We start from the raw sequence: 72,089 nt of genomic DNA, 5'->3' as shown, positions 1-72,089 counted from the left end.
ACCACCTGAGCTTATGAGTTTCAGCACAGCCTGTTGCCACTTGGCGGAGGCAGTACTGCAGTGCTTCCAGCTTGTAACTGATGTGGTGATATCTGAGATGGAGATGGAGGCTGAACAGGAGGAGGAGATGGAGATGGAGATGGAGGCTGAACAGAAGGAGGAGATGGAGATGGAGATGGAGGCTGAACAGGAGGAGGAGATGGAGATGGAGGCTGAATAGGAGGAGGAGATGGAGATGGAGGCTGAACAGGAGGAGGAGACTGAACAGGAGGAGGAGATGGAGGAGGAGATGGAGGAGGAGGCTGAACAGGAGGAGGAGATGGAGATGGAGGAGGAGGAGATGGAGGAGGAGGCTGAACAGGAGGAGGAGATGGAGATGGAGGAGGAGGCGATGGAGGCTGAACAGGAGGAGGAGATGGAGATGGAGGAGGAGGCTGAACAGGAGGAGATGGAGGAGGAGGCTGAACAGGAGGAGGAGATGGAGATGGAGGAGGAGGAGATGGAGGAGGAGGCTGAACAGGAGGAGGAGATGGAGGCTGAACAGGAGGAGGAGATGGAGGCGGAGTTGGAGGAGGAGATGGAGGCGGAGATGGAGGCGATGGAGGAGGAGGAGGAGCTATAAACTATGGGGGCAACTATGACTGACATAGGGCCCGCAATCCTCGGTGTGGGGAGGATGTGTTCCGTCCCAAGGTCCGACTGGGTCCCGGCTTCCACTATGTTTACCCAGTGTGCCGTCAGAGAGATGTACTGTCCCTGGCCACAAGCACTTGTTCATGTGTCTGTTGTCAGGTGGACTCTCCCAGTAACTGCGTTGTTGAGGGCACGGCAGATGCTTTGGGGCACGTGCTTGTGTAGTGCGGGGATGGCACACCGGGCAAAATAGTGTCGGCTGGGGACCGAGTACCGAGGGACGGCCACCGCCATAAGATTGCGGAAGGATTCCATCTCCACCAGCCTAAAAGGCAGCATTTCCAATGCAAGCAGTCGTGAAATGTGCGAATTTAGGACTGTGGCCTGTGGGGCGTTAGCTGCGAATTTCCGCTTTCGTTCAAAGGTCTGGGATATGGACAACTGAACGCTGCGGTGGGACGTGGACGTGGATGCTGTTTCTTGAGAAACTGCCATAACAAGTGAAGACTGAGAGGAGGGGGAATCTTTACATGCAGTATGGACAAGGGATTGCCTTGCACACACAACAGGGGGTTCTATTGCACGCACAACAGTAGAAGAAGCAGTGGTGACACCCGCTGACACTGGTCGTGGACCCTGGGTTTCGCCCCACAAAGTCGGGTGCTTTGCTGCCATGTGCCTGATCATGCTGGTGGTGGTCAGGCTGGTAGTTTTGTCACGCCTGCTGATGCTGGCATGGCAGGTGGAACATATGACCTTTTTGGGGCTATCAGCAGAGTCTTTAAAAAAATTCCAGACTCTGGAAGACCTACCGCTTGTACTGGCAACGTCCCTCGTGTTGGTGTTACGGGGAACGGTTGCCCGCCTTCTGTCTGCGGCCACCACACTGCTTCTTCCTGCCTGTTGAGGTACTCTGCCTCCCTCCCCCTGTGTGCTGCTGGCCTCACTCTGCATGTCCTCCTGCCACGTTGGGTCAGTTACTAGATCATCCACCACCTCCTCCTCTTCCACTTGCGCACCACGATGCTCCTCCTCACTTCCTGGCAATTGTGTCTCGCCATCGTCCACCTCTTGTGACAAATTGGCAGCGTCGACTTCCTCTGGCCGTGGCTGTTCAAATATTTGGGCATCGCTACATGGGATCTCCTCTTCCACCACAAGCGTATCAGGCGAGGGGCACAAATATGGAAATGGACCAGTGAACAGCTCTTCAGAGTGTCCAAGTGTGGGATCAATTGCTGTCTGACGACACTCAGCATGGTGGGAGGAAGGAGCATCAGGGTGAGGAGGAGTATGTGGTCGAGACTCACGGCTACTAAGAGCTGACTGTGTGGAAGACAGAGCGGAGGTGGTGGTGCCCATGTAACTGGAAGTATTATCTGCTATCCAATTAATAACCTGTGCACACTGATCAGTTCTCAATACTGGTGTTGTTCTGTGCTTCCCTAATAATTCGGTCAAGAAGTGGGAGCGAGAAGATGTGGCGTTGGTTGTGGCACGTTTTCACCTTGGCCACGGCCCCGTCCTCTGCACAAACCATCACCAGAACGTCCAGTTCCACGTCCCTTGCCACGCGCCTTGCCCATTGTAAAGGAAGTAAAATAGCTTACACTCACACTATCAATGGAAAAAGGGTAATAAAAAGTAGATTAGATCCGTGGAAGAGGAAAACCACAGTTCTATTTCTCTGGCCTACACCCGACTCTTTTAAACAATCTGAACAATCAGGGAGAAACTATTACTGTTTTTCTTTACGTAAAAACTACTAAAACCTGAATAATAGAGATTTTTTACCGTGGGATGGCAAAACCACAGTTATTGTTTACTGGGGTATACCAGACTTTTTTAAATAGATATAATTGCGGCTGAACAGTGAGCGACACACTCAAACCATGTTTTTTTTTTAGATACAAATGGGCCAAAGTGGATAATACAGAGGTTTGAACCGTGGAAGTGCAAAACAACACTTCTGTTTCTCTAGCCTACACCTGACTATTTTCAACAGATATATTTGTGTCTGAAAAATCAGACACGCTTTTTTTTTTTTGGGGGGGGGGGGGGAACAAAAGGTTAATAAGATGGGTATTTGTACAGTGTGAAGGAGGAAAAAAAAAAAAAAAAGGATTTTTCCTGTCCCCTGAGACCTGGAGCTAAGTCCAGCAATTTCAGCAACAGGAGCACACAGGACTGTAATGCAGCGTTTGCTGGTATAACCACTGTGTCTCCTATACAGCCTGCCTGCCTGGTATCTGGGATGGATATTAGTCCTGAGAAGGACTGTTTGTTTGATCTGGCAGCCTTTACAGACCCTACACTAACTATTTCGCAGTTTATATCTCTCCCTAAATCAGCAGCGCTGTCTCTACACTGTCTGATCCGGAGCGACTGTTTCCAAGATGGCGGCGCCCGGTTTTAAATACTCGAGGTGACGCTATGCGGCCAACCAATCACTGTAATGCCCACAAACAACATGGCTGCGGCATTACAGTGACTGGCTGGCAATCCCTGCATGTTCATTGGCTTTGTAAAGAGCGCCAAACATACAGGGCGGAGACCCGAGCTCCCGCCCGAGTAACCCGGAAATGCTCGGTGCTCGCCGAACATCCCGAGTAGTGAGATGCTCGGGCGAGTACTGAGCAGTGTCGAGCATGCTCGCTCAACACTAAAAATGACCTCTTGAACAAATTGAACTTTGATAACAATTGGACAAATTTCATCAGAATTTCTTCCTTTGTTTTTATATTATAAAATACTCATCTGAAGACTTAATAATACAGATACATCGATACAATCAGAATAAAAGTCATCCCAATGTCTATTATTATGGACATATTGATACGATCAAATGAAATGAACTTTGAGGAAATAGACGTCCGCAAGCGTTTGCTGGTGCGGAAGCAGTGACATAGCCAGATGGCATTTGTCACGATGAAAGGAAGTTCTGCATCGATCTAAGTGTAGGTGGGACGAGGTAGCACATTAAACAGGCAGATCTGTCTGTAAACCAAACAAATGACAAACTGCGAACAAACACTATTAACAACTCATATCGCAACAAACTCGTAGAGACTACATTATAAGATGCAATGCAATATACCAGTCTCCTTCCCTAGATATAAAAGACATATTAATACTGTGAGATCGCAGTGCAGCCAAGACATCTCTGAGAAAAAGATCCTACTGGAAGAATGAGACGAGTCCCTGCATGATTATATGATCGCAACATAATACGCCTGCAACGCACCCTAGTCACTCGATTGGATGACAGAAGGGGGGGCGCACAAGAGGGGGCACCAACTTTCCTATAAAGTCACGCTGGTTTAGCCGCCAGACGCTGCCGGCAACCCTGCCGATAAGTTTATTACAAAACTATCGTACTATCAAACCAAAAAAGATCATAGACTGTGAGCCCCTGATGACCATGAGAGTCTCATATAAGAATGATGAAACGCGTAGGGCTGAGCATTTCTATAGAAAGTACTACAAGAGATGATTAGCCAGGCTACCTCAATATAAAGCTCCTAGATCAGGAGAAACAAGCACCGCACCTGGATATGACGGCAGCACTATAAAGCCGTTCTGAAGAGAATAGCACAGGACATGGTAAAATGAATATTATTAATGCCATTATCAGACTGCAGACTCACAATGAGGAGAAATGAGTTGGCATGATTTCTAATAGCCAGAGGCCAAATTGAAAAGGGAGTTATACATATAAATAAAGAGATACCCCTAGGAATTGTGACTAATCCCTGGCCTCCCAACAAGACAATATATATAAATGGTTAGCCGGTGAGATAAATTAAAACCATTCACAATAGTCCTATGTTTAGGATAATTTTAGGAAATTTGTGACGGATTTTGGACACTTAAAATCTTTTTAAAATATTGAATAAAGGTTATTTTTTATATTTTACTCCCATTGGATTTGACTGTGAAATACTGCAGAATTATCTTGGAGCATATTTATACTACACTGCTCAAAAAAATAAAGGAGACACTCAAATAACACCTCCTAGATCTGAATGAATGAAATATTCTCATTGAATACTTAGTTCTGTACAAAGTTGAATGTGCTGACAACAAAATCACACAAAAATCATCAATGGAAATCAAATTTATTAACCAATAGAGGCCTGGATATGGAGTCACCCCCAAAATTAAAGTGGAAAAACACACTACAGGCTGATCCAACTTTGTAATGTCCTTAAAACAAGTCAAAATGAGGCTCAGTATTGTGTGTGGCCTCCACGTGCCTGTATGACCTCCCTACAACGCCTGGGCATGCTACTGATGAGGTTGCGGATGGTCTCCTGTGGGATCTCCTCCCAGACCTGGACTAAAGCATCCTCCAACTCCTGGACAGTCTGTGGTGCAACGTGACGTTGGTGGATGGAGCCAGACATGATGTCCCAGATGTGCTCAATCTGATTCCGGTCTGGGGAATGAGCGGGCCAGTCCATAGCTTCAATGCCTTCATCTTGCAGGAACTGCTGACACTCCAGCCACATGAGGTCTGGCATTGTCCTGCATTAGGTTTCACCCAGGGCACCAGCATAAGGTCTCACAAGGGGTCTGAGGATCTCATCTCGGTACCTAATGGTGGTCAGGCTACCTCTGGCGAGCACATGGAGGGCTGGTAGGTCCTTTCACAAGCATTTTGGTCGTACTATCACTTCTGGTCGGCCTGGGCTCGCGTCATTGTCGTGCACCAGCTGTGCCAAGGCCTGCATTTTGTCATGGAAGCGTAAGACATTCAATGACTGACACTCCAGGGGAGGCCAAGTCCCCTTCCCAGACCTCCTTCACCAGAGCCAGGCGCCCCGCGCACGCCAGTCGTACAGGAGCTCAAAAGGGAGAACCCCGTTGAGGCCCGTGGAACCTCCCGGTAGGCAAGGAGCAGGTGTGGAGGTACCGCGCCCAGTCGTGCCCCTAGGAGTCAACCAACATCTTAAGCATCTGCTTCAGAGTGCCAGTTCGCACAGGCCATTGGTCTGTGGGTGGTATGGGCTGGTCACCAGATTTTGCACCTGTATTTGCTTACAGAGGGTCTCCATCAGCTGCGACATGAACTGGGTTCCCCGGTCGGTGAGCATTTCCTGGGGAAAACACACTCGGGAGAACATCTTCAGTAAGGAGATAGCCACCTTGTCTGCCCGAATGGATGACAAGGCTACCGCTTCCGGGTACCGGGTGGCATAGTCTACTACCATCAGTATGAAGAGTTTCCTTGAGCTGCTGGGAGTGGCCATCGGGCCAGCCAAATCCACAGCCACCCTCCTGAAAGGCTCTTCGATAATGGGCAGAGTTACCAGTGGGGCTTTGGGCCACCGCCCCACCTTCCCCACCCTCTGACAGGTGTAACACGAACGGCAGTAGACAGTTACCTCAGCCCCCAACCTTGGCCATTAGAAATGCTGGGCTAGCCTGGCCTTGGTCTTATGGATCCCTAGATGTCCAGCCATCGGAATTTCGTGTGCCATCTGCAACAAACTCCACCCTGAACGGATAGGGTACCACTAACTGTCGATCCCTGGGCCACGCCTCCGGTGAGCCTCGCTGGACTGCTACCCGGTATAGCCATCCTTGGTCCCAGACCACCCACTGGAGGACCGAGTTCGAGGGAGGCTGTGCCGCCCGCTCCTCACGAGGCTTCAGGCTGTCAGTCTCTAACGCCACCTGAAACCCCTGACTGGACATGGCCAGAATAGACAAACCTGCCACGTCTCCTGGCCTCCGTCTGACCCGGCAGCCACTTGGTCGGAAAGGGAGAAGCCGTCGGACTCCCGAGGGGCCACTAGGGCCCGGGTGCCGCCACTGCAAGCAACAGTGGCTACGGCCGCTGAGACCACGGGTAGCGCCCGTTTCTCCTCTGCTTCTGACCAAGCATCTGGTCTAAAAGGACTACCCTGGCCCTCTAACATCCTGGTTGTGGAGGAACCCTACCATGCGGCCTTACCTGGGAGCCCTATCTCTCCTGGAACTGCCCCGCCCTCCATGGCATGCTCCCCCTCTGCAGCTGTTTGCCCCTTGTCTGCCCCCTCTGCAACAACCTCACAGGACAAATTTCTCCAGCCTGCCGTATGGCCACATTCTGAGGCCTCATCACAGCTGACTTGATTGATCTTGTCCCCCATGGGGAGAGAGGTGTTAGGGACTCAGGGTGGTAGTTGTGGTGAGGGGCTGCTGTGTTCCCACACTCTGGCTCCCTGATAAAGACACATGTCCCAATTCTCCTGTGCTCTGTATGTGGTGTGTAACACTCACGTTTTGGTCGCAGATCTCTGCTGTCTTCGGTTCTTCCACCTCAGGAACCACCGCACACACATTAGGGAACTTCCACTCCATTTTATAAAAAAGAACTTTACTTGAACGTTTGAATACAACTTCATACAGCATGCAGAATTGATCACATACACCTTGGCGATGGACAGCGCCAGCTTGATGCCTCCAATCCCGGAGCCGGCGAAAGTTTTATCAGGTATCAAATCCTAGGATGACACCAGTTCGGGCCGCACAAGGGTCATCTCAGCACCGGTGTCTCACAGTCCCATTGCTCTGGCGTGGCCTATGGTAACAGTCTGAAAGTTGTCAAGGGACCTCCCACCACCCCCACTCACACACAAAACAGTGGACAGATTCTGGGACGAGGATCAACTGCTCTCATTAGGGCCCACATGTGATCGACCCAGCAGTCTGCAGGACACCACTGCATACTCTGGAGCTTCTTCTGGTATGACTCAGGAGTCAAGTTGTACTGCCAGACCAGAGCCTGCTTGAAGTCCTCATAGCTCAGGGTGGTCTCACTGTGCAAGTACCCAAAGATTTCCAGGGCCTTACCCCTAAGCTGAGGGGTTAGGAACCGGACCCACTGTTCCTCAGGCAGATGGTACTGATGGCAGTTTTTTTCAAATGCCAGCAAGAAAGTGTCCAAGCCCCCTCCTTTGTGCAGAAGGGAGAAGTCATTCGTCCATAGCTTCGGGACTCGGATCTCAGGGGACTTGCGACTGGCTGGGGCCTGCAGTTGGAGCTGGAACACATCTTTCTGGTGCTCGTGCTCCCGCTGACGTTCTGCCATGAGGGTCTCATAGGTGGCCCTGTCTCCAACCTGGAGACTCGCTAGGGAAACTTGTATGAGGGGGTCAGGTGGTGGGTAGCCCACTGCGGGACCGACCACTGGTGAATCTCTCTCTGGGGGGCCTAAGTTGGACTCCCCTTCTCTTAGAGTAACGTGGTCTTCCACCTCCTCAACACCATATTTGTGCATTGGCCATCTCCTTGGTTTTGGCCCTGGTGCCACTGGCCATCCTCTATGGTCAGTGACACCGAACTGCCACCTGATGCACCCACACACACCTTACAGTATTTGCACTCGGACTGTCTAGTGCTGAGCTGATCTTAAGTGTCTGAGTATGCGTTACACACACACACACTATTATCTTGATCCCACCGCTTGCCACCAATGCAAAGAAAATGGCAGCAGGAGGGACCCCACAGAATCCTACCACTGTCGGAACTGATGAATCCACACCCCACCACCTGCCTGACGTCACAATTACGTGAGACGGAGCACGTGGTACGGATCTGTCATTTGCACCATCATGACATTCCGCACCCCCTCGAGGACGTGTAAGGTCAGATTGGTACAGTTCTACACAGACAATGGGACCTCTGCTTATAAAATATATAATTCCCGGCATGACTATATTCTCAACTACAGCTGGAACTTTTATGCTGAAAGGGGCCCTGCCCACACATTCCCCTGTCATGACTTCACTGTGGGCTTGGCACCACTTCATGGTTTTATTAAGATCTCTAACTTCCACAATAACTCCTCGCTGGTTGATCGCAGAAGTTTCCATGTAATATCACATTTCTTATTACAAATTTACCTTTCTTTAGAGACTAGACATGACATATCTTCGGTTGGTCATTCCTGCCTTCTTGCATCATAGCGCACCCGTACTGTTCTCAGATAAGGAAAAATATGTATATTGTTCCTTAGCTAACCCTGCCACTAAAAATATGTATCCTATCACAATCAGTGTTATAGAAACTCTGATATTCCATATTTCATTTCAGTGCCTACCAGACTGCAGCTTGAATACATGTGCAAATGGAGATGAGCTAAGCTTCAAAGGAATTCTAGGAGCTGTATCCTTTTCACCCAGGTGTCAATTCATCACTCCTGTCTCCATTTTATATGGTGATTAGCCTGAACACTTGGTGGATCCCGCTATTTGCATATGGGCAATTGGGAAGAGTGTAAGCTCTTGCTCCTTTGACAAATGGTAGATAGGGGAGGAGGGAATAGTGAGTGGGATTTCGGAGGGGGAGAAAGAGATTCTCAATATTTCTATGACCGTGACATTTCCCATTCTCTTGGGATCTCGAAAATCTAGATTATGAATAACTAGGACATGCTATAATTCAATACCGAGTTATGGGAATACTGTATCTGACACAAAGGGCATGCTGCATGGCTGGGGTCCAAAGGGGGTCTTGCTGTGGCAGCTTCTTGGCTGAGAGCTGCTGTGACACATTTGTCACTCGCTGTCTCTCTGCCCCCTCCCTTCTTAGCTGCAGAAGTGTCCAGTTACAACTGTATGCTGTAGACCTCTATAATCCCGCCAAACAGGGCACAATGATTGACATGGGGTTAAATTTTCAATATTCTTCTCAAGGCAAAGTCACATTAAAAAAAGATGGCATCACTTGCTAACTTCTGTGATCAACCAGTGAGAAGTTATTTCAGAAATTATAGATTTCATAAAACCATGATGGACAGAGATGAGCCCACGTGAGGTCATCACAGGGGAGTGTGTGGGCAGGGCCACCCCTTCAGCATAAAAGATCCAGCTGAATATGGGTCTATACTCATGCCGTGAGATACATATTTGTAAGCACAGGTCCTGCTCCATAACAGTCCATTGGAGCACCTCTCCTCCAGGTAAATTGAATAGTCTCTGATCTGTCTAGTAAGTTCTTCCATTAATACCTTTTATTTTGTGTAACTGTATATGTATTGTACTGTCCCTCTTTGTAAAATCCTTTGTATATTTTTTCATAAACCCTGCCTCCTTTTGGATTAAATATAAAATGTATTAGTCCTGTTTCTTCTGTTCTGTAATCGTTCCTCCCCCGAAGCCATACGCTACCAGAAAGCAGGAGTCCGATCAGGCCTGTATTTAGAACTGATCGGTGGTGGCAGTGAATACTATTAATTGGGTTATCGTGAAGCTGGCAATGATCGTTTGGGGGCATATACACATTCAATGCGTTGAAATTCGGAGGCGTGTACGCCATACGCTCACGGCTTGCTTGCCGGTAACTACATAGTGAGTAATCAGGATAGTCTGTGTGTGCAAATCCCTGACAAATTGGTGGCAGCGGTGGGATATTGTAAGATCTCGCCGATGCCTTCCCCCATAGTTCACTATCCAGCTACATCTAATTTTCCTACTTGTCAACTGGGCATTCTGCATATGGGCTGCTTAGATTGCCCTCTTTTGTCCTATTGCAAAAGAGGAGGTGAGAGGGGTGAAGGAATGCTCCTTTACTAGTGGCTTCAGAAATTGCAATATTTTCTATGACACGGTGCAATACCACATTATTATGCTATATAGTGAAAATACCAGTTTCCTTCAAAGCTCTGATTCAGATCAGTTCAAATATAGTCGAGACAGGGACCTTCAGCATGCCACCAGCTTTCATTTTAACTCATCGGCCTCATCCCAGAGCGCCAGTGGGAGCCAGCGGCATTTAAATGGTTAACAGCTGCGGCCGAAACGAAGCTCTGACTGCGACTGTTAGAGATAAAATGTCAGCTATATAGAAAGGGTTGTCCACTACTCAAACAGCTCTCAATCGCAATATTTCCTACATATAAAACAGCTATAATCACCTTTTGTGCTGTTGCTGTTCTACCCAAGTCTGCGCTTAGTCTCCCAGGACTCGAGTGACCTCATATCACGCAGTCAGTAGCCATTTCACTCTCACTTCCTTCAGACGAAAGGGACACCCTAAAGAAGTGTAATCTGCTGCTGCTCTCTGGCTGTCAGTTCTGTTCTAAGGATGAGAGAGTGATGCAGTTGTAGCGCCCAGAGGGTTCGGTCGCTACAGGGGTATTGCACCTTAACCAGAGGTGTGATATTCCACTCCCAGGTAAGGATGGAGTATGGACCAAGGCTCAGTTAGCTGCATACACACACTCATTTCCGGGGGACAGTTCGCAGATGCTCCCATTTATTGCAGGCACAACTGACCATGTCCCTGGCTGGAGTGGGGAGGGGGGAGAGAACCCGGTGATGCAGGAGCAGAAGGGGACAGTTTCTGGAGCATAGGAAGGAGCTCATTGGTTGCAGGTCACCTGAGCTCAGACACAGTGAAGCAGATAAAAGGTGGGGGCCATCTTAGGAGAGTGTTCAGTCGGTTAGTTCAGAGAGGGAAGAAGTTCAGCCAGAGAGGGCTGACAGGGAGCTGAGGCTCAGCTTGGGCTCAGCTCCACGAGGCAGGCCTAGAGAAGAGGCCGGGGCCAGGAAGGAGAAGAGGAGAAGGAGAAGGAAGGAAGAAAGGTGGAGAGAAAGAGGAGTAGAAAGGCTCCAGAAACAAGAAGGCAGAAGGGACCCTGAGAGAGAGAACTACATAACCGGACACTGGGATCCGAGGCTGTCAGGGTTGCAAGCCCGGCAGCAGATAACCTACCTGCGAGGGATTTTAGGTCCCTTGGCCTGAGAAGCCTGGAGGCTCCGCCACACAGAGGGACTGGTACAGCACAGAGAAGCAACAGGTACCTAAGGCCCGAGTCGCAAGCCATACAGGTGTAGTACACTGCCAGCTCAGGGACGTGGGCTATCACACCACTAAAGGGGGAGATAGTCAGCAAGGGCAGAGAGAACGGTAGGCCTACCCACTCACCCTGACCAGTGGGGCTCGCCTGAATGTTCTCAGACACCCAGGCCCATTCCTACCCTGTACTCCTGTTGGGTCATAAGTACCACCTACAATAAAGACCCTGGACTGTTTGAAGTAGACTCTGGACCTTTATTATTGCGGCCTGCACCATCACCCCCAGCATCCTATTACCTGCTCTGAGGCTACACTCTTCCCGTGGGGAGTTATCCTATCCCTGTGCTGCATATCTACATCAGCCTCAGCGGTCTGCCTTGCAGCGGCGGTCCTCCCTGACCGCAATCCACGGGTGGCGTAGTCTGACATTCAAAACCCTACAAATAGATTGTCACAACATTTGGTCTGACCACCCTGAGCCACGGGATCAGGTTGCCACTACTACCCCCATCATCACACTGAAGCCCGGTTCCAAGTGCCCCACGGCCCAGGGGGTGAGTCACAGTTACTGATTGGCTGCAGGGATCCTATGATTAGTCATGCATGTGACTCGCCCCCTGAGCCGTGGGGTACCCGGAACTAGGCCTTCTAGTGTACGGTGCTGATGGGGGTAGTAGTGGCAACCCGATCCCGTGGCTCAGGGTGGTCAGACCAAATGCTGTGGCAGTCTATTTATAGTTTTGTGAATGTCCGACTACGCCACCCGTGGATTGCGGTCAGAGATAACCGCCGCTGCGAGGCAGACCGCTGAGGCTGGTATTAGTGTGCAGCACAGGGATAGGATAACTCCCCATGGGAAAAGTGTAGCCTCAGGGCAGTGAAAGTGAATGCTGGGGGTGATGGTGCAGGCGCAGCATAAATCACACAGAGTCCAATGATGCAGTCCAGGGTGTTTTACTCACAGTTGATATCCAAGTCACTTCTGTCAGCAAGGACTGCCCGAGCCGTGCTGTGTCCACCAGGTGAGGAGCTCGGTCAACCCCCAGGCAATTCAGGAGTATGGCACAGGACCCCCTTCTGTCCTTTCTCTGGCCTCTCGTGCCCCACCAGTGTCCTGACTTCTGTCCGGCTACCGCGGACCGTGTCGGGTAAGCATTGGCCTTCACTTCCCGCTATCCTATATGGTGCCTCCCTAGCAGGTTTAGCGGGGGGTCGCACCAATAAATGGTCACAACCTCCGGTTCTTGGCTGAGGGTAGATTCGCCTCCACCAACTTAGGGATCCGGTACCTTTCCACGGCCTGACCCTTTCACCCGGTATAATGGGATTTGCAATGGTTGCTGGCCGTTCTGCACTCTTAGGATCCCTCCTGCCTTCTTGTTTCTGGAGCCCTTCCACTCCTCTGTCTCTTCTCCTTCCTTCCTTCTTCTCTTCTTCTCTCTGGCCCCGGCCTTCTCTCTAGGCCTGCCTCATGGAGCTGAGCTCAGGCTGAGCTGCTGCTCCCTGTCAGCTCTCTCTCTTACTACTCCTACTATTCTCCTAGACTTGAGATGGCTCCCACCTTATATCTGCTTCTCTGTGCTGAGCTCAGGTGACCTGCACCCAATGCGCTCCTTCCTATGCTCCAGAAACCGTCCCCTTCTGCTCCTACACCACTGGGTTCTCTACCCCCTCCCCACTCCAGCCAGGGACATGGTCAGTTGTGCCTGCAAAAATGGGAGCACCATCGAGCTTTCCCCCGGAAATGGGGAGTGTGTGCGTGTGCAGCTAACTGAGCCCTGGTCCACACTCCATCCTTACCTGGGAGTGGAATATCACACCTCTGGTTGAGGTGCAATACCCCTGTAGCAACCGAACCCTCGGGGTGCTACACATGCCCCAGGAGACCAGACACAGACATCACTGGAATGGCGTTGGCTGCAGGGTTCCCGTGATATGTCATGCATGCTCCAGGAGACCAGACACAGACATCACTGGAATGGCGTCGGCTGCAGGGTTCCCGTGATATGTCATGCATGCTCCAGGAGACCAGACATAGACATCACTGGAATGGCGTCGGCTGCATGGTTCCCGTGATATGTCATGCATGCTCCAGGAGACCAGACGCCGACATCACTGGAATGGCGTCGGCTGCAGGGTTCCCGTGATATGTCATGCATGCTCCAGGAGACCAGACGCCGACATCACTGGAATGGCGCCCGCACCAGAGGAGAGCATAGCTGCTATTTCACATGATTGAAACCGTAATTAAGAAGGGGTTGTCTGAGTAATGGACAACCCCTTTATTTCAGTCTGCATCAGACACGTGTGGAAGGAGTTCAGCTCCTGAGCCGCCTCCACATGCGTTCACCTCAGCGCGGACGTACAGTTACGCCCATATATGCAAAGGGGTCAAATTCATATAAAACATTAAATGTTATTCTGAATTTATCTGCCTTTCATTCATTTCTAACAGTAAATCCTCATAGTAGTTGGTGCTCAGTTTTTCAGATTCAGAGCTCCAAATTTTCATAAGCAAAATTAAAGGGGAGGCATCATAAAAAAAGTTTTCTTTAAATGCATTCAAAAAAGTTGGCAATATTTTCCCATATCAAAATTTATATTTAAAATTAGAAATCTTAGAATTTTTTACACTGACCCCTGAGGCTATTCTATGTTCATATGTCCTGTTCTTTCAGGAAATCTACATTAACAGCAATAAACTCACTTAGACACTATGGGCCTCATTCAAAGCCAGAATACTAGTGTAAAAAGCTTTGAAAAGTCACAAAGTTTTAGCGCAACTCGAAGCTGGGCTGAAATTGTGACTTTTTAGCATTCACACTCCATTTTCACCCAGCCCTGATAAAGTGGGCACCAGCAAAATTTTATAAGCTGTGGCATTCTCTGTGCGACATATCTTACTCCAGTCACTGACTGGAGTAAGATTATTGGCAAGGCACACATGGAGACACACAAGGCGCTCGCTAGTTCTCCGATAGTCCTGATTCATTGACCTCTGCATGACTCTAGCACACCGACCTCATCAAGATTAGCATGAACACCACTGGTCTGAAGTCAGGGCCTCTGTTTTGCATTGAAGCGTCCAATGAGCTTGTACAAAGATCATTGGGTGAAGGGGAGGGGAGTACGGTCAGGTGTGACATCAACTGTGATTGGTGGAACCTGCGTTATCAGCTGTATGTTACCGGTCATTGTAATCCGGCCTCTGATAAAAAGCTTTGCTGAAAATTCTTCCAGAAAGGACAGAAGTAAATGTCTAAAATAGCCCTGGTGGCCAGTGTGAGAACTGCAAGATTGTGAGAAGAAAGTATGAAAACATTAAAAAAACACACGGAAAACAAACTAATTTAAACATTTTCTGATGACTAGATCTGAGCGAATCGATTCAACGGGAATCAAGTTCATGTTAAATTTTTGTGCCTAAAATGAATGTCACCTTTTGAGACATTGCAGAAGATTGCATCAGTCAGAGAAGACGGGCTTTCCCAGAATGCCTTGCTGCCATCATATTAGGTCTCATCTGCAATGCACGCACGAGTTGTAGCAGTTTTAATGGATAGAACGTGTACTCAATGTATGGCGCTATTCACACGCCAGTGTTTTTACACACCCCTTGTATCCATACAGAACACACAGAGCCATGTCCATTTTTTTTCCGGCAGCACGGATGACACGGAGGTCCAATAGTGGTCTATGGGTCTGTCAGTGTGCCATCAGTGTCCTGTACAAGTTTAACATTGTATAGGAGAAGCTTTGTAATTTCTTTATCCATCGGTGAAAAACACTGATCGAAAACTGAGGACACCGGTACCATTTTTTCACGTACAGGTTTAAACCCTGCACATGTGAATGAGGCCTAACATAGTATAGCTCAGACAATTAAGAAGGACTATTATAGCAAGTATAAAAGCAGAAGCAGGAAAGGAAGCAGCCATTTTGTGGTGAACCTGGATAGAGAAAAGTACATCACAGCTCACAGCCTAGCCGTAGAAATAGGGAGGGAAAGCCATGAAACATGATAGAAAACAGACAGAGAGAGAGGGCGACATCAATGCAGTGAAGGGGATTAGTGTGTTAAGGAAAAAAGGGAATGGCGTCATACATGTTTTTCAGGGCAAGTAGAGGCTTTGGAAGACATTTGCAGAGAATGGAATTTCCTGGGAAAACTCTGCAAATGTAAGTTTCAAAAGTCTTGCTCATCTTTACTGATCGGTCATTATCCATTGGTGGCAGTTTTACCTATAGTACGTTCCCCTCCATACAGGGCAGTATCTCCCCTGTGGGCCTCATTGTTCCAGTTACCTTACACATCTTCCTTCCGTGTAGTGCACATTCCCATCATCTTCATGCTTTCCCATCCTGCACAGCCGGCTGCAGCGGAGGAGGATCAGGACAAATTCCTATCCTCCTCCTTGAGGGATAAGAGGGAATGTGGAGCCATCACCCTGCTCCATGCTGCTCTGCTCCTCCAAGCTAATTACTCTAAAGGCAAACCTGGGACTGAGCTTTATATTAACTCTTCTCCTCCCGCCTTCTGGATGCTACATAGCTAATCTGTTGGGTTAACCCTGTAGTGTGTAAAGTGCTGAATTATACAACAGTGATATGTCTTCTACTCACAAAAATGGTGTAAGTGTGATGAGTGTTTTTGATCAGTTTCATCACAGTTTGGTCAGGGTTCATTAGCTTTTCTCAGCTGAAAATAAAACTGATGAATGTTTCTCCCCCTTCTCATAACCAACAGTCCATTTCATGACTGGCACACAGATGACATCCAAATGCTGTCCACATTTTTTGCGGCCTAATAGACTTGCATTGGTGATACTGTATATAATTTTGTGTGGACCACTTAGGCCTCATTCAGACATCAGGTTTTTTCATGTACGAGAAAAATGGAGCGAGTTTAATCAGTGATTTTTACCTTAGGTTGGTCAGAATTACATCAGTACTTTTCCCATCGGTCAGTCAAAAACGGACAAACTTCATCCGAGTTCTGGCCCATCTTTTAACAGACCCGGACACTTTCATTGATGAATTTGATCTGACACTTGAATCAATATAAAACATATCTCAATGAAAAATCATGGACATGTGAGCATCCCCATAGACTGTCATAGGTACACATGCTACCTGTGAAAAAAATAAAAAATAGCATAGAAACTAACATGTGAATGAGCCCCAAGACTGTGAAAATACACTGGCATGTAAACAGGTCCATAGACATGGGTGTACATAGAAATCATGGGATCCCATAGCAGAAGTGCTAGTTGCCCCCCACCCAACAAAAAAAATAACATTCGACGGGGTCACAGAAGAGCATATCTCACAACTTTCCAGCCTTTAGAAAGTAATTTTCCTCCTACTGAAGCCCCAGATTCCCCTTTCATTGCATGTTTAAAGTATGATACCAACAAAAGTGCCCAACAAACACAGTATGTGAATTCTTTCACAGTACCCTCCACATGCACATAATGATGACCCTACTGTACTCGACTTCAACTCCCCCGGCAAAGTATGGTGACCGTGACACAGTGTGATCCCCCAGCTTTGGCCCCCACACAGCCCTCTATAAAGTATAATAGGTCATCATACAGTATAATGGCCCCACACCTCGCCATGCTGTATAATGGCCCCCACTAGCTCTCCAAACAGTACAACCAAACAGTGCAATGACCCCCACGGCCCTCCACATGGTATGATGGTCCCCACTCAAACCTTCACACTGTATAATTGCTTGCATACAGTATATTGGCCCTCACATAGCCCTCCACAAAGTATAAAGGCTCCCACATAGCCCTCGAAATATTATAATAGCCCCCACATAGCCCTCTATATACTATAATGGGCCCCATATTCCTCCATATTGTATAATGCAAAATCATAATCTTTTATATAGTGTGCTGAACCCTATAGTCCTCCATATAGTATCATGCACTCCCCATAGTCTTCCATATAGTATAATGCACTCCCCATAGTCCTGCATATAGTATAATGCAATCCACATAGTCCTCCATACAGTATAATGCACCCCATATTCCTCCATATACTATAATGCACTTCCCATAATCCTCCATATAGTATAATGCACTCCCCATTGTTCTCCATATAGCATAATGCACTCTCCATAGTCCTCCATATAGCATAATGCACTCCTCCATATAGTAAAATGCACTCCTCATAGTGCTCCATACAGTAAGATGCACTCCTCATAGTCCTCCATATAGTATAATACACTCCCCATAGTCCTCCATACAGTATATGGCACTGCCAATAGTCCTCCATGTAGTATAATGCACTCCCCATAATCCGCCATATAGTATAATGCACTCCCATAGTCCTCCATATAGTATAACACACTCCCCATAGTCCTCCATATAGTATAATGCACTCCCCATGGTCCTATATAGTCCATACAGTATAATGCACTCCTCATAGTCCTCTATACAGTACTATGACCACCACAATGTGTTCATTGATTTAAAAAAAAAATACTCACCTCTCCTCCATGTTCTCCGCTGCTCGGGTCTATGCAGCAAGCATTCTGAAGTGCCTGCACATCTCAGGGCAGTGGATGCCATGTAATGATGTCATAGGGCCCGCTGTACTGAGACGTCAGATGCTGAGGAAGAATGACGAAGTAGGAAGTCACAGGCCCCATAGTACTCGCGTGGCCTATGTTCCAACAATGAGCTTTTGGTTTGCTTTTGACACTAATTATTTTCTGTGGCAAAAACTGAGTGTTTTACAATTCAAGCAAAGTGGATGGGATTTATAGAAACCTCATGGCCACTGTGCTTTAATTTTATTCAGCGTAAACTGAGCTGCGGTATGTGTATCAAATCCACATCATGTCAATTTCTCTTGTGAGTATGCTGAGTTTTATGTGTGGATTTTCCCCATAGATTTTCATTAGATGCCGAAAATCTGCAGGTAAAAACGCACATACATAGTCCTGCATATAGTATAGTGCAATCCACAGAGTCCTCCATACTGTATAATGCACTCCACATAGACCTCTATATAGTATAATGCACCCCATATTCCGCCATATAGTATAATGCACTCCCCATAGTCCTCCACATAGTATAATGCACTCCCATAGTCCTCCACGTAGTGTAATGCACTCCCCATAGTCCTCAATGTAGTATAATGCACTTACATAGTCCTCCATATTGTATAATGCACTACCCATAGCCCTCCATACAGTATAATGCACTACCCATAGTCCTCCATATAGTATAATACACTCCCCATAGTCCTCCATATAGTATAATGCACCTCCATCGTCCTCCATACAGTATAATGAATTCCCCATGGTCCTCTATACATTACTATGACTACCAAAATGTGCTCATTGATTTAAAAAAAAAAAAATACTCACCTCTCCTCCTTGTTTCCCGCTGCTCCGGTCTATGCAGCAAGCATTCTGAAGCGCCTGCACATCTCAGGGCAGTGGGTGCCATGTAGTGATGTCATCAGGCCCGCTGTGCTGAGACGTCAGACGCTGAGGAAGAATGATAGAGGAGGAAGTCACAGGCCCCATAGTACTCTTGTGGGTTATGTTCCCACAATGAGCTTTCAGTTTGTTTTTGACAATATTTATTTGCTGTGGCAAAAACAGAGTGTTTTGCAGTTCAAGCAAAGTGGATGGGATTTTATAGAAACCTCATGGCCACTGTGCTTTAAAGGGGTTGTTCACTACTTTCACATTGATGCCATATCCATAGGATAGGGCATCAATTTATGTTTGCCCGGGGTCCCGCACACAGCACCCCCGCCATCAGCTGTTATCGGTGCCGGCGGTGGCCGCCGGCCGGAAGTGCTTACCTTCCGGTGACTGGTCGCCATGTTGTAGTGGTCGGCACTTGTTAGTGCACATCAAACTGCCATTCAATTGAATGGGAGGCGGATGTGCAGTACCCCGCGGCGGCCACTACAGATGGATGGCCAAACACCGCAGGCAAGTACTTCCGGCCGGTGGCCGCCGCCGCCAGCACCGATAACTTCTGATCGGCAGGGGTGCTGCGTGCAGGACCCCGGCCGATCATACATTGATGCCCTATCTTATGGATATGACTCGCCCCCTGGGCCGTGGGTTACCCGGAACCGGGCAATAGGGCAATAATGGGGGTAGTAGTGGCAACCCGGTCCATGGCTCAGGGTGGTAATACCAAATGTTGTGGCAGTCTATTTGTAGGGTTTTAAATGTCCGACTACGCCACCCGTGGATTGCGGTCAGGGTTAACCGCCGCTGCAGTGCAGACCGCTGGGGCAGATGTAGGTGTGCAGCACTAAGTAGTATAACTCCCCACGGGAGGAGTGTGGCCCCAGGGCAGTATATAGATGGATGATGGAGGGGATGATTCTGACCGCAATAGCCAGGAAACGGAGGCCTCTTAAACAGTTCAGGGTCTTTATTAGAACAGGTGAGACGACCCAAAAACAGTCCCGGCTAGGAGGGGGCCTGGATGTCTGAGAACAAGTGGGAAGCTGGCCCTGGTCAGGGTGAGGGTGAAGGCCTACCATGCTCTCTGCGCTCTTTCTGGCTATTTCCCTCCTTGTGGTGTAACAGCCCACGTTCCTGAGCTCACCGTGTCTTCTCGCCCGTATGGCTTGCAACTTGGGTCCCTTTCTACTCTTGGCCTGGTGCAGCTTTGCTGGACCCTTCTGCTGTGGCGGAACCTCCGGGCTTCTTAGGCCAAGGAACATACAGTCCCCTGCGGGCTGGTTATTTGCTGTAGGACTTGGATTCCTAACAGCCTCGGACACCAAGTCCGGTAGATCAGTTTCTCTCTCAGCCAGGACAGGCTCTCCTCGCCTTCCGTCCCTGGCTCGTGGCTCCTCTACTGCCACACGACCTCCTCAGCTTCAGCTGAACTGGCTCTCCCTTCTCTGGGACACCTCTCACTCCAGAGACAGGTCGTCCAGAACTCTCTAACCCTGCCCCCAGTTCCAGCTTTTATAGGGTCAGCCTGCTCCCCCTACTGACTTGGGACAGGAGGTGCTGCATGCTAATGGTCCCTGACCAGAGAACCTCCCCCTTGCTCTCAGACACAGCTTTATTATACATTTGTGGCATCCAGGCCAGGGTGACACATTCCCCCCTAGTAAAACTTAGTACTCCGGGACTAACAGGAAACACAAATATAGGTTATAAACAACAACATAACATATGTACAAGTGCATTTTGTCCTTAAGGAAACGGCGCTTCCGCGACCGGGTGTCCATTTCACCCAACAAGGCGAAGTCTTTGAGCGATGTGGGGACCTGTCCAAAGCAAACCCCAAACGTTGGGCGTGGCTGCAAGGCAAAACTACCTACTTTGGACCACACGGGGCCACGCCAGACAGGTTTTTCTTCCGTGGCCGTCTTCGCAAGAGGCACCAACTGCAAATATCTACATGATAGTTCCGGTTATTCATCGTCCATAACCTGTCAGTCCATGAGCTAGAAAAACTAGAAAAACATAACTAATAACCAGGGTACAACATAACACATTAAATACATACATTATCCACTTAGATCTTCCAGCGAGCTGGCATTTGCCCCTTAGTGCTTCGGGTTGACCTACATAACCCACTGTCTGGTGGTGGTCTAACCTGGTTTTTCTCACTAGCGCTCGGGGTGCAGTCACTGGCTAAACTTACAGGCAGGGCAGGCAGCTGTCTGCGGGTCCTCTGGCTTACCGCAGGCATGGCAGGCTCACTGTCAGCAGAGGGTTGACTCTCCTGGGCTGCTGGTACAGGCCCTTCTGCCTCTGGAACTGCTTGTTCTTCTCCACCTTCCTGCTCTGGTGTAGGTTGTTGCTGAGCCGGTTGCAGGAAATGCAGGACGGGTACCACTATGGCACCGTTTATTCGAGTCCAGGACTGAGGGAATTCTCCGAGAATGGTGCTGATCATTTCTTCCTTGTCCTCTGCGGGTTCAAGGTCACTTTGATCCTCTTCTGCACTACGGAGTTGCTCGGGGCACATTTTTAGGTGGTCTCTGGAGACGGTACTAGTGGTTTCTCCTCCATCCTTAGTGACCACGCACACCTTCGGGTTGTCGTGATCAGACTGCAGTACTGTGTAGGGTTCCCTTTCCCACTGGTCATCCAGCTTGTGTAGCCTTCTCTTTCGCTTCAGAACCTGCTCACCAGGTTCCAGGGGACAAGCAGGGACGTGTTGGTTGAAGAGCCTCTCTTGCTTTTGTCTCGCCTGGGCCAGGCTCTTCTCCACACTCTCCTGTACCTTCTTGTACTGCAGTCGCCTTTCCGTATCCCAGTCCGCATCTGGGGAGGTGTCCTTGGGTGTTAGGACTCCCATCTCCAGGTCTATGGGCAGCTTACCTGGTCTGGCTCTCATCAGGTAAGCCGGGGTGCAGTTTGTAGCATTCACCGGGATATGGTTGTATAAGTCTATCAGGTCCGGCAGTTTTTCTGGCCACAGGCTGCATTCCTCCAGGGGCAACGTCTTCATGAGATCAATGACTATATTGTTCATTTTCTCACACATCCCGTTGGTTTGTGGGTGGTAAGGCGTTGTCCGAATCTTCTTACAGCCATAGAGGTTGCAGAACTCTTGGAAGATTTTGGCCTCGAATGCAGGACCTTGGTCTGTCAGGACCTGTTCTGGATACCCGTGTGGGTGGCAGAAGGTTTGCTGGAAGGCTCTGGCCGCCGTTTGAGCTGTCAAGTCTTTTACCGGGACCACCACTAGAAATCGGGAATAGTGGTCCTTGATTGTCAGGGCATAAACGTATCCTGACCGACTTGGAGCCAATTTGACGTGGTCCAGAGCTACCAGCTCAAGAGGCTGCTTGGTGACGATGGGCCTCAAGGGTGTCTTCTGGCTGGTGCGGTCCTTCCTCCTTAGATTACAAGGGCCACAGTCTCTGCACCACTTCTCTACAGCCCCTCTCATGCTGATCCAGAAGAACCGTCCTCTTAGCAGGAACTCCAGTTTCTTCCAGCCGAAGTGCCCCGCTCTGTCATGGTAAGCCTCCAGGACCATAGCTGCATCTCGCCTTGGGACGACTTGCCAGGTCAGCTCGTGCGTCCGGTGGTTGACGAGTCTTCTGCACAGCTTACCTTCATAGAGGAACAGCCTGCTCTTCTCCTTCCATAGCTGCTTGGCTTCCTCTGGGGCATCCGGATCTAGACGGACGTCTTCTCGGGTCAGCAGGTCTTTCACCATGCGGACTGCAGGGTCACTATCTTGGGTCTTGGCCCAGCTGTGGTGAGGTAGGGGATTGATCATGATGGTTGTTAAGTCTTCCTCCTTCACGCGGTGGGAATATTGAGTGGCCCCATACCGGTGGAATGCAGGGAGCTGTTATGAACTGCTACAAACACTAAGGAAAGAAAGGAAAACTGTCCCTACCATAGGACTAAGCTGATTCCCTACGATGCAGCGGGGGACCTGTTCCTTGTGAACAGACCCGCCTAAGTCCTCGGCTACTCCGAACGCTGACCTATAGATATAAGGGAGGGGTCCCTACAAGAACTAAGGACTGGGATATAGTTGGACACCTCCTAGCAGAAATTGTAGCAGAGCAAAGACAAACAAACAAACAGAAGTACTAGTGGTCAAAAGACCAAGCAAACTACAGAGTAAGGTACAAGGCACCTGGCTAGCTTAAGAGTAAATGTAACACTGAAGTCCTGCAAGGCCAGGAGGGCGGAGCTGGATTATATAGGCAAAAAGTCATGTGACCAGCAAAATAGAAAAAACTAACAGGAGGGTTCTAACAGTACCCCCTCTTCAATGAGGATCCTCCGGATCTTCCAGGCCCAGGTCTATCAGGAAACCTCCTGTGAAACGCTCCGACAAGTCTAGGAGCAGAGACATCATCCGCCCTTACCCAGGAGTTATCCTCGGGACCGAAACCCTTCCAAGCGACGAGATACTGCAATCTCCCTCTATGCCATCTAGAATTAAGAATGCGAGAAATTTCATATTCACCTTCTTCCTCCACCGGAGGAACAGAGACAGTGGCGTCCCTATCAGAAACATCAGCTTTTTTCAATAAGGAAACATGAAACACCGGATTAATCTTCCAGGAGGTAGGAACCTCCAACCTAACAGCAGATTGGTTAACTACCTGAAGCACCTTAAACGGACCTACAAACTTCGGGCCCAATTTCTTAGAAGGAATCCTCAACCGCAGATTCCTAGAGGACAACCAAACCATGTCACCAACAGTAAACAAAACCTCTTGACGTTTCCTGTCAAAGTACCTCTTGGATTTTTTGTTGGCCTCTTGAAGGTTACGACGTACATCAGTCCAAACTCTCTCCAAATCATCGGAAAAATTCTCCTCCTCCGGCACAGCCGATACCAATTTGGAGAATGACCCAAACGACGGATGTCTCCCAGTACAACAAAAAAAAGGAGAACACCCAGCAGAAGAGGATGTATGGTTGTTAAGAGCAAATTCAGCCAGTGGCAGAAACTCAGACCACCCCTCTTGATTGTCAGCCACAAAACAACGCAAAAACTGTTCAACATCCTGGTTCTTTCTTTCTGTCTGTCCATTAGACTCAGGATGATAACCAGATGAAAATGACAAATGGACTCCCAACCTGTCACAAAAGGCACGCCAAAAACGAGCCACGAACTGAGGTCCCCTATCGGAAACAATGTCGGAAGGAACGCCATGGAGCCTGACAATTTCTTTAACAAAAGCCTTAGCGAGTGTCCTGGCGCAGGGCAGTTTGATGAAGGGAACCAAGTGACACATCTTGCTAAAACGGTCCACGACCACCCAGATAACAGTGAAACCCTCAGAGGCAGGAAGGTCAGTAATAAAATCCATAGCAAGATGCATCCAAGGAGCACTAGGAACCTCCAGAGGGCAAAGCAACCCCGCAGCAGGAGCATGTGAAGACTTAGATCTAGCACACACAGTACATTGACGCACCCACTTAATGACTTCCTTCTGCCACCCAGGCCACCAAAAACTGCGACCTACAAGTCTCTTAGTCTCCGAAATTCCTGGATGACCTGCCAACCGAGACTATTGACACTCCACAAACAAATCTCTCATAAAGTTCCTAGGCACAAACAACCTTCCATGGGGAGTGTTAGATGGGGCATCCTCTTGGGCTTTCAGAATCCCATCATCCAAAACGGAGTCCAATGCTGCTATCACAACACCTTCCTGTAAAATGCTCTCCTCCTCCTCGGTACCAACCATGGGAGAAAAACTGCGAGATAAAGCATCAGCTTTTACATTCTTGGTACACGGAATGTAAGTAACAGAAAAATTAAACCGCAAAAAAAAAAGTGCCCACCTAGCTTGACGGGCATTCAAGCGCTTGGCAGCATCAAGATAGATCAGATTCTTACGATCAGTAAAAACCTGAATGGTAAATTTAGCACCTTCCAAGAGATGACGCCAATGTTCAAATGCGAGTTTAATCGCCAGCAATTCCCGATTACCAACATCGTAATTAAGTTCGGTCTCAGAAAATTTTTTTGAAAAAAAAAGCACAGGGATGTACTCCATCCTTGTTTTCCTGAGACAAAACAGCACCGACCCCCACCGAAGAAGCATCAACCTCGACCAAAAAAGGCTTGGTCTCATCAGGCTGCATAAGGATGGGGGCAGAACTGAACCTCTCCTTGAGATACACAAAAGCTTCAATGGCCTCAGTAGTCCACTGAACCGTATTCGCACCTTTCCTGGTGAGATCGGTCAGCGGCTTAACAATTATAGAAAAATTCTTAATGAATTTTCTGCAATAATTGGCGAAACCCCAAAATCTCTGTATTGGTTTCAAACTAATAGGCCTAGGCCATTCCTGCACCGCCTGAACCTTCACCAGATCCATCTCAAAGCCCTCACTGGAGATAATGTAGCCCAAAAAACTAATTCTCTGCACAGCGAACTCACATTTCTCCAGCTTAGCAAAAAGTGAATTGTCGCTTAACAACTGCAATACCTCACATGCGCTCTGCCAATGAGACTCCAGATCCGGCGCAAAAATCAAAATGTCATCCAAATACAACACCACATTCTTACCGATCAACGGTCTTAGGATGTCATTAATAAGGTTCTGAAAAAAAGCTGGTGCGTTGGTAAGACCAAAGGGCATAACCAGATTCTCAAAATGACCCACTGGAGTGTTAAAAGCAGTTTTCCACTCATCACCTTCCTTCATACGTAACAAATTGTATGCCCCCCGGAGATCAATCTTAGAGAACCACTTGGCCCCCACTAACTGGTTGAACAAGTCAGGAATTAATGGCAGTGGGTAGGAATTGCGTACTGTAATTTTATTAATTTCGCGAAAGTCCAGACATGGACGTAAACCGCCGTCCTTTTTTTTTCCAAAAAAAAATCCAACAACCACAGGTGACTTAGAAGGTCTAATGTGACCGGCGGCCAAGCTTGTCTGTATGTATTCCTCCAAGGCCTTTCTCTCAGGGATAGTAAGATTAAATAAGCGACTCTTGGGAAGAGTTGCTCCAGGGACAAACTCAATAGTACAATCATAGTCCCTATGAGGAGGCAAAACTTGCAACTCCTCCTCTGAAAAAACCTTCCAAAAATCCTGAATAGGTACAGGTAATTCCCCTCTTTCCACAGCAGCAATGCGACCGTTACAACATCTATCATAACACTTAGGACTCCAAGACTTAATTTCATTGGTAGACCAGTCCAGTACAGGATTGTGCAATTTTAACCAAGGTAACCCCAAAACCACTGGAGCAGGCAAATTATTTAACCGGTTCCCGACCGCCCACTGTAGATAAACGTCGGCGCTTGCTGGGCTCTGTGCAGCGCCGACGTTTAAAAACGGTGGGTGGTCTCGCAGCGCTCAGGACCCCCAGGGTCCTGCAAGCGCTGCGATTCCGGTGCAGAGCATTAGCTCTGACAGGGGACATCATCGGGACCTGATTGGATCAGGTCCCAGTGATGTTAACCCTTTGCTATGTTATATATGCCGCAATCTATAGTGATCGCGGCATATAGAAGATAAACAGAGGAGAGGGGGTCGTCTTACTTACCTCTCCGACGACCCCTGATACCTTCCAGGACCTGGGGTAGCTATGGCAGCTGGAGGTCACATGACCACCTCCAGATCTGCCATATATGGTGTCCTGCCTGGCTCAGCCTGCAGCTGAAGCCTGGCAGGAGACACGGTGTGAAACAGTCAGCAAAGATCTCATGTAATGTAATACATGTCTATTACATTACATGAGATCAGTGATCAGAAAAATAAAAATTAATGTCCCATACAGGGACTAAGTAAAAATGTAAAAAAAGTTAAAAAAAAGTTTTTAAACTGTTAAAAAAAAAATCACAAAATAAATCAAAAATAAATAAAATATTAAACCAATAAATCCGTATATTTTTACAAAACCAAAAAAAGTACACATATTTGGTATCACCGCGTCCGAAACAACCCAAGCTATAAAAGTGTCACACTAATTAACTCCTTCTGTGCACACCGTAATAAAAATAAATAAAAAACGGGGCAAAAAAATATGCTTTTTCATCATATCGCCAAACAAAAAGTGGAAAAAAATGCGATCAAAAAGCAAAATAGAAATAAAAATGGTACTGCTGAAAACGTCATCTTGTTCCGCAAAATAAAAGCCGCCATACAGCTCCATCAGCCGAAAAATAAAAAAGTTATAGCGCTCAGAATAAAGCAATGCAAAAAAAATATTTTTTTCTATAAAATTGTTTTATTGTGTAAAAGCGCCAAAAAATAAAAAAAATACAGTAAGTGTAGCATCGCTGTAAATGTACTGACCCGAAGAATAACGCTGCCTGATCACTTTTACCACACGCAGAACGGCATAAAAAAAAACCCTCAAAAAACAATTCCTGAATTGTTGGTTTTTGTTAATTTTACCTCCCAAAAAACGGAATAGAAAGCGATCAAAAAATGTCACGTACCCAAAAATGGTACCAATAAAAATGTCAACTCGTCCCGCAAAAAACAAGCCATCACATGACTCTGTCAGCCAAAATATGGAAAAATTATAGCTCTCAAAATATGGTGATGCAAAAACTAGATTTTGCCAAAAAAAGCGTCCTTTAGTCTGTGACAGCTGTCAATCATAAAAACCCGATATGATTCTGGTATCGCTGTAATCACACCGACCCGAAGAATAAAGTAATCTAATCAGTTATATCACACGTGGAAAGGAGTAAAAAATAAATAAAACCAATTCTTCACCGGCTACTGATTTGTTTATTATGTCTCCCAAAGATCGCAGTAAGGCTCTGCCCACATTTATCCTGCGCTCTGCGCTGAGCGCTTACACAAGAGCTTCCGTGTAAATCTCTGAAATACGTGATTCAGACAAAACCCATGACGGAAGATTCCCTCTAATGAGGCAGATATAGGCCACTGTGGATGCCGTCTGGCCTGGGATCCCACGGTGTCATTTGTTTTAGGTGTGCATAAAAGTGCGGTTGGCCACAGTTTTGTGCACTTCTGAAAAAAAGGACACCGCTAAACAGAGGCCAGACGGAGTCCAGAATAACTCTGCTGCCTCATTATAGTGAATGGATCCCGCAGGGGTTTCATCTGAATTACATCATTTGGAAATTTAGATGGAAACCCCGATGTAAGTGCTCAGCCTAGAGCGCCGGATAAATGTTACGTAAAATGTTCCCAATAAAAGCTTCAACTCAGTCCTCAAAAAAAGCTAGTCCCCACTCAGGTCCGTCATCTGTTAAAAATATAAGGGACTTCCAAGTTACTGGTAGCAGAAAGGCTCTGGAAAAGCGAAATGGCCCTTGCCCCCCAAAAGAAATTCAGAAAATGTTGTGCTCCCAAATTCAAATGCCTATTCTACAATAATTTGTTCTCCAATTGTCAAATAGCACTCCGTCCCCCCAGATCTCGCCGTATGGCTGAGCGGTACAATACAGCCACATATGGGGTATTGCCACTTTTAGTAGAAATTGTGTGACACATTTCGGCACCATTTTTACCCATTGCCCTGTGTGAAAATGTAAAATCTGAGGGTAAAACATTTTTTGTGGTAAAAATATAATTATGCTTTTTTCACTGCCCAATGGTATAAATTTAAAAATTAAAAAATACTCACTGCTTCCCTAGATGAATTCCTTGAGAGATGTAGTTTACAAAATGGGGTCACTTGTGGGGGTTTCTGCTGTTTAGGCATGTCAGCGACTCTTCAAATGTGACATGGTGTCTGCCACCTATCCCAGCCAACATAGCGCTCCTTTCTCTTCCGAACCCTGCCGTACACCAAAGCAGTGCTTTTCCCCCACATATGGGGTATCGGTGTACTCAGGAGAAATTGCACAACAAATTTCATGGTGCAATTTATCCTGTTACCCTTATGATAATGCAAAATTAGGGAATGAAAAACATTTTTTGTGGGAAAAATGTGAAAATTGTATTTTTACGGCTCAATATTATAAACTTCTGTGAAGCACTTGGGGTGCAAGGTGCTCACCACACATCTAGATAAGTTTCCTAAGGGGTCTAGTTTCCAAAATGGTGGCACTTGTGGGGGGTTTCCACTGTTTAGGCACATTAGGGGCCCCCCAAATGCGACATGGCGTCTGCTAATTATTCAAACAAATTTTCCATTCAAAAAGTCAAATGGCGCTCCTTCCCTTTCAAACCCTGCCATGCGCCCAAACAGTAATTTGCCTCCACATATGGGGTATCGGCGTGTTCAGGAGAAATTGCACAACGAATTTCATGGTGCAATTTATCCTATTACCCTTATGATAATGCAAAATTAAGGGATGAAAAACGGTTTTGTGAGAAAAATGTGAAAATTTTATTTTTACAGCTCAATATTATAAACTTCTGTGAAGCACCTTGGGGTTCAAGGTGCTCACCACACATCTAGGTAAGTTCCCTAAGGGGTCTAGTATCCAAAATGGTGTCACTTGTGGGGGGTTTCCACTGTTTAGGCACATCAGGGGCTCCCCAAATGCAACATGGCGTCCGCTAATTATTCAAACAAATTTTACATTCAAAAAGTCAAATGGAGCTCCTTCCCTTTCAAACCCTGCCGTGCGCCCAAACAGTGGTTTGCCTCCACATATGGGGTATCGGCATGTTCAGGAGAAACTGCACAATAAATTTCATGGTGCAATTTATCCTATTACCCTTATGATAATGCAAAATTAAGGGATATAAAACGTTTTTGTGGGAAAAATGTGAAAATTTTATTTTTACAGCTCAATATTATAAACTTCTGTGAAGCACCTTGGGGTTCAAGGTGCTCACCTCACATCTAGATATGTTCCCTAAGGGGTCTAGTTTCCAAAATGGTGTCACTTGTGGGAGGTTTCTACTGTTTAGGAACATCAGGGGCTCTCCAAACGCAACATGGCGTCTGCTAATTATTCAGACAAATTTTACATTCAAAAAGTCTAATGGCGCTCCTTCCCTTCCGAGCCCTGCAGTGCGCCCAAACAGTGGTTTTCCCTCACATATGGGGTATCAGCGCGCTCAAGAGAAATTGCACAAAAAATTTTAGGGTCCATTTTTTCCTGTTACCCCTGTGAAAATAAAAAAAATTAGGTCTAAAGTAACATTTTTGTGAAAAAAGTTAAATGTTAATTTTTTTCTTCCACATTCCAAAAATTCCTGTGAAGCACCTGAAGGGTTAATAAAGTTCTTGAATGTGGTTTTGAGCACCTTGAGGGGTGCAGTTTTTAGAATGGTGTCACTTTTGGGTATTTTCTGTCATAAAGACCCCTCAAAGTGACTTCAAATATGATATGGTCCCTAAAAAAATGTTTTTGTAAATTTTGTTGGAAAAATGAGAAATCGCTGGTCAACTTTTAACCCTTATAGCTCCCTAACAAAAAAAAAATTTGGGTTCCAAAATTGTGCTGATGTAAAGTAGACATGTGGGAAATGTTATTTATTAACTATTTTGTGTGACATATCTCTCTGATTTAAGGGCATGAAAATTCAAAGTTTGAAAATTGCAAAATTTTCAAAATTTTTGCCAAATTTCCGATTTTTTCACAAATAAACGCAAGTGATATCAAAGAAATTTTACCACTATCATGAAGTACAATATGTCACGAAAAAACAATCTCAGAATCAGGGGAATCCGTTGAAGCGTTCCAGAGTAATTACTTCATAAAGTGACAGTGGTCAGAATTGAAAAAATTGGCCCGGTCACGAAGGGAAAAACAGGCTCTGGAGCGAAGTGGTTAAAACATTATCTTTCTTATTATTCTAACATTTGGCAAATATTAAAAATTATGGTAATCCTAATTGACCTAAAACGGGAAAGGTTTATTCTTATTTCATGTCAGATTTTGAGAAAAACATGCATATGTGTCTTTTTATATAGTGTATGTAAACTTCTGGTTTCAACTGTATATATGTGCACATCTCATTGCTATAGCAAATCAGTGGGAGTCATCAACAGTGATAAAATAATAGAAAAAAAGGAAGAAAATTGAATCCTTAGAGGAAAAGTAAGATGATTTGTCTAAAAAATGCCAGTGTAAGGAGGCTCGTAAGCTCCCCGGGGAGCCATTGCATGGTTTATAAGCCTCCTTACTCTGGCATTTCACTCTCCTCACTAGGATCTAAGGGGTAAAGTTTTTCCTTCTGAAGTCTCTCACACAGCTAAATCAGATCTCATGCTTTGCACTGCGGAGGGGCAACACCCCGAAACACCATGGCTGCAAATTGAGATTCTAGTTTCCCATTTATCCTAAATCATGTGGAAAGGCTTGTTAAAAGGTTGATATTGACTTTTAGGATTGCTACTTCCAATAGGTGGCACTGGAAGAGACAGTTTGCAAGTTTTGGGTAGAATTTCTCTTCAATAAAAATACTTTTTGATTACACCAGTGATTTTTTTCCTTTCTTACAGACTGGACCAGTCATTGGGGAAGCCCTCGCTGTTTCTTTCTGGATAGATTCCACTTCCTACCACTATGAAATGGAATAAATGCTATGTTTTAGAGAAATTAACAATAGTAATGGTAATAATCTGACACCATATGATAGCAAATCCAAGCAACATGCCGTCATTTGTAACAATGGGAAAGCCTTTTTTTAAGAGGTTGTCCAGAATAAGGATGCCATATTTCATCGCTTTGTGGAAAAATAGGTAAATCGTTTCTCATGTTATATTCTCTGAACTGTAAATCGTAAACGGCTTCACAAATTTGGTTGAATGCCAGTGGACCCAAAAAATGCTAATTTCTAATAGTAAATTTAAAAATGACTTTTTTTTACTTTTATTTATTTCCAGATAAAGTGAAAGATCGAGGCTCTAATACAATTGGGTCAAGATTGAACCGTGTCGAGGACAAGGTAAGAAAATAAGATAAAACCATATATATTTATATTATGCACAGCTACTACTTACACATACACACATGGAGTACAGGATATACAGACAATTACCACATACTACATACAGAAGATTTCTCACTCTCTGAAAAAGTGTAAAATACATAATGGTGCATCCAGACACCAATTCTACAGCGCTGCTCATACACTGCAAAGAGTCTAAATACCTGTGGTCATCTGTGACTTGCACACACAAGTTAAGGTGGCCACACACAATAACTGAAAGGTGATTGCTGGTTCGGCCGTCCACTACCTCTCCCAACTCTCATACACGAGAAGGTTTGGCTTGGTTAAATGTTCATGTGTTTTCAAAGGGGAGAACTGTGAAAATCACTGCCAAACGGCTCTGGCAGCAACTTATCACCTGAATAACAAAAGGGTCAGGCATTAAGGGTCAGGCATTAAGGGTCAGGCAGTTTGAATTTTACCTCCTCTGACCTCATCTGTCAGGGAAGAGTCTGGATGTCCCCTTAGACTATTAGCTTAGTCTATTGTGTATGGAGGCTTAAAGGGGTTTTCCATTACTCAGACAACTACATCTCAATCCATATGTGTGTCCCCCAGTAAAATAATAACACCTATACTCACCTCCAGTGCCAGCACTATTCCAGCGGTGTCTGCACTGGCTCTCCTGGGGATTGCGTGTGTCATGGGTGTGTCAGAAGTGACAGACAGTCATCCTGCAGTTGGTTGCAGGAGATCTCTTCATTTGGCGTTACAGACAACTTCTTAGAATATGTATCTCTAGGACCCAGGGGCTAGCTTCCTCGGGCTAATTAACACCCTGGCCTGGATGTATAAATACCTGTTGTGAGCCAGAGGGAGGTGCCAGCGATATTCATTGCCCCTTGTGAAGGCTTGAGCAAGAGCAGTACTTCTATCTCTCTGGTGCTAGAGAACGTGTGCGCATTTGTCTGGAGTCGAGTAAAGCTAAGCGATTTTCCCTTGTTTGTCCCCCCTTGTTGTCTTTAGTGTTCAGTGGGGATCAACTAGTGCTCATCCTTTCTGTTCCCTAGCCTGAGCCTAATGCCAGGGATAGACAGGCTGAGATATGCGTGCGGCGATTGGTGAAGAACCAATAAAGGGACATTAGTGGAGACAGGGTGACACTAGATCAGCCTAGGAGTTCTCCACTCCCCACTTTCCCTAGTCTGGGTTCCCTTTCCGTTTTCCCTTTGTGTTGCACTTAGTCTTTCCCACACCTTGCGTGACAGCATGACATTATGTCTCATGATTCCTAGGGGCAATCAGTGCTGACTTTACTCTCCCCGCCTTTGGCCAACTTGCATACATCCAGAGGAAGTGAGAGATGTTGCTGCTCTTACTTCCTCCGGATGTACAGGTATGTGCTATAACTGGAGGCAGGAAGAGTGAAGCCAGCGCTGATTGGCAGCAGGGATCACTTGACATAACAATGTCACGTGATCCCAAGGAGAGCCAATGCCGACACGGCTGGAACACTGGAAGGGAGTATAGGTGTTATTATTTTACTGAGGGCAAAAATATATATATGGAGAAGGAGATGTCCGAGTAGTAGAAAACCCCTTTAAGTGTTGGCTACTACTTTCATGGATGTGGACAGAAAGCTCTTTCTGAGTTCATTAAGTAGTTCAATCTGACAAAGGTTTCCAATAGAGTTGGTGCGAGTCAATTCGCAGGACCCAGTCCATCAGCCACATCCATAATCTGTGACGGCTGCATCGGAGCCCTGAGAACCACCTCCTACATCCCGGCATCCACAGCTGTTCTACTGATTAGCCGGCCTGATGCAATGTCACATATGCATCATGCTGTAACCATAAAGATGCAGCTAATCAGAAGAGAAGCAGGGAATCTTGGAAGGTAGAAGGCAGGTCTTGAGGCTCCTGTCCAGCATCCAAAGATTACTGACGTGGCTGATGGACCCAGTGCTGCGAAAAGAATCGCACCAACTATAGTTTTCAATTAAAACAACAATGTCTAAATGGCTAACCAATATTGCATTAAAGGATCTATCTACTTTATTTCTCCCCAAAACTGTGCCTCTCTTGTCCATGGGGTGTGTCTGGTATTGTAACTCAGTGCCCCATTGATTTGGTTAGGGATAAGCTACAATATCAGGCAGCGCTCATGGGTAGTGTGAAATGTGTATGGAGTGTGGTCTGTATCTATGCTATTTTCTTTGTTTGAATTTTTTTTTATATATTTGTAGGTAACTCAAATGGATCATAAACTCAATCTCATAACCGATATGATTCACCACCTGATAGCAAACCAACAAAGCGGTCAGTCTACCAACAGTACACCGCACCGGAGCAACTCTCTGAACGACGGGAGCAACCTCTCCAGTACTCTGCTACCTACCAACAGTTACAGTGCCAAGACGAGACCAAGATAATGCATCTTGATGAACAAACACAAACTAGTTCTTCTACTGTCCTCAATGCAGATATTCATTATTTTAATGAATGCATTTATAAGCAGAAAGTAAAATGAATGATGAAATTAGACTGAGTATCGAGTAAGTGTGTAACACTGTAAAGGACGTCTTGTCTATTCTCTGTAGATCCTATCAGGGTTCATTGAAGGTTTCTTAGAGGAAGGGACATGGAACATATGTGTATTGCTCCATGTAGAAACATGCAAGAAAGCATCTGATACATTGATGAATCCTTTCTCAGGAAGATTGTAGCTCATCGGCCTGTGGGATCGTAAATCGCTACGGGTTGTGCTGTAAAACTGGCAATACAACTGAACAATTACCCTGATTTTTTTTATTGTATTAAAATACACTTTTTACATTGATTTTCAATTTTTGGGGGGCCTAAAATGAAAATTCATTTGAGAAAAATAGAAATAAATATTGTACTGTAGAAAATTACACTTCTTTTTTTTTACAATGTATTTTTGGTAAAAATGGTATTAAAGAGTTAATTTTTCTTTATGATTTCTGATCACAATTTTTTTTTCTGGAATATTTTTTGACATCTGATCAAATGTATTGTATTTTCTCAAAAATGTTGATATTTGCACATTGATTGGTTTAAAACAGTGATGGCGAATCTTTTAGAGACCGAGTGCCCAAACTGCAATCCAAAACCCACTTATTTATCGCCAAGTGCCAACACGGCAATTTATCCTAAATATTGAGGTTTTACTGATGCAAACAACTGATACAAAGAGCAGGCGAGGGCAGCATAGAGCAGCCACAGACAGGAGCAGGGGTAAGAGACTGCAGAAATAAAGAATGTGCTCACCCACATCCTGGTATATATGCTGGCCCTCCCCTCAATCCTGGTATATATGCTGGCCCTCCCCTCAATCCTGGTATATGTGCTGGCCCTCCCCTCAATCCTGGTATATATGCTGCCCCCCCCTCAATCCTGGTATATATGCTGGCCCTCCCCTCAATCCTGGTATATATGCTGGCCCTCCCTTCAATCCTGGTATATATGCTGGCCCTCCCCTCAATCCTGGTATATATGCTGGCCCTCCCCTCAATCCTGGTATATATGCTGGCCCTCCCCTCAATCCTGGTATATATGCTGGCCCTCCCCTCAATCCTGGTATATATGCTGGCCATCCCCTCAATACTGGTATATATGCTGGCCCTCCCCTCAATCCTGGTATATATGCTGGCCCTCCCCTCAATCCTGGTATATATGCTGCCCCCCCTCAATCGTGGTATATATGCTGGCACTCCCCTCAATCCTGGTATATATGCTGGCCCTCCCTTCAATCCTGGTATATATGCTGGCCCTCCCCTCAATCCTGGTATATATGCTGGCCCTCCCTTCAATCCTGGTATATATGCTGGCCCTCTCTTCAATCCTGGTATATATGCTGGCCCTCTCCTCAATCCTGGTATATATGCTGGCCCTCCCCTCAATCCTGGTATATATGCTGGCCCTCCCCTCAATCCTGGTATAAATGCTGACCCTCCCCTCAATCCTGGTATATATGCTGCCCTCCCCTCAATCCTGGTATATATGCTGGCCCTCCCCTCAATCCTGGTATATATGCTGCCCTCCCCTCAATCCTGGTATATATGCTGGCCCTCCCCTCAATCCTGGTATATATGCTGGCCCTCCCCTCAATCCTGGTATATATGCTGGCCCTCCCCTCAATCCTGGTATATATGCTGCCCCTCCCCTCAATCCTGGTATATATGCTGCCCCTCCCCTCAATCCTGGTATATATGCTGCCCCCCCTCAATCCTGGTATATATGCTGGCCCTCCCCTCAATCCTGGTATATATGGTGGGCCTCCCCTCAATCCTGGTATATATGCTGGCCCTCCCTTCAATCCTGGTATATATGCTGGCCCTCCCCTGAATCCTGGTATATATGCTGGCCCTCCCTTCAATCCTGGTATATATGCTGGCCCTCCCCTCAATCCTGGTATATATGCTGGCCCTCCCTTCAATCCTGGTATATATGCTGGCCCTCCCTTCAATCCTGGTATATATGCTGGCCCTCCCTTCAATCCTGGTATATATGCTGGCCCTCCCCTCAATCCTGGTATATATGCTGGCCCTCCCTTCAATCCTGGTATATATGCTGGCCCTCTCTTCAATCCTGGTATATATGCTGGCCCTCTCCTCAATCCTGGTATATATGCTGCCCCCCCTCAATCCTGGTATATATTCTGGCCCTCCCCTCAATCCTGGTATATATGGTGGGCCTCCCCTCAATCCTGGTATATATGCTGGCCCTCCCTTCAATCCTGGTATATATGCTGGCCCTCCCCTCAATCCTGGTATAAATGCTGGCCCTCCCCTCAATCCTGGTATATATGCTGGCCCTCCCTTCAATCCTGGTATATATGCTGGCCCTCCCCTCAATCCTGGTATATATGCTGGCCCTCCCTTCAATCCTGGTATATATGCTGGCCCTCTCTTTAATCCTGGTATATATGCTGGCCGTCCCCTCAATCCTGGTGTATATGCTGGCCCTCCCCTCAATCCTGGTATATATGCTGGCCCTCCCCTCAATCCTGGTATATATGCTGGCCCTCCCTTCAATCCTGGTATATATGCTGGCCCTCTCCTCAATCCTGGTATATATTCTGGCCCTCCCCTCAATCCTGGTATATATGCTCCTCTCCCCCCCCCCCCAGCCATTGTGCATCCCATATTAAAAAAAAAAAAAAAAAACATAATAAACCCTCCTCCTCACCTTCCTTCTTCTCCCGCGCAGCGTCCTCTCCTGTAGTCGGCACATCTAGCTGAAGTGTATTGCCGCGCACGTACTAGCCAGGTCCGTGCGCGCTGCAGTACACGCTGCCGGCCAATCAGAGGCCAGCGGCCGCTGGCCTCTGACTGGCCAGCCGACGTCATGCTGGCCTCTGATTTGCCGGCAGCCGCTTCTGATTGTCCGGAAGTCGCTAGCCTCTGATTGGCCGGCCAACGTCATGCTGGTCTCTGATTGGCCAGAAGCCGCAGGCCTCTGATTGGCCGGCCGAATTCATGCTGGCCTCTGATTGGAAGGAAGCCGCTGGCCTCTGATTGGCCGGCCGACGTCATGCTGGCCTCTGATTGGCCGGCAGCCGCTGTCCTCTGATTGGCCGGCAGCATGTATTGCAGCGCACGGGCCTGGCAAGTTCGTGCGCTGCAATACACTTCAGCTCGATGTGTTTCCGTCCGAGAGAGATCGCACATCTAGCTGCAGTAGCGGAGCTGGTGCCGGCACTCGGCGGCTCAGAGTTCTCCCCGCCGGCCCGATCCAGTAGCGCTAGTGCTGCGGCCATGGTGCCCCCCAGGAGCGCTCTGCTGCCCCCTCTGCACGCTGCCATAGGTTCCCAGCACTGGTGTAAAGCATTTCTTCTTCTACAGCTGACGACCCAAAATTGGTGATTTTCTGAAAAAAAAAAAAAAAAGGCCAGTCTGCATTATATATGGTGGAAGTGAGAATGTATCATCTGGATAAGGGGGTGGTCTTCACAGAGGGGTCTATGGAGAGATGTCACTTTATAAGGAGCACATAGCATGGAATACCGGGGGGAAGCCTTCTGGCTCCTTATGTTGCTCCAGTCCGGAATGCTCCACTATGGTCCATCCTTCTATAGTTCTTCTCTTACACTTTCTGCTGGTCGGTATATGGACGTATTCGCTCTATGCTGACAGGCACTCCCTTAGTATAGCTCATGTAATGCACAGCACCACAATGTTGTAGGTTCTGACTACTGTGTAAGAAAACACCCACCCAGAGACCGGCCATAATCTTATAGTCTGGGTGTGAATACGCTGTAGGTAGAGCTACACTTTTGTTGTGGAAATTTTGGTAATTTTATTTACCTTTTTGCATTTAGGCTATGTGCCCACGATGCAGAAATGAAGCAGAAAATTTCTGCATCTCCCTGGCAGAAAAAACGCATGCAGATTGTACATGCAGATTGTACATGCGTTTTTCCTGCAGAATACATGCGGATTCACATGCGTTTCCGCATGCAGATTGACAAGCGCTTTCCAGGCGATTTTAGCATCACTTGGAAAGTGCTTGACAACTAGGTCACACTGTATAAATCCATGCAAACAGCATGGATTTATATAGTGTGAACCGTAAAAATGAAAACAAATAAAGCTATACTCACCCCTGATGCCCGACGTGGCTGCAGCGCTGCTTCCTGTCTGGTTCCTGGATGCCGGCATATCGCGAGACAGAGCGGTGAAGGGCCTGCGGTCACATGACTGTGACGTCACCGCAGGTCCTCAAGCGATGCCGGCATTCAGAGAGAAGCCGCCGGACAGGTGAATATAAACTTTATTTGTTTTTTTATTCTTTTTTTACAGGTACAAAGGTACAATGGTACCCAGGTCTGGAGGATTGTCTTCTCTCCTCCAGAACTGGGTACCATCCGCACATAGAGACGCATAGAAGCCGCTTGTAAAAATGTACAGTCGCGGTTTCTATGCGTCTCAATGCAAGTCAATGGCGGGAGTTCCGCTGCGCTTCTGCAAAATTAAATGACATGCTGCGGATTTTTGCATAGAACATGCGGAATCCCCTTGGGGACCATGGGGTGCGGATTACCTAGCGTTTCACAGGCGAAATTCCGCAGCATAAACGCTTGAAAAACGCTACGTGGGCACTCAGCCTTACCCGAATGAGGCTTGTGAGAAATCCTTAAATATGCAGCAGATTTCTCCTGTATGATGCTGACCAATCATAAGCAAGCAGCAACACTCAAAGAAAAGAAGAACACGCCCCCACCATAGCTCAAAGCGGGTTTCTTAGGGTATAAAGCTACGTTCTCACTATGAGTTTTTAGTGAGTTTTTTACTCTGCATATTTTAGAAATAATGCAAGTAACCTATCTTAATGGGTGCAGAAATTCTGCAACATCAAAAACTCACCAAAAGCTCATCGTGGGAACCTAGCCTAAGATGTGTAATGATGGAGAGTCCTGATCTCCTGGTCTAACCTTCTGCATGATTAGAAAGCAGAGGTAACAGCTCTTAGACAAGGAAGGAGCCGCACAGCTGAGTTTCTCTGTGTCACATTACAAACCCTTTTATTGACTCTCCTGATTATGGAGTGTGCCAGTATCACACTTATGTCTTCTGTGCTCAAGCAACTTGTATTCTTTCTGCAGTGATATTAGGCTGTTATTACACCTCACACAGGAGCAGTGTGTTCTGGGTTACTTCTATGGTGAAATGCAATGACGGTCTGCTCTAATCTCACTGCAGAATGAGTACAAGTTGAGCACAACGGATCTAAGTGTGATACTGACACTGTGCTCTCATTTCTGGACAGGCAGTTTGGGATAGGCGCAGAACAGCAGAGGTGAGAGTGCCATAAGAGGAGGAAAGCTGTTAGAAAGGTTTGTAATGTTGCACAGCTAAACTCTCTTGTGCTGCCCCTTCACCCACAGAGACCTTAACTGAAAGGTATTAGTCAGTTGTGTGCTCTAATCATGCAGGAGGTTAGCCCAGGAGACCAGGTCTGTATCCTTACATCTTAGACACTGAGAAATCTGCTCTAAGCTATGGTGGGGATGTGATTATCTTTCTTTTCAGTGTTGTCGTCTGCTTATAATTGGTCAGCATCATGCAGAGAGAAGAATTTCGCACCCCCAGTAAAAACTCTGATAACATCTACTTGGACTTAATTTTTTTTAACTCATTAGGCGCCAAATACTTTCATTGCTAATATCTCTGCAAATGAAAGATAAAATAGAAAGAGCATGGATGAGATACCAGGACACTGTGTGTGGCACTTTATTATTATTATTTATTATTCTAGCTCCATTTATTCCATGGTGCTTTGCATGTGAAAAAGGGGGTATACATAGCAAACACAATTGCAAAAATCTTGAACAAAAACGCAATGGCAAACTGGTACTGGAGGAGAGAGAACCCTACCTGCGATGTCTCACAATCTTCAAGGGATGGGTGAGGATACAGTAGGTGAGGGTAGAGCTGGCCATGCAGCGGTGTGGTGGAGCAATGATTACTGCAGGTTGTAGGCTTTTCGGAAGAGGTGGGTTTTCAGGTTCCTTTAGAAGGTTTCCACGGTAGGCGAGAGTCTGATGTTTTGGGGTAGAGAGTTCTAGAGTAGGGGGGATGCACGGGAGAAATCTTGTATGCAATTGTGAGAAGAAACGATAAGAGGGGAGTAGAGAAGGAGATCTTGTGAGGATCGTAGGTTGCGTGTAGGTGTGTACCGGGAGACTAGGTCACAGATGTATGGAGGAGACAGGTAGTGGATGGCTTGGTATGCCACGGTTAGGGTTTTGAACTGGAGTCTCTGGGCAATGGGGAGTCAGTGAATGTCACGGGTGTGTCGCCACGAAGATCGTCACGATTACACAGCCTGACTTCTCACAGCTGACTTTTTGGTGCTTTGTGTTTTCGGCAGTGAGGGAGTTAATTCTCTCTCTCTCTGTGCTAGACGAGGTCCAGCCTCGCCCAGCTGCAATCAATGCTGCTGTAGTGAGTCTCCTTCAAATACCTGCTGGTCTGTTTGGGAAGTGTCGGTGAAAGCATTTCATACAGACTTACAGAGCGGATCGTGGTATTTGGAGTTTCTGAGATAAGTGTATTTGGAGTGTTTTTTCCCTTCCTCGCTTTATCATTTATCTCCTTTCCCGTTGGTGTTCCCTCTGTTGTAGTTGTGTAGTTTTTGTATGCAAGGTGGTTTTGGTTTTTCCCTTGTACTGTCTCGTTCGTCTAAGTACTGTGTGTGGGCATATTATTACTTGTCCTCTTTTGTTGTGATCGGGGTCCTTCTCAGGACTAGATTACTTAGGTGCAGGGATCCTCAGGAGGTAGGGGTTACGCTGGCGGCCTGGACCTCTGTACCTTTAACAGTACCTCCAGGTTGAGGGATTAGTCAGGGCCCCAGCTTAGGGTCAGCTTAGGCCCCCTACCTCCAGTATACAGAGACAGCATGACATTTTCACCGACCCACTTAGTTTTTCTCCAGCTACCATGGATCCAGTAGCCGGTCTAGCTCGGCAGTTGCAGAGTTTGTCCATGGAGCTGGCGGACGTTAGGTCCAAGGTTTTGCATCCTCTGGAGCAAGCCGGACCAGAACCTAAAGTAGTTCTCCCTGACAGGTTCACTGGGGGGCGGGACAAGTTTTTTGTTTTCCGGGAGGCATGCAAATTGTACTTTCGGCTGCGGCCTCGGTCATCGGGGAGTGAAGAACAAAGGGTGGGAATTGTCATCTCGCTACTACAAGGGGACCCACAATCTTGGGCGTTCTCTCTTCCCCCGGGCTCCCCGGCTCTCCAGTCAGTGGATAGGTTTTTCGCTGCTCTGGGACTCGTATATGATGACCCAGATCGGATCTCCCTTGCTGAGTCTAAGTTACGTAGGATCCAGCAGGGAGATCGTCCGGCGGAGGAATTCTGTTCGGAGTTCCGTAGGTGGGCCACGGACACCCAGTGGAATGACCCGGCTCTTAGGAGCCAGTTTTGTCAAGGTTTATCCGACAAATTACAGGATGTGTTGGCACAGTATGACTCTCCCGCGTCACTGGAAGCCGCTATGGCCCTGGCTATTCGCGTTGACAGACGGCTTCGGGAGAGGTGCGGGATAACTCGACCCCCTGTGATGACTCCACCTCCTACAAGGTCCCCTCATATGGTGGTTCCCCTGGTCAGTCCAGAGGAGCCTATGCAATTAGGAGGGACATCATTTCGGGGGAGGGGACCGGTGGTGCGCCATAAGACAGGAAGGTGTTTCTTCTGCGGGAGAAAGGGACATTTTATTGGGGGGTGTCCATCCCGTCCCTTGCAGAGTGAAGAGTCGTCGGAAAACTGTTGATCCCAGGTTGTGTGGTGGACGGCAATCTGGGAGTAGGTATTTCGTCCCTAGGTTCGTCTCAGTTTCTCGTACCGGCGGAGGTGGTGGTGGGTACGAGAACTGAGAGGATATCTGTTCTTCTGGATAGTGGGGCCGGGGCTAATCTGGTTGATGCTCGGTTTGCCCGGGTTCAAGGTATGCGATTGAGTGAGTTGGCTAAACCCATCCCCATATTCTCGATCGATGCCAGGCCTCTCGGTCAGGGAAGTTTTTTGCAAGCTGTGCATGACGTAAAACTTCAAGTGGGGGCGATACATAAAGAACTGTTGTCTTGCTACGTGTTGGAGGGTCTTCCCACTCCTATAGTGTTGGGCCTTCCTTGGTTAACTAAGCATAACCCGGTTATTAATTGGCAAACCAGAGAGATAAGCCAATGGAGTAAATTCTGTAATAAAAACTGCATGAACACGGTCATCGGTGCGGTTACTCCTTGGGTCTTACCTCCATTTCTGGCGGACTTTGAGGATGTATTCTCGGAGAAAGGGTGTCAGGAACTACCTCCTCATCGCGAGTATGACTGTTCTGTAAAACTGCTCCCTGAGGCCAAGTTACCTAAAGCTAGGTTGTATAACCTTTCTGGTCCTGAGAGGCAGGCCATGAAGGATTATATTTCAGAAAGTCTGGCTAAGGGGCATATTAGACCTTCATCTTCACCGGTGGCTGCGGGGTTCTTCTTTGTTAAGAAGAAAGATGGAGGCCTACGCCCTTGCCTGGATTTCCGTGAACTTAATCGGATTACGGTCCGAGATCCGTATCCACTCCCACTTATTCCCGATCTCTTTAATCAGATCGTGGGCGCCAAATGGTTCTCTAAGTTGGATCTCAGGGGGGCGTACAATCTGATTAGGATGAAGGAGGGGGATGAGTGGAAGACGGCGTTTAACACTCCGGAGGGGCATTATGAGAACCTTGTCATGCCATTCGGTCTGACTAATGCCCCGGCGGTGTTCCAACACTTTGTTAATGACATTTTTCGCCGCCTGGTGGGACAGTTTGTTGTCATATATCTGGATGATATCTTAATTTACTCGCCGGATCTGGTGTCTCATCAGGAGCACGTTAGGCAGGTGTTACAGATCTTGCGGGATAATAAACTGTATGCCAAATGGGAAAAGTGTGTGTTCGCCGTACAGGAACTCCAGTTTTTAGGCTTCCTGGTTTCAGCGTCCGGTTTTCGTATGGACCCTGGGAAAGTGCGGGCAGTTCTTGAGTGGGATCGGCCAGAGAATCTTAAGGCACTACAACGTTTCCTGGGGTTTGCTAATTATTACCGGAAGTTCATTCGTAATTTCTCGTCCATGGTTAAGCCTCTCACAGACATGACTAAAAAGGGGACGGATTTTTCTAGGTGGTCTGACAAGGCTTGTCAAGCATTCTCCTGCTTGAAAAAATGTTTTGCCTCGGCACCCATACTCATTCAACCTGATGCGTCACAGCCATTCATTGTAGAGGTAGAAGCTTCCGAGGTAGGGGTGGGAGCAGTATTGTCACAAGGTTCGTCCCCTGGTAAGTGGCATCCGTGCGCCTTTTTCTCTAAAAAATTGTCGTCCGCTGAGAGGAATTACGATGTCGGCAATAGGGAACTCTTGGCCATTAAGTTAGCTTTTGAGGAGTGGCGCCATTTTTTGGAGGGGGCAGTCCATCCGGTCACCGTCATCACCGATCACAAGAACCTGCTATATCTGGAGTCCGCGAAACGTCTGAATCCCAGAAAAGCTAGGTGGTCATTGTTTTTTACCAGGTTTAATTTTGTCGTTACATATCGTCCTGGGTCAAAAAATGTAAAGGCGGATGCCTTATCTCGCAGTTTCCCTGGGGCCGGGAATACGGACGACCCGATTCCTATCCTTCAGGTGGGGGTGGTGGTTTCGGCAGTATGCTCTGAGCTGGAGGAGGAGGTATTGGAGGCTCAGGGGGACGCCCCTGTTGGACCTCCGGGGAGACTGTTTGTTCCAGATCAGTTGCGACAAAAGGTGATCGAGGCACACCATAACTCAGTTTTGGCAGGACACCCGGGGAGTAAAGCAACTGTGGATCTCCTCTCGCGTCGGTTTTGGTGGCCTAACTTACATAAGGAGGTGGTAACTTTTGTCGCGTCCTGTGGGGTTTGTGCGCGCTCTAAGACCTCACATACCCGTCCGTCTGGGGCCCTCTTACCTTTGAAGATCCCGGAGCGTCCTTGGACTCATCTGTCTATGGACTTTATTATGGACCTCCCTCCGTCTTCGGGTAAAACGGTCATACTCGTTGTAGTGGACAGGTTCAGCAAGATGGCACATTTTATCGCTCTTCCGGCTCTCCCTAATGCTAAAACTCTTGCGCAGGTGTTCATTGGGGAGATTGTGAGGCTTCACGGGGTACCCTCCGATGTGGTGTCTGATCGGGGGTCTCAGTTTGTGTCCAAGTTCTGGAAGGCGTTTTGTGCACGGCGGGGGATGCATTTGTCATTCTCATCGGCTTTTCACCCTCAGACCAATGGTCAGACGGAACGTATGAACCAGAGCTTGGAGACATATCTCCGGTGTTTTGTGTCAGAGAACCAGGAGGACTGGGCTTCTTTCTTACCTCTGGCAGAGTTTGCTCTTAATAATAGGCGGAGCGAGTCCACTGGTAAGTCCCCGTTTTTTGGGGCATATGGTTTTCACCCCCAGTTTTGTACTTTCAGTAGGGGGGGCTCTTCGGGGGTTCCTGAGGAGGAACGATTTTCCTCATCACTCGCTTCAGTATGGAGAGGGGTGCTGAAGAATCTGAATACTATGGGGAACCGATACAAACGTATGGCTGATAGGAGGAGAGTGTCTGGTCCGGACCTAAGTGTGAACGATCGGGTATGGTTGTCTACCAGGAATATTAAACTTAAGGTTCCCTCCTGGAAACTGAGTCCCAGGTTCATCGGGCCGTACAGAATCAGTTCTATTATTAATCCGGTGGCATTCCGTCTTGACCTCCCCCCTACGTTTAAAATTCACAACGTGTTCCACAGATCGTTGCTTAAGAGGTGTGTGGCGCCGGTGGTACCGTCACCTTTACCTCCCCCTCCAGTGGTGGTCAATGGTAACTTGGAGTTCCAGGTATCAAGGGTCATCGATTCACGTTTTAATCGCCGGTCCCTTCAGTACCTGGTTCATTGGAAAGGGTATGGTCCTGAGGAGAGGATGTGGGTTCCTGCGTCGGATATTAACGCAGACCGATTAGTTCGGGCCTTCCACACGACTCACCCGGATAAACCTGGCCCTGAGGGTCCGGAGGCCCCTCGTAGAAGGGGGGGTACTGTCACGGGTGTGTCGCCACGAAGATCGTCACGATTACACAGCCTGACTTCTCACAGCTGACTTTTTGGTGCTTTGTGTTTTCGGCAGTGAGGGAGTTAATTCTCTCTCTCTCTGTGCTAGACGAGGTCCAGCCTCGCCCAGCTGCAATCAATGCTGCTGTAGTGAGTCTCCTTCAAATACCTGCTGGTCTGTTTGGGAAGTGTCGGTGAAAGCATTTCATACAGACTTACAGAGCGGATCGTGGTATTTGGAGTTTCTGAGATAAGTGTATTTGGAGTGTTTTTTCCCTTCCTCGCTTTATCATTTATCTCCTTTCCCGTTGGTGTTCCCTCTGTTGTAGTTGTGTAGTTTTTGTATGCAAGGTGGTTTTGGTTTTTCCCTTGTACTGTCTCGTTCGTCTAAGTACTGTGTGTGGGCATATTATTACTTGTCCTCTTTTGTTGTGATCGGGGTCCTTCTCAGGACTAGATTACTTAGGTGCAGGGATCCTCAGTAGGTAGGGGTTACGCTGGCGGCCTGGACCTCTGTACCTTTAACAGTACCTCCAGGTTGAGGGATTAGTCAGGGCCCCAGCTTAGGGTCAGCTTAGGCCCCCTACCTCCAGTATACAGAGACAGCGTGACAGTGAAGCATTTGACAGAGAGGAGAGGCAGGGGAGTAGGCGGAAGGCAGGTGGATTAGTCGGGCAGCAGAGTTTAGGATAGATTGGAGGGGTACGGGAGTGTTAGCGGGGAGGCCACAGAGCAGGAGGTTGTAGTCGAGGCGGGAGATGATGAGGGCGTGCACTAGTGTTTTTGCAGATTCATGGTTGAGGAATATGCGGATCCATGTTTTTGAGTTGGAGTCGGCAGGAGGAGGAAAGGGCTTTGATATGTGGCTTGAAGGAGAGGTTAGAGTCCAGGGTTACTCTGATGCAGCGAGCTTGTGGGACTGGGGAAAGTGGACAGCCATTGATTTTGATGGATAGGTCAGATGGGGAGGCTGAGTGAAATGGGGGAAAGATGATGAATTCTGTTTTATCCATGTTAAGTTTTAGAAATCTAGCAGAGAAGAAGGATGAGATAGCGAACAGACATTTTGGGGTTCTGGTTAGTAAGGAGGTGATATCAGGTCCAGAGAGGTAAATCTGTGTGTCGTTAGCATAGAGATGATACTGAAAGCCGTGGGACTCTATGAGCTGTCCCAGGCCAAAGGTGTAGATGGAGAAGAGCAGGGGTCCTATGACTTAACCTTGGGGAACACTGACAGATAGGATGCGAGATGAGGAGGTGGTGTGTGAGTGAGAAACACTGAAGGTTCTGTCTGTTAAGTATGAGTAGATCCAAGATTATTATGATCTGCAACATAAACTAGGGAAAGAAGGGGAGAGCTGTCCCCACAGTAAGACTAAGCTGAGTCCCTACGTTGTAGCAGGCAACCTGTTCCTTGTGAACAGACCCGCCTTCGTCCTCGGCTAGTCTGAACGGAGACCTATAGAGAAAGGAAGGGGTCCCTAAAAGAACTAAGGACTGGGACAAAAATGGGACACCTCCTAACAGAAGTTGTTGCAGAGCAAAAGAAAAACTGACAAAAGTACTAGAGGTCCAGAGGACCAAGCAAACTAGAGATAGATAGGCACAAAAGCACCTGGCTAGAAAGACAGTCTAAACAACACTGAAGTCTAGCAAGGCCAGAAGGGTGGAGCTGGAATAAATAGGAAGATGGTCAAGTGACCGCAAAACACAAGACAGAAACAAAAACAAACAGGAGGGTTCTAACAGTACCCCCTCTTTTATGAGGATCCTCCAGATCCTCCAGGCCCAGGCCTATCTGGAAATCTCCTGTGGAAAGCTCTGACAAGTCTAGGGGCAGAGACATCATCCGCCTTAACCCAGGAGTTATTCCTCGGGACCGAAACCTTTCCAAGCGACGAGATACTGCAATCTCCCTCTATGCTCTCTGGAATTCAGGATACGAGAAATTTCATATTCGCCGTCTTCCACCACCGGAGGAACTGTGACAGTGGCCTCCCTATCCGATACATCAGCCTTTTTCAACAAGGAAACATGAAACACAGGATTGATCTTCCAGGAGGAGGGAACCTCCAACCTAACAGCAGACTGGTTAACCACCTGAAGCACCTTAAAAGGCCCCACAAACTTCGGACCTAATTTTTTAGAGGAAATCCTCAATCGCAGATTCTTTGAGGACATCCAAACCATGTCACCCACAGTAAACAAAACCTATTTACATTTCCTGTTAAAATACTTCTTGGCCTTTTTGTTAGCCTCTTGAAGGTTACAACGTACATTAGTCCAAACTCTCTCCAAGTCACCGGAAAAATTCTACTCCTCCGGCACCGCCGACCGCAATTTGGAGAACGAACCAAAAGACGGATGTCTCCCAGTACAACAAAAAAAGAACACCCAGCAGAGGAGGATGTATGGTTGTTAAGAGCAAATTCTGCGAGTGGCAGAAACTCAGACTACCCCTCTTGATTGTCTGCCACAAATCAACGCAAAAACTGTTCCACATCCTGGTTCTTTCTTTCAGTCTGTCCATTAGACTCAGGATGATAACCAGACGAAAATGACAAATGGACTCCCAACCTGTCACAAAAAGCACGCCAAAAGCGAGCCACAAACTGAGGTCTCCTATCAGAAACAATGTTGGTGGGAACGCCATGGTGCCTGATAATTTCCTTAACAAACGCCTTAGCGAGTGTCTTAGCGCAGGGTAGCTTAATGAATGGAACCAAATGACACATCTTGCTAAAACGGTCCACGACCACCCAGATGTCAGTGAAACCCTCGGACACAGGAAGGTCAGTAATAAAATCCATTGCCAAATGCGTCCAAGGCGCACTAGGAACCTCCAGAGGTCAAAGCAACCCCGCAGCAGGGGTATGGGAAGCCTTTGACCTAGCACACACCGTACACTGACGCACCCACTTGATGACTTCCTTCTGCCACCCGCGCCACCAAAAACTGCGACTGATAAGTCTCTTAGTCCCAGAAATTCCTGGATGACCTGCCAACCGAGACTCATGATACCCCACAAACAAATCTCTCCTAGAGGTTCTAGGCACAAACAATCTCCCATGAGGAGTGTTAGATGGGGCATCCTCTTGGGCTTTCAGAATCCCTTCTTCCAAAACAGAGTCTAATGCTGCTACCACAACTCCTTCCTCTAAAATGCTCTCCTCCTCCACGGTACCAACCATGGGGGAAAAGCTGCGAGATAAAGCATCGGCTTTAACATTCCTAGTACCAGGGATATAGGTAACAGAAAAATTAAACCGAGAAAAAAAAAGTGCCCACCTAGCTTGACGGGCATTCAAGCGTTTGGCAGCATCCAGATAGATCAAATTCTTATGATCTGTGAAAACCTGAACAGGAAATTTAGCACTTTCCAAGAAATGATGCCAATGTTCAAACGCAAGTTTAATAGCCAACAATTCCCGATTACCAACATCGTAATTAAGTTCGGTTTCTGAAAAATTTTTTGAAAAAAAATCACAGGGATGTACTCCATCCTTGTTCTCCTGAGACAAAACTGCACCGACCCCCACCGAAGAAGCATCAACCTCGACCAAAAAAGGCTTGGTCTCATCAGGCTGCATAAGGATAGGGGCAGAACTGAACCTCTCCTTGAGATACACAAAAGCTTCAATGGCCTCAGTAGTCCACTGGACCGTATTCGCACCTTTCCTGGTGAGATCAGTCAGTGGCTTAACAATTATAGAAAAATTCTTAATGAATTTCCTGTAATAATTGGCGAAACCCAAAAATCTCTGTATCGATTTCAAACCAATAGGCCTAGGCCATTCCTGCACAGCCTGAACTTTCACCGGGTCCATCTCAAAGCCCTCGCTGGAGATAATGTAGCCCAAAAAACTAATTCTCTGCACAGCGAACTCACATTTCTCCAGCTTAGCAAAAAGTGAATTATCACTCAATAACTGCAACACCTCACGTACGCTCTGCCAATGGGAATCCAGATCTGGTGAATAAATCAGAATGTCATCCAAATACACAACCACATTCTTGCCAATCAAAGGTCTCAGGATGTCATTAATAAGGTTCTGAAAAAACGCGAGTGCATTGGTAAGACCGAAGGGCATCACCAGATTCACAAAATGACCTACCGGAGTGTTAAAAGCAGTTTTCCATTCATCACCCTCCTTCATTCGTAACAAATTGTATGCCCCCCGGAGATCAATTTTCTAGAACCACTTGGTCCCCACTAACTGGTTAAACAAGTCTGGAATTAACGGCAATGGGTAGGAATTGCGTACGGTTATCTTATTAATTTCACGAAAGTCCAGACATGGACGTAAACCACCGTCTTTTTTTTTAACAAAGAAAAATCCAACGGCCACAGGCGACTTAGAAGGTCTAATGTGACCAGCAGCCAAGCTCGTCTGTATGTATTCCTCCAAGGCCTTTCTTTCAGGGATAGTCAGATTTAATAAGCGACTCTTGGGAAGAGTAGCTCCAGAAACAAACTCAATGGTGCAATCATAGTCCCTATGAGGAGGTAAAACTTGCGACTCCTCCTCTGAAAAAACCTTCCAAAAATCCTGAATAGGTACAGGTAATTCCCCTTTTTCCACAGCCGCAATGCGACCATTACAACATTTATCATAGCACTTAGGACTCCAAGACTTAATCTCATTAGTAAACCAGTCCAGTAAAGGATTGTGCAGTTTTAACCAAGGCAAACCTGCACATGCGGATTTCAATTGGGGAACATTGCTGCCCTTCTACCATGCGTTTTTCATGCGTTTCTGCGGCGTTTCCGCAACTGCAAAAACGCCGCGGAAACGCATGAAAAACGCATCGTGTGAACTCAGCCTCAGGCTATGTGCCCACGTTGCAGAAATGAAGCAGAAAATTTCTGCTTCATTTCTGCAAGTCCTCACCCGGAAATACGCGTGCGGAATTCCGCACGCGTTTATCGCGCGTTTTTCATGCGTTTATCTCGCGTTTTCCACATGCGGAATTGCCTTGCGTTTTTAATGCATTGCACAAGGCAATTCCGCTTGCGGAAACGCAAAATTAATTGACATGCTGCGGATTTTTGAACGCAGCATAAAAGCTGCGGAAAAATCCGCAGCATGTGCATAGAACTTGCGGAATCCCCTTGGGGACCATGGGGTGCGGATTACCATGCGTTTTCCAAGCATTTCCGCTGCGGAAATTCCGCATCAAAAACGCTTGTAATCCGCAACGTGGGCACGCAGCCTAAAAGCAAAAGTATAAATACTAATTATTTATCAAAGCTGGACAAAATCTAGAAACCATATAATAAAACTGGCATAAAATATAGTGCTGAACAAGAGTTTAGGGAGAGATGTACAACTGGCACTGGCCTTTAAAAGGGATTGTGTAATCGCACAAAACTAGCAAAAATGTAAAGTGCCTGTAAAACAAGGAACGTGCAATTTACCTCTTAGTAAAAATCCTATTCTTTCTCAAGAACGGGAGGAATTTTAATTTCATGATTTTTTTTTAATCAAATAATTTTTATTGAAAAACTCCAAATACAAATTTTCCATCTTTCAAATAACATACATGACATAGTAATTCCATAGTATAAAACATGAACAAAGTATCTGAACTTCAATTCCCTAACCCACCCTAAACCCAAATCCCAACACTCCAGAGAGAACCATTTTCAGAGCAGTTCTAGAATAACGGACTACAGCATTCGTAGAAGGGGGAAGAAGATAAAAAAGTGACTAACAAAGGGATAGCAGCGTTTTAATTTTATCATTTACTGCTTGATGCCTGAGCCGGGAAGTGCACGCTTGAAAACTGTTGCAGGCTGCTGTAATCACAGGACACAAGCAAACAGCATGGCATTTCCTATCAGCAGGGAGGAAGTAAAGGGAACAGTAATGAAAGTCTCCTCCTACTCCGCTCCATAATGAAATGAACAGTGTGCATCCTACAAATGCGATGCATACAGCAAACAATTCATTTTCCATACACAGGTTGTGAGTTGACCACTGGATATATACATGTGTATAACTAATTACCAGAACTGGAAATCGAAAAAAACGACGAGCAAGTTTGGGGTGAATCCTGCCTTCATTACTGCACAGCCGCTCATAGAGGGATCGGTGCTAGGAACAGCAGCAGTGCCGGCGATGTTCACAGATTTACCTGCTGCGGGACTGAAGGAGTCTGATAGTGTTCGGCTCTAAGCTTTTTACCTTGTTTACGACAGGAATAATTGAAAGCTGTGCTTCAAAGGCGAGGAAGAAGTTGGTCACTGTCTGCTCTTGAATACCCTTAAGAGGGGAAAAAATATATATATACATATATTCAAATACTGAAACATCTAAATGCATTAGAACATCAAACCTGGTGAAGCGGTAAATGACTTGTCCTCCAGGGATACAGGCTACTGTCATTCAGTAATTATTTAATAGGAATTTTACATTTTATGTGATCACCACGCTAGAATGTAAATGATGAAAACACAACACAACTCCTCACCATATGAAGATATTTTGTGTTTTATAGAACAGCATTTCTGTGGAATAACACGACTGATTTACTGTGTATGCACCATAGCCTTCATTTGATGTCACTTACTGTCACCTGTCACCTTGCCCCAACTCTGCAATCCCCAATATCAGTCCATGACCTCAATGGGGTCACTATAAAATTCTAAAGAGGACTGGTCATGTCTCTATTAGAAAATAGATAAACTTAGGATAGAAACAATATGAGCATATACCCTGCTATAAGTAAGTAAAAAGCAATAGTGAATATATATAATATAGGGTACTTAGTAAACATGGTTTTTGATTTAAAAAAAGCCATCCCACCCACACCAAGGTGTACCCAGTCAGTTATGTGAAATATATAATAAAATACACTTTAGTACAATATTAGTGTTTTGTCCCTTTAAATCTGCTGCTACTTCTGTCACCATGGTAACTGCATTCATACTCGGCCAATAGGATTGCTCGGTTTGAATTTGGAAAAAAAAAAAAAAGTCCTATATCGTCAGTTTGTTCCTTCTCATCTGAGTGTGAAGACAGACACCTGCGATCAGCGAGAGATTATAGGTATAAGACGTGATATAATATAACGGACGGAGCCACATCCCATCACACGCACTCAGCGACCACAACTCACAGGAATCAGCACATTTACCAGACAATAAGTTATTATTCCCCAACACATGATACGCTGAGACACCAGTGGGGGGCGCCGCACTCGTTACATCTCCCATCTGGATGGATCCAGCGACGAGATCCTGATATTTCCCCCAGCTCCGCTCCTCCATAGGGAATGGCCCAGATGCACGCAGAACGGACCGAAGTGTAATACTGCTAGAACTCTGCATGATATCACATCCTCCATATATACCACATAATAAAGGGGTGCTCCCACTGGGACAGGTCATCACCTATCCAGAGATCAGTGATAACTTGTTCCAACTAGACATCCCCTTTAATGGAAGAGATCACATCTCTAACAGTCAATACGCTATTCATTCCCAATCTTCCCTGGCCCCAGTAATGCCCCTGAGTATATCGCCAATATGAGCCAATCATCAAACCCTCTGCTGACTGTTCCCGATGTTTTATAGAGTTTGGAGACGTTGCTACAAGAGAAGATATCAGCGGACACCATGGGGGTGGAGTATTCTGCCAGCGATGGAGCAGGTAGTATCCACCAGTCTGTGATATCTGACCTTCCTCCATATTCTGCTCTTACATGCGTTTCTTCAGCTTTACCCCTTCCCCACATAACCAATTTATGTTTTTTTTCTGTTTTTTCCTCCGCTTTTTCCAACTTTTCTAACTTTTTGATATCTGTCCACATAGTGTGAGGTCTTGTTATTTTGTAGGATGAGCTGTCCTTATAAATGACACCATTCATTTACCACATAGTGCTAGAAAACGGGAAAAACATTTCAAGTGCAGTAAAAGTGCGAAAAAAAAAGCCTGACATTGTTTTTCTGGGAACGGTTTTAACGGCGCACATTGTGTGGTAAAAATGACCTGGTAATAGGATCCTACTCCTCAGTGTGATTACAGCAAGACCAAACTTCTCCAATAGTTTTGGCAAAAGAAAAAAACTTTTTTTTGATGCTGTCACCATTTTTTCTGAGACCCGAAACATTTTCAGTTTCCGGGTTGATGGAGCTGTGTGGGGGCTTATTCTTTGAAGGGCAAGAGGACTTTATTGATAACATTTTGGGACACATATGTCATGGTCATCGCTTCTTACAGGATTTTCTGCAGTATTGAGGCGAACGAAAAAATGCAATTTTGTCTTTTTGAATTTTTTTCTGTGTTCACTGATCATTTTTTTTTTTTATATTTTGATAGATTGTATTTCTCTGAAAGAGACCATACCACAAAATGTGTATATTTTTATTATCTTTATTTTTAGTGGGAGGTGAGTTGAACGTGTGGGGTTTTAATAAATATATATATACTTTTTTTCACTGTATTTGTATACATCATCTGATTGCTTGTGCTATATACAGCGATACCACAGTAATGCTCCATATAGCAAAACCACGGTCTTCTTTACAGCCCAAATGAAGCTTTATGATGACAGGCACGGAGGCTTCAGCAGACCCCCGGATGTCATAGCAGTCCATCGGCGCCCTATGATCGCGTCACAGGAGCGCCGGTGGGCGTATGGAACGACGCGTCCCAATGCTGGCGCACTGTTAATGCTGCTGTTAGAGATTGACAGCAGCACTGAACAGGTTAACAGTGGTGGGCAGATCTTCGCTCCACTCGCAGCTGTTAGAGGCAGGTCCTGGTTGTTTGTCACAGCCATTATCTGCCATGTACAGGGCAAGCTGACCCTGCTCCATACACCCGCTACTGACTTATACCATGCATGTACGGCAGATGTTGGTAAGGAGTTAAAGCGGTTGTCCAGCTTTGGGGCCATTTTTTTTACTTTAATGCAAGTATTTGGGGCTAAAATCGATTTCTGTAATTGAGTTTCATTAAAAATGTTGCCTTCTGTAGCATCTGTGCTGCACTGTCTATTGCTGGCTGCAAAATTAGCTAACTGAGAATCTATCAGTGAGCTCCTTAGTCTTAAGGGAGAGTTTGTAGATCTTTAATCTGTTTTTTTTTCCTGAGTGCCTATTAGCTGATCTATGCCCAAAGAAAACACAAAACTTGAATGTGCAGGGAAACAATAAGTCTGTAATAGTCGGTGTAAAACACTTAATGAAACCTAAATGTAAAAAATTACTTTTAGTAGTAAATACATGACATGAGAAAATATACACTGCTCAAAAAAATAAAGGGAGCACTTAAACAACAGAATATAACTCCAAGTAAATCAAACTTCTGTGAAATCAAACTGTCCACTTAGGAAGCAACACTGATTGACAATCAATTTCACATGCTGTTGTGCAAATGGAAGACAATAGATGGAAATTATTGGCAATTATCAAGACACACTCAATAAAGGAGTGGTTCTGCAGGTGGAGACCACAGACCACATCTCAGTACCAATTCTTTCTGGCTGATGTTTTGGTCACTTTTGAATGTTGGTTGTGCTTTCACACTCGTGGTAGCATGAGACGGACTCTACAACCCACAGAAGTTGCTCAGGTAGTGCAGCTCATCCAGGATGGCACATCATTGCGAGCTGTGGCAAGAAGGTTTGCTGCGTCTGTCAGCGTAGTGTCCAGAGGCTGGAGGCGCTACCAGGAGACAGGCCAGTACACCAGGAGACGTGGAGGGGGCCATAGCAGGGCAACAACCCAGCAGCAGGACCCCTACCTCTGCCTTTGTGCAAGGAGGAACAGGAGGAGCACTTCCAGAGCCATGCAAAATGACCTCCAGCAGGCCACAAATGTGCATGTGTCTGCATAAACGGTTAGAAACCGACTCCATGAGAGTGGGATGAGGGCCAGACGTCCACAGATGGGGGTTGTGCCCAATGCCAGACCTCATGTGGCTGGAGTATGTCAGCAGTTCCTGCAAGATGAAGGCATTGAAGCTATGGACTAGCCCGCCCGTTCCCCAGACCTGAATCCCATTGAGCACATCTGGGACATCATGTCTCACTCCATCCACCAACGTCACGTAGCACCACAGACTGTCCAGGAGTTGGTGGATGCTTTAGTCCAGGTCTGGGAGGAGATCCCACAGGAGACCATCCGCAACCTCATCAGGAGCATGTCCAGGCGTTGTAGGGAGGTTATACAGGCACGTGGAGGCCACACACAATACTGAGCCTCATTTTGACTTGTTTTAAGGACATTACATCAAAGTTGGATCAGCCTGTAGTGTGTTTTTCCACTTTAATTTTGGGGGTGACTCCGAATCCAGGCCTCCATTGGTTAATAAATTTGATTTCCATTGATGATTTTTGTGTGATTTTGTTGTCAACACATTCAACTTTGTACAGAACAAAGTATTCAATGAGAATATTTCATTCATTCAGATCTAGGATGTGTTATTTGAGTGTTCCCTTTATTTTTTTGAGCAGTGTGTATATATAATATAAATAATTACTGCAGCTTTAATGCTATTTATTACGTCTCAGGAGGAGGACGGAAGAGGAAGAGGACGGAAGAGGCGGAGGACGGAAGAGATGGAGGACGGAAGAGGCGGAGGACGGAAGAGGAGGAGGACAGAAGAGGAGGAGGATGGAAAAGGAGGAGGACGGAAGAGGAGGAGGATGGAAGAGAAGGAGGACGGAAGAGGCGGAGGACGGAAGAGGCAGAGGATGGAAGAGGCAGAGGACAGAAGAGGCGGAGGACGGAAGAGGCGGAGGACGGAAGAGAAGGAGGACGGAAGAGGAGGAGGACGGAAGATGAGGAGGACCGAAGAGGAGGAGGACGTAAGAGGAAGAGGACGGAAGAGGAAGAGGACGAAAGAGGCGGAGGACAGAAAAGGCGGAGGACGGAAGAGGCGGAGGACAGAAGAGGCGGAGGACGGAAGAGGCGGAGAACAGAAGAGGAGGAGGACGGAAGAGAAGGAAGACGGAAGAGGAGGAGGACAGAAGAGGAGGAGGACAGAAGAGGAGGAGGACGGAAGAGGAAGAGGACGGAAGAGGAGGAGGACGAAAGTGGAGGAGGATGGAAGAGGAGGAGGACAGAATAGGAGGAGGAGGACAGAACTGCACCTTAAGATCCCTAGGGGGAAAGGGATGGTAGTAATATAGTGGTAGTATATCCGTATTAGTGTAATATGAGTAATAATACTAGTGATAATAGTAAGAAAGTAATAAAATAACAGTAGTAATAGTAGTAGGTAGAATAGCAGTGTGATCCAGGGTCCTAGGACTGATCGCCTTTTCTCGGGGTCAAGAAGGAATTTTTCCCCTGTGACACAAATTGGCTGAAGGTGTCCTGGGGTTTTTGCCTTCTTCTGGATCAACACTGTAGGTATAGGGCAGTATTAGTAGTGATAGGAAAGAAGAATAATACTGTAATAAGATAGCACAATGTAATAATAACCATATCAAATAGATTTATAAAAACAAATTAAAATAACTCCAGTAGTACAATAATTAGTGTAATATTATATAACTTGTAATAACATTAATAGGTTTGATCCAGGGTCCTAGGACTGATCGCCTTTTCCCGGGGTCAAGAAGGAATTTTTCCCCTGTGACACAAATTGGCTGAAGGTGTCCTGGGGTTTTTGCCTTCTTCTGGATCAACACTGTAGGTATAGGGCAGTATTAGTAGTGAAAGGAAAGAAGAATAATACTGTAATAAGATAGCACAATGTAATAATAACCATATCAAATAGATTTATAAAAACAAATTAAAATAACTCCAGTAGTACAATAATTAGTGTAATATTATATAACTTGTAATAACATTATTAGGTTTGATCCAGGGTCCTAGGACTGATCGCCTTTTCCCGGGGTCAAGAAGGAATTTTTCCCCGGTGACACAAATTGGCTGAAGGTGTCCTGGGGTTTTTGCCTTCTTCTGGATCAACAGCTTTAGGCATAGGGATTTTAGTAATACCATTATTAGAATCACAAGATTAATAAAAAAAAATTAGAATTACATTTTTTTAATTCGTTTTATAACAGTTACAATTAATTGCATTAATGCAATAATAATAAATAGTAAAAATGGTGGTAATAATAATAATACAAAAAACTAGTCCCAGTTAGTAAGTTAGTGTAATGTTAGTGTAGGGACCCATCTGAAGAGGTCGCCTTGACGTTGGCAGATGGGCTCGCACAATTTGCTCAAAATGTGCGCTAAGAACCTCATATTTCTATGTACAGGAGATCTAGCAGTAATACCATTCAGGAGATATCTGTGTACACACATTTTGTTATATACTTTTGTGCAGCACACAGGGCAGGTATACAGGTACAGGGCGAGAGTGTTACAGTGATATTATAACTCGGCCTTAAGGATAAAATGCTGATAACTACAGATCCTGGAAACACATTCGAAACTAGACCTTGTAAGTAACTGGTTCCCAGCTAGTGGTAAATATGTACAGGGCAGTCCGGTACCAAGACCTGCTCTATAGGACACATTATCATCAGGCAGGTCCTTACAAGATCTGCGGCAGAAGTGTGGCTGTGTAACACAGTCCTGCTCCTGCCTCAGCTGCCCACAGTGGAGCCAACCTTGATCCTGGCAGCTTAATCCATTGTATGACACAGTAGGGGGCTTCCACAGCATTTAGGCACTTTAGACAGGAGAGGGAGGCATGATCATGGTGCCAATGAGTGTCTATGGCAGCTGAGATCTAACAATGGACCCCATGACGGCCATTTTACTGCTCCTATTAGACCCCGGCTGAGGAAAGGTCTATGAGGACACCGGTCAGACTTATGTCGCCTGCTCTGCACATATTAGAAATACCTAGGGCTGATTAGTTTGCCATTTGTAAATCTGATCCAGCAGCGTTGGGCTACCACTGACGTGATCAGGGCTATTGAGCTCCTAGATTGGGCAGAGGAGCTCAGTATTCAGCAGGAGCTGGCCGAGGAGAGCAGAGCAACTTGCATGGGGCTGCTGCACAAGAAGCAACTCACAAGGTGGAGATTTACCCGGAGACGCTGTGCTCGGGCTGTGATCTGCTGTGCAGGCTGCATAGTAGATGCCTCGAAGGACCCGAACTTCACCCCTAACAGGCACAGCAGAGCTCGGACGGCTGCAAGTGAACAGAGAGCGGCTGATTAGTAACTGCTGCGTCTCCTGCAGCTCAGATAAGAGCCGCACAGAGCGGGGGTTCAGTAATGATGAATATGGGAAGTGTCCGCCCCTCACATGCCCTAAATGCGGCCTCCAGAGGTAAAGTTTCCCCTGTAACCAGCGCCTCCTCCCACCTTCTCTGCTGGCATGCTCCATTACTTAAAGGGGATGTCTGTAGAAAACAAGTTATCACTTATCCACAGGCTCGGTGATCACTTACTGATCGTGGGGTCTGACCGCTGCGATCCATCGTCTGATCGGGAAGGAGTGGAAAGTCAGGGATCAACTGCTGCTCCATTCATTCTCTATGGGGCTCCGGAAAAGCCGAGCTCAGCGCTTGAATGCCACATAGGGAATGAATGGAGCGGATCCTGGAGTAATAACATGCCCTCCTCTCCTCAGCTTTCTGTCTGTGTAAGTGGCTCAGCCCTTGTCTCCCCTTCTGCTCCGGCTTCTGTGCTGGTCCTTGTGAGGAAGAGGAAACCCTCTGCCCTTCTGCTCCGGCTTCTGTGCTGGTCCCTGTGAGGAAGAGGAAACCCTCTGCCCTTCTGCTCTCAGTCCTCTGCGACTTTTCACAATCGCTCAGTGCACCCATTATATGTAATAAGGATCATTCTTCATCCCTTGTCCAGCTTTCATCCCCCCCAGTCTGACCAGCGGACAAGATAATAAACATGTGAGTGGAAGGTTCACAATTATTAGATGTGTTGTGAAAAGTCTCCACAGCATTATCCGGAGAAAACTGCAGGGTGACCGCTTGTGAAACCAGCACAAAATCCAGCGGACAGCGCTTCCCTGCCCCCCGCCGGTCTCTGTATCCTGGCATTCAGCTATTCCATTTGGTGCTTATTCTGGAAGGAAAACAAAAATGTGATGTTCTTACACAGACGCCTGAAGACGCAGCTTTTCATCATCCATGTTGGGCTGTTGTATGACGTGTGGATTACTCTGCTTGCTGGATTCTTGCATTACCACAAACACTGCCTTTATTTTGTGATTTCTATGCCGCTTCCCACTTCTATTGGCACTGTGATATCTCAGCACGTGAGGGCTGCCACAATCATGTGTCAATAGGTTATTGCTGGAGCCTGTGATATAGAGACCATCCTGGACCAGGGAAGACTTGGTACAGAAGTACCTAGAGAGGGGGGTACAGGGGCTTCATTTCAATTTTAAACTTAGCTGGATTGTGTTTAGCTACAAGAATGGAAAGTAAAATAATAAAATCTTAATTTTTTTTTTCTATTTGGCAAAATCGTCCATCAGAGGTTTGGCCACTACCGAAAAGTTTTTGATGAACTTACAGTAGTAGCTGTCGAAACCCAAAAAACTTTGTAATGCCTTTAAGTCTTGAATATAATACCAATCCAGTACCGTCCGGACTTTGGCCAGATCCATGCAAAAACGGTGAATGATAAGAACTAACCCTGAATGGAGAACATACATTTCTCTGGTTTGACAAATAATTTATTATCTTTGAGTATCTGTAAGACCTGCCTGACATGTACCTGATGTGACTGGAGGTAAATAAATTAATATGTCATCAAGATTGGTTTGCTGTGATCTACCTGCCAGATGACTAAAAATGTCACTAACACTGTTGAAAGAAAGCGGGAGCATTAGTCAACCCAAATGCCATCACAAGCTTTTCATAGTGCCCCTCAGGAGTATTGAAGGCCATCTTCCACTCATCTCCTCAATGTGAATGAGATTATAAGCCCCCCTGAGGTCTAGTTTAATCAAATCGTAGGAGCCAAATTTTTTTCTAAAGAGGTCGGGGATGAGAGGGAGAGGATATGCATCCCAGACCGTGATCCGATTAAACTCGCGAAAATCAAGGCGGGGGCGCAACCCCCAGTCTTTTTTTTTGACAAATAAAAACCCCACTGCAACGGGAGATGAAGAACGTCTTATAGGGCCCAATGGTAGACTGACTGACCATTCTGTTCTGAACTGCCACCCTAAGATGGCTTCCCATTATATACCTACTGTATAAGTGCTCCCTCTAACGGCTTCCTCCACCCACACCCACTACTGGTTCCCCCTACCTTTGGGTTCCCCCCACTCCAGCCAGGGACAGGGCTCAGCAGCTGCACTCTGCATGTTGGATGCAGGTGTTTTGGGGGGTTCTGTGCAGCACTCCCATCTTACCTGAGTGAAGGGAGACACCACACCTCTGGGTGAGGTGCAGTACCACTGTGGCGACTGAACACTCAGGGGCGCCACATTCCCCCCCCCGGTAAAACACAGCACGTCCGCGGGCTGGAACAGAGCAAAACCAGGCATAACTGACATGCAAAATTTTTAAGATGCATCAGCATATTTGACCATAAAACAACATTTCTTCCCTTTATGGGAGGCACATTTCTTTTAACGTTACTGGTTACATTATAAAACATCATAAGAGTATTGTCATATAAAACAATTTTCAAGACAGTTCCAGCACCAGGGTGCAACAGTAGCAGCATGAGGGACCCGTCCACAAACCCTCAACGTAGGCCCTGGGCATGGCTGCAGGGCATAGACGATCCAATCCTGGACCTCGTCTTCCGCCACGCCAAACGGGTTTTTGTTCTGAGGTATATTTGTAATTATAAAACCAATAGGATGCACTTTAAGAAGTGCTAAACTATGTACAATGTCAACGTCCGGCTTCTCACAGTCCTCAGCCTGTCAGTCTCTGTACCCTGACGGGTAACTGGGTAGCAAACATGAAGTCAACTGCACCCTTCCGGGCAACTTATGTACAGTCCAGTTAACTAAAACAGTTTAACAGTGGGGCCCCCTCCGGGGGAACCCCTGGTTTCTGCAGGCTGACCCAGCCTGGTCATCAGCCTCAGGCTGCAGGGGGACCAGGGATGGAGCAGCGCCAGCCGCATTTGGGACAGGGACATCACTCCGACCTGCTCCCGCGACTGCGTCAGCTCGGCCTGACACCTCCCGGTCTTTACGCAGCTTCTCTCCACCGCCTCTCCTCTTTCGGGGGCGGTCCCATGGCACTTTGCTGTCGGTCACTCCCTGTGTCGGCCTCCCCGCTTTGACGGACACATCTATGCGGACAGTCACTGTTGCAAGGGGCAGGGCCTGCTTTTGGAGCCATTCTGGGACCCGGCCCACGACGGGAGGTTCCATTCTGTTGTTCTTTAGCTCGCACATAATGGCGCCCGTTCTTCTGGGGCGGGCGCCACATTCAAGGCAGAAAACACTTCTTTAGGCGCACATTACCCGCAGATGGCAGGCTGGTCACGTATCCTGTTCGTGACGCCAAGTGGTGACTCGCTGCCCCCTGGGCCGCGGGGCACACGGCAGCCGGGCCGTATGGCTGCTTTGGGGAATATCACGGTGGCTGGCCCGGGGCGGTCAGTGCAAAAGGGATTATTTATAGGATTTGTCGTGAAGCCACCTGTGGTGTCTGGTGAGGATCACCAGCGCTGCAACAGTCCTCTGAGGCAGATGTTAGGGCAGCTAGAGATGGAACGGCTCCCCACAGGTGGAGCGGGCCTCAGGGCAGTGTAAATAGATGGAGGGTGCGCTGGGCGTTGTAGTGCAGGGAGGGAAATGGCACCAGTGAAGGAATAGACGAAGGCAACTCAGTGCAGTCGTCCAAGATTTTAATACACAGTTCTTCAGGAAACACAAAAGTGCAAGTTACAGGTGAAGGCCTCCCACGTTGCGCCGTGTTCACCCTGGCAGGGGTTCAATCCTTCCTCAGGAAGTTTAGGAATGCTTGGCAGAACCCCACTTTCTCGTGTTCCTACTTTGACCGTCTTCACACTAGGTCCTTCTCCCTGCTGCCCTGCGCTGCCCACTCTCAATCCCGCTCGGGTATGCTGAAATCCTTCCTGTACGTCGGATCCGGGACCAACCTGACCCCCTGGAGATTAGAATGGGGCAACCGATCCCTCTGTCTTCTGACAGATGCGGGGCGTATGGGTGCTGTCCTGCACGTGCCGTACCCCTGGGATCCCTTCTTAGAATGGAGCCTACTCCCTTCTCCCCTCCGGGGCCTCTATCCCGGGCCCTTCTTGTGGAGCAGAGCTCCTGCTGAGCCTCTGCTCCCAGACAGTCCTCACTGACCGTCTGTACTGTACTGACTGACCATTCTGTTCTGAACTGCCACCCTAACATTGCTTCCCCTTATATACCTACTGTGTGCTCCTTCTAACTGCTTCCTCCACCCACACCCACTACTGGTTCCCCCTACCTTTGGGTTTCCCCCACTCCAGCCAGGGACAGGGCTCAGCAGCTGCGCTCTGCATGTTGCCCTTCCAGCCGGTCTGAAGCAGTGTAATGTTGGATGCAGGTGTTTTGGGGGGTTCTCTGCAGCACTCCCATCTTACCTGAGTGAAGGGAGACACCACACCTCTGGGTGAGGTGCAGTACCTCTGTGGCGACTGAACCCTCAGGGGCGCCACATGCCCACGATGCAGAAATGCTCCGGATTTTTCCTGAGTGTTTCTGCATCTCCCTGGCAGAAAAAACGCATGCAGATTTTACATGCGTTTTTCCTGCCAGGGACAAACGTAAGTGAAGCATTTTTCACATGCATGTCCGCATGCGGGTTGTCAACCGCTTTCCAAGCGATTTTAGCATCACTTGGAAAGTGCTTGACAACTTGGTCACACTATATAAATCCTTGCAACCGGCATGTATTTATATAGTGTGAACAAGTTAATAGTAGAAAAAAAGAATAAAAATGGTAAAAAAAAAAAAAATAGAATTAGACTTACCGGTAATTCTGTTTCTAAGACCCTCCACGACAGCACACCTGGAGGTAGCCTCCCCATCCTAATTAGGGACAGGAAAACAAGATGTTAAATAGCCCCTCCCTGCTACAATCCCCAGTGTTTTCAAAGGACCACACAGTATGAATGCTCTAAATATTTATTAACACTAAGGATTTTTCCAATCAAAGAAATGGAGGGAACTACCCATGCTGTTGTGGAGGGTCTTAGAAACCGAATTACTGGTAAGTCTAATTCTATTTTCTCCAATCCCCTCCATGACAGCACACCTGGAGTAATACCAAAGAATGAATTTTAGGGAGCGACAACAGCCTGAAGGACTTTCCTTCCAAATGCTAAGTCTCTATTAGATATTACATCTAGTCTATAATGTTTAGCAAAGGTATGGACAGACGACCATGTAGCTGCCCTGCAAATCTGCTCAATGGATGCACTAGCTTTTTCCGCCCAGGAGACCCACATAGCTCTAGTAGAAAGAGCTTTCAAAGATTTCAGAGGAGGCAAATCTTGAACTATGTATGTTTCACAAATTGCTTTCTTAATCCAATTTGCTAGCATATTTTTGCAGTTTTCTTTCCTTTATTGGGCCTTCCATATTGGACAAATAGGTTCTGATCCTTCCTCCAGGTTTCAGTCTGCCTCAAATAGCGGATTATAGTCCTTCTTACATCCAACGCGTGGAATTCTTCTTCCTTGCTATTTGATGGATTTTGACAGAATGACGGAAGAATTATTGGCTGAGACATATGAAAACTAGACGACACTTTAGGTAGAAAAGAAGGATCCAACTGGAGGATGATCCTGTCCTCCAAAATACGACAATAAGTCTCTCTGATAGACAGGGCTTGGATTTCACTCACTCTTCTGGCTGTAGTCAGAGCTACAAGCAATGCCGCTTTCCAAGACAATTTGTCTATGTGTGCCTCGGCTATTGGCTCGAAAGGATGCATAGTTAGACCTCTAAGAACTACGTTGAGATCCCAAGGTGGAACTATTTTAGCTCTTGTTGGATTAATCCAAGAAGCAGCTATCATGAACCTCTTAATCCATCTGTTTTGGGCCAAATCAGCATCAAAATAGGAACATAAAGGCGAGACTTGGACCTTCAGCGTGCTTGGTCTTAATCCTTTAGACAGACCGTTCTGTAGGAAATCCAAGATTCTGGCCACGTCAGGCCGAAAGGGATCTAATGGACGAGGCTCATACCATAGCTTGAAAGCTTTCTAGATTTTTCCATAGATGGAATTTGTGACTGGTTTTCTGCTTTTCTGCAGTGTATGTGACTCGCCCCCAGGGGTGTCGCGGGGCACCCGGCAGCCGGGCCTAAGACTGCCTGCGGGGATTATCGCGGTGGCTGGCCCAGGGCGGTCAGTGCCAAAAGGAATTATTTGTAGGGAATTTGTCGTGACGCCACCTGTGGTGTCTGGTGAGGATCACCAGCGCTGCAACAGTCCTCCGAGGCAGATGTCAGGACAGCTTGAGATGGAACGGCTCCCCACAGGTGCAGCAGGCCTCAGGGCAGTATAAATGATGCAGGTTGCGCTGAGCGTTGTGGTGCAGGGAAAGCGATGGCACAGCAGGAGTAACGGACAGAGACAGGGGATTTGCTTCATTACCTTTACTGGTACAGCTGTTAGGTACGGTCCAGGGTACTCCAGATGAAGGGCGCACTTTTGGACTTCTCCCCAGGGAGCGGGTATAGGGCCTCTTGATCCGTGTCTGTCCCTATGTATGCTCCTGGCCAGCCTGCAACTGGGCATAGCTTATGTGTCCTGCTTTTACTTCACCAGATGCTCAGAAACAGGACCTCTGGTTGGTAACCACTTTCCCTGGACGTCGGGGCCTTCGTGGTTCCTGATCCTGTGTGTGTCTAGCCTTCAGGTTTGCCAGGGACTTGTAGTCCTCCTGGGATTCCGGTTATCCCCACTGGGTGTAAAGGGTCCCTGTAGGTGCGGACCCGGTGTCCGGTAGATATAACGGGGTGAGCTTATTGTGCTCCTCTGCCCCCTTGGTTTCACTCCCCTTTTTCTCCTTGCCGTCGGCCACACTCGGGGCCCTCACTACTAGGCAGCTGACGTGCTGCGTCTTCACCGCTATCTGAGCGTCGGCACGTTCTCAGGCTCTCTCTCTATCTGGGCTCCCTCTGCTGGTATGAGTTGGAAGGTAGAGGTATTTGTATGTAGTGAGGGCCTCTTGTGGAGAAATCCATCCATGCACCCTTCTAGGTTCTGTGGCACCAATGCACAGCAGGGCGCCACATTTGGATCACCTGTACTGAGAAGCCTCTGGCTTTTCAGAGGGCGGTCTCAGAAGCCAAGCAGCTAGAGCCAAATTCTGAGGGGCCGGATGGAAAATCTGGCCCTAATGCAGCAGATCGTGGATTCGAGGAAGCATCAATGGATCATCCATTCTTAGACTGCTCAATGTTCCGAACCATGCTCTTTTTGGCCACATTGGAGCTATTAGGATAGTCTTGACCCCTTCCGACCTGATTTTTTGTAAAGTCCTTGGTATTAACAGAATCAGGGGAAAAGCATTAGCGAGCCCAACTTTCCAAGGGTGAGCGAATGCATCTATCCCTGTTGCTGAATCCTCGGGTTTCAAAGAGAAAAAGGCTCTTACTTTTGCGTTTTCCTGGTTCGCAAACAGGTCCACATCTGGGTATTCCCACTTTTGAACAATCATCTGAAATATCTTCGAGTTCATGCTCCACTCCCCTGGATGAATGTATTTTCTGCTCAGAAGATCTGCATGATAGTTGTCGGAGCCCCTCAGATGCAGAGCCGATAAGGATAGTAGATTATGCTCCGCCCAGTGGAAGATCCTTTCGGAGATCATCTGTAACCTCCTGTTTCTTGTACTTTCCTGATGTCTCAAGTGGGCTACAGTTGTCATATTGTCCGAGTAGACTCTGACATGCGACCCCTGAAGCACAGTAGTGGCTGCCCATAGGGTTTCTTCCACCACTTTAATTTCTCTTAAGTTTGAGTACTGCTCTGCTATTTCTTGCGACCAGACCCCTTGGAAGGCCACGTGGGAGACTACTGCTCCCATCCCCTTTTGCTTGCGTCTGTTTTGACGGATAACAAGGGAAGTTGAATTCATGCTGAACTTTTCTCCAGATTTCCTGGACAGAGCCACCAATTTAAAGATGCTTTCACCTTCTCTGGCAGATGAATTCTGTTGGAGAGGGAACTTGGAGATCTGTCCCAACAGGAAAGGATGTAGTTTTGAAGGACCCTTGAATGCGCTTGAGCCCAAGGTACCGCCTGAATAGATGAGGTCATGGACCCGAGGACGGACATGGCGAATCTTAATGACACTCCGCTCTGGTTCTTTAGTGCATAAACTTTCGACCTCAACTGAATCTGCTTCTCTTTTGGCAGAAAAGAGGCTTGTTGCTGAGAATCCAGGAGAATTCCCAAGGAGATCTTCCTGGTGGAGGGAATCAGATCTGACTTTTGGTAGTTTATCAACCATCCCAAGGATTCCAGGATCTGGAGGGTCATCTGGAGGTCTCTTTCCAAACTTGAAACCGAGGGAACCATCACCAAAAAATTGTCTAAATATGGGACGATGCAGATATTCAGTTTCCTTAGATAAACCTACTACCTCTGCCATGATCTTTGTAAACAGGCGGGGTGCTGACGAAATGCCGAAGGGGAGTACATTGAATTGAAAATGAAGTACCTCTCGGTTCTGAGTTACAGCAAATCTGAGAAATTTTCTGTAATCCGGATGAATTGGCACGTGGTAGTAAGCCTCTGGCTGGTCTACTGTTGCCACGACAAATCCTTTTCCAATCAATAAGCTGCCATTGAGGAAGGAAGCTCGCAATTCTGCCTCCTACCTTCTTGGCGTCATTGTCTGTCCTGCCTAGAACCTTGAAAGATATTCCTACCTCTTCCCCCTTTTGTGTAACTCCAGCGACCAGTTTTACCCTTGCCTCTGTACTGAAATGCTTGCTGCTGTTGTTGTTGAGGGAGAAGAAATGGTCTCTTTCTGAAACTTTTTGGATTCTTTGGCTCTGGCAGAGACTTCTTCTTGTCGGATGCTTTCTCCAACAACTCGTCTAGGACCGCCCCAAACATATACTCTCCTTTAAATGGAATGGAACAAAGCTTAGATTTTGATGCGTTGTCCCCACTCCACATCTTCAACCACAAAGCTCTTCTCGTAGAATTTGATAATGCTGCCAATCTTGCCGCAATCTTGACCGACTCCGCCAAGGCATCCACTAGGAATCCAGTGGCCTTCTGCAGAAAAGGAAGAGATGCTAGGAGGTCCTCTTGAGTGGTACCTTTCCAGAGATGTTCCTCTAGTTGTTGGAGCCAGAGGAACATGGAACGAGCTACACAAGTTGAAGCGATATTAGTCTTCAGTGAAGCCGCCGATGTTTCCCATGCCTTCCTTAGAAGGCTTTCCATCTTCCTATCCATAGGATCTTTGAGCTGTGACGAGTCTTCAAAGGGAAGGGTTGTTTTCTTCGCAACCCTTGCCACCTGTACATCAACCTTCGGGACTTCCATCCATAGCTTAGCCGCCTTTTCATCTAGAGGGAATCTATCCTTCATTTCTCCTGCCATACTAAGCCTTTTCTCAGGTGACTCCCATTCATCCAAAATAAGACTCCAAATGTTGTCATGCACAGGGAACACTACCTTCTTCTTAGATTTCAGACCGCCAAACATTTCATCCTGAACTGTACTGGTTTCCTTCTCCTCTTCCACCTGCATCGTGTCTCTCACCTGCGACAACAATTCCTCCATATTCTCAGACGAAAAGTAATATTTCCTATCTTCCTCATGATCTTCACTTAGGACCCCTTCTTCCGGTTCCTCCATAGACCCTAATTCTGAATCAGAGGTCTCCCTAACCGTATATTTTCTCCTTTTGGGGGGAGATGGACCTTCAGCTCTGGCTTGTGAGAAGGAGGCTAGGGAAGATTGTATTTCCTGCCGAACCATTCCCCTGACTTCTTCCATAAGGGAAGGCTGTTCTTCCTTCACAATGTTGTCAGTGCATTTCCAGCAGAGGGGTTTCTTATGCCCTGAAGCCAGCTTTTTTATACAGATGGCACATTTGAGAACTGTAGTGCTTTCTCCCACTGTCGGTGCAGGATCCTTGTCTCCCTAAATTAAAAATAAAAAAAGGGGAGATTTAAAATATATTTAGGATCCTGCTCAAAAGAGAGTGGGGAATAACCTAGGACCTAGTACTTACTGGGGCCGGGTTAGCGCTGGGCTCTGCAGACGCAGGCTTTGGAACAGCACCCTCCATAGTAGCAGAATATTCTGTCCTACCTTAATGGAGTCTTCTCATCTGGGTCTTTTATAGGGGAGACCGAGATCCAGTGCCAAATTTTCACCTATCTAGTGAAGGATCCTCATTTTCAGGGCAAACCGCGGCTTCTCCTTTTGAATTTCCCGCCGCGGCCCCATGTGTTCCACGGTGGAACGCACCAGAAGTGACGTCCCGCTGGCCAAAAGCCTGACTTCCGGCACGCCGCCATGGAGGACAGAGGAGACTCCGGCCGGGGAGCAACAGGAGGCCCCCAGCCCCCAAAACCCTACTCGGCTTTACACGCAGGCGAGTGTGTGTGGGGGGGGTCCCGCTCTCAAGGAGACACGGGAGCTGCAAAGGAAGGAAGGTCGGAGGCGATCGCTCCCTGCAGCCCGGCAGGTAAATTTAATAGGGCCCTGCTTGCCGGCCGCAGGCACCCCAGGTAACCTCTTCATCCCATAGGGACAGGAAAACACTGGGGATTGTTGGGGGAAGGGGCTATTTAACCTCTTGTTTTCCTGTCCCTAATTAGGATGGGGATGCTACCTCCAGGTGTGCTGTCATGGAGGGGATTGGAGAAAATAACATTATACTTACCTTCTGATGGCCCCCGGTCTTTTCTCCACTGCGTCTGGTCTCTTGTATGGCTCGCGGTGGAGTGAAAGGACCTTCCATGACATCATTTAGTTATGTGACAGGTCACGCGACCGCCGTGACCTGTTGAACATCCGCAACAAGAGCATAGAGAAACAAATCAAGAAGAAACGTCACACTCACCGCAGTGTTGATCAGGTTCAGGAGATATTTCTTTCCCTCGTAAGTGTAAAACAGAGACGCAGTCAGGGCCTTCACTGTAATCCCGCGCTCCCTCTCCACCTGCAGCTTGTCCAGAACTTGTTTATTGGAGGAGGCTTTTGGAATACAACCTGAGGGAAGGAGCGAGACACCAGAATCCACACTGTTAGCTCGTAGTGGCAGTGTCTCCCTCCATACTAATCTGTCAATGGTAGCTTGTTTCTGTGTTTTATATATGTATTTTAGGTGTGTAAACCCTCTTCATGTGTACAGCAGCCTGGAATGAACGCTGCTTAAAAAATAAATAATAGAGTAAGGCCTCATTCAGACTTTCATCAGCTTTGTTTTGCATCCGAGAAGCTCTAAACTTTGATTTGGATCAAAATTCGACAGGTCAACGTGTTTCAGTGAAAAATACGCGGTCCGCAGAAATATGTGAACAGCCCTAGACTATAATAGATATGAGTTCTGTGAAAAACAAGGATCGAGCTCATGCGAAATCCAACATTTCATTCTATAAATCTACATAAATTAAGTAACGTGCCAAATTGCTTTTTTTTTGGTTTATGTTTTGCGTGTACGGAGGGAAAGTTCCCAGTGCTAGTGTCTAGCTCACTGATTTTCCTTGCTTGGTGCCTGACGTCCCAAAAAACTGACAGTGAGCTATCAATCAAGATACAGAGGCTGGTGCTGGGCAGGGAAGCAACCTTGGAAGGCTGAGGCTTGGTTAGTGCTCCGTTACACCCAGAGCACTCAGAAATGCAGCAACAGATAAAAGATATAGAGGTGTCTATGGATTTAGCTTTCCAAATCCTGCATGGTCATGAATGGGAATTGGAGGGAGGGGTATATCTGATGGATTCCCTTAAATTGTTAATTGGCAATTGCAGTTCACATAGTTGCATATTACTTAATCATTAGAGCTACAAAAAATTGCACTTCAAGCACCAGTAAAACAGAGGTCAAAAAAGATTCCTTAGAGGCATCTGGTCACTATTAGTGATGATCGAGCGTGTTCTATCAACCCCTTCGGCAAGCACGCTCGGGTGCTCGCCGAGTATTTTGGCATGCTCGGCATTTCTTTTAAGGTCGCCGTGCCTGCAAGTGTCACGGCTGTTAGCGTGCTCGCTGAATGGGTTCATAGAACACGCTCGATCATCACTAGTCACTATACATTAGTATACAATAAAAAACCACATATCACATAGTGAATAACACAGACACTATTCAATACAGCAGGGTTGAGGTGTACTTTGTGGGACAAAATTACAGCATTTTTGAAAGACGCCATTCACTTTACTGTGCAACATATAGAAAAAAAAGGGCAATGAATTCCAAATAAAGTGAAATGGTGCAGAAGAAAACAAAAACATTTTACTGCTTTTAAAAAATTCTAAACTTTGCAAACAAATTGTTTGGCTTGTGTTCCAATTTTCTAAGACCGTTTTTAATACCATTTTGGGGTACAACTTTTTGATTGCTCCATCAAATGTATAGTCGTAAGTTACTTACCGGTAACGGGATTTTTCAGAGACCATGACAGCACCACGAGAGAGGGGATCCGCCCACCAAGGAGAGGAAACATACAGGCTTAAAAGGGCGCCACCTCTCTCCCGCCTCAGTTTGGATTACAGAGCATTGAGAGGACCGCCAGGTTAATAAACACAGCAAACAATCACAAAATTGCCATACCAGACGAAACCTACTGAGTGTGAGATTATAATTAATAAAACGGGAGTGTTCCCACAAACGTGAAAGGAGGGAATATAAGGGTGCTGTCATGGTCTCCGAAAAATCCCATTACCGGTATGTAATTTAATATTTTATCGGTCGACCATGACAGCACCACGAGAGAATTACAGAGATGAAGTAATCTATTGAAGGACCACAGCCTGGAACACTCTTCTCCCAAAGGTGAGGTCAGCCGATACACCTATATCTAACCTATCGTGTCTATGGAATGTAGAGGGACAGGACCAGGTAGCAGCCTTAAATATGTCTTCTATCGAGACACCTGTCTTCTCAGCCCAGGAGGTCGCCACAGCCCGGGTGGAATGAGCCTTCAGCCCTTCTGGCCCTTCCTCGCCGCTAGATGTACAGACCAAAAGTTTGGACACACCTTCTCATTTAAAGATTTTTCTGTATTTTCATGACTATGAAAATTGTACATTCACACTGAAGGCATCAAAACTATGAATTAACACATGTGGAATTATATACTTAACAAAAAAGTGTGAAACAGCTGAAAATATGTCTTATATTCTAGGTTCTTCAAAGTAGCCACCTTTTGCTTTGATGACTGCTTTGCACACTCTTGGCATTCTCTTGATGAGCTTCAAGAGATAGTCACTGGAAATGGTTTTCACTTCACAGGTATGTCTTGTCAGGTTTAATAAGTGGGATTTCTTGCCTTATAAATGGGGTTGGGACCATCAGTTGTGTTGTGCAGAAGTCTGGTGGATACACAGCTGATAGTCCTACTGAACAGACTGTTAGAATGTGTATTATGGCAAGAAAAAAGCAGCTAAGTAAAGAAAAACGAGTGTCCATCATTACTTTAAGAAATGAAGGTCAGTCAGTCTGAAAAATTGGGAAAACTTTGAAAGTGTCCCCAAGTGCAGTTGCAAAAACCATCAAGCGCTACAAAGAAACTGGCTCACATCAGGACCGCCCCAGGAAAGGAAGACCAAGAGTCACCTCTGCTTCTGAGGATAAGTTTATCCGCGTCACCAGCCTCAGAAATCGCAGTTTAACAGCAGCTCAGATTAGAGACCAGGTCAATGCCACACAGAGTT

The sequence above is a fragment of the Phyllobates terribilis genome, unplaced genomic scaffold, assembly GCF_046119375.1.
Source record: "Phyllobates terribilis strain yellow unplaced genomic scaffold, ASM4611937v1 Scaffold_139__1_contigs__length_4784569, whole genome shotgun sequence".
Taxonomy (NCBI): domain Eukaryota; kingdom Metazoa; phylum Chordata; class Amphibia; order Anura; family Dendrobatidae; genus Phyllobates; species Phyllobates terribilis.
The sequence above is the reverse complement of the archived record's forward strand: the minus strand, read 5'-3'. Positions refer to the sequence as shown.